General features: G+C 51.8%; 4 protein-coding genes across 5 annotated transcripts in view; 2 read left to right on the forward strand and 2 right to left on the reverse strand.

Annotated features, from left to right (window-relative positions):
• Positions 1-1,421, reverse strand: part of TEX28 (testis expressed 28) — a 6,407-nt gene extending 4,986 nt beyond the window's left edge. Inside the window, exon 1 of the mRNA XM_032475463.1 lies at positions 590-1,421. Within this exon, the coding sequence (XP_032331354.1) occupies positions 590-1,365 (776 nt within the window). The 5' untranslated portion in view covers positions 1,366-1,421. The remainder of the gene's footprint in view (positions 1-589) is intronic.
• Positions 1,422-8,985: 7,564 nt separating this feature from the next.
• Positions 8,986-33,794, forward strand: TKTL1 (transketolase like 1). The gene is made up of 13 exons (XM_006188806.3): positions 8,986-9,156; positions 12,167-12,284; positions 15,935-16,032; positions 17,253-17,444; positions 17,524-17,651; positions 18,887-19,080; positions 21,973-22,137; positions 24,768-24,924; positions 26,835-26,965; positions 28,812-28,895; positions 31,305-31,401; positions 31,531-31,650; positions 32,866-33,794. The coding sequence occupies exons 1-13, from the start codon at positions 9,023-9,025 to the stop codon at positions 33,036-33,038; spliced, it is 1,791 nt and encodes a 596-aa protein (XP_006188868.1). The 5' UTR covers positions 8,986-9,022; the 3' UTR covers positions 33,039-33,794.
• A 15,937-nt stretch (positions 33,795-49,731) lies between these two features.
• EMD (emerin) lies at positions 49,732-52,182 on the reverse strand. Of its 2 annotated transcripts, XM_032475543.1 has the most exons (6): positions 51,866-52,179; positions 51,656-51,763; positions 51,414-51,491; positions 51,061-51,194; positions 50,545-50,591; positions 49,732-50,462 (listed from the first exon to the last, which is right to left on the reverse strand). In XM_032475543.1, the coding sequence occupies exons 1-6, from the start codon at positions 51,945-51,947 to the stop codon at positions 50,129-50,131; spliced, it is 783 nt and encodes a 260-aa protein (XP_032331434.1). In that variant the 5' UTR covers positions 51,948-52,179; the 3' UTR covers positions 49,732-50,128. The 2 variants fall into 2 exon arrangements, with proteins under 2 accessions (XP_032331434.1, XP_032331435.1); XM_032475544.1 differs by lacking the exon at positions 51,414-51,491 and having other exon boundaries at positions 51,866-52,182.
• A 4,089-nt stretch (positions 52,183-56,271) lies between these two features.
• Positions 56,272-68,128, forward strand: part of FLNA (filamin A) — a 21,008-nt gene continuing 9,151 nt past the window's right edge. The window contains exons 1-19 of the mRNA XM_032474706.1: positions 56,272-56,423; positions 59,361-59,769; positions 62,842-63,090; positions 63,179-63,276; positions 63,398-63,545; positions 63,957-64,075; positions 64,168-64,245; positions 64,336-64,498; positions 64,588-64,788; positions 65,333-65,470; positions 65,555-65,678; positions 65,795-65,931; positions 66,033-66,226; positions 66,394-66,507; positions 66,596-66,739; positions 67,433-67,556; positions 67,640-67,800; positions 67,887-67,977; positions 68,058-68,128. The exon at positions 68,058-68,128 is cut by the window's right edge and continues 99 nt beyond it. Coding sequence (XP_032330597.1) covers positions 59,397-59,769; positions 62,842-63,090; positions 63,179-63,276; positions 63,398-63,545; positions 63,957-64,075; positions 64,168-64,245; positions 64,336-64,498; positions 64,588-64,788; positions 65,333-65,470; positions 65,555-65,678; positions 65,795-65,931; positions 66,033-66,226; positions 66,394-66,507; positions 66,596-66,739; positions 67,433-67,556; positions 67,640-67,800; positions 67,887-67,977; positions 68,058-68,128 — 2,727 coding nt within the window. The 5' untranslated portion in view covers positions 56,272-56,423; positions 59,361-59,396. The remainder of the gene's footprint in view (positions 56,424-59,360; positions 59,770-62,841; positions 63,091-63,178; positions 63,277-63,397; positions 63,546-63,956; positions 64,076-64,167; positions 64,246-64,335; positions 64,499-64,587; positions 64,789-65,332; positions 65,471-65,554; positions 65,679-65,794; positions 65,932-66,032; positions 66,227-66,393; positions 66,508-66,595; positions 66,740-67,432; positions 67,557-67,639; positions 67,801-67,886; positions 67,978-68,057) is intronic.

Genomic DNA, 68,128 nt, shown 5'->3' on the forward strand with positions numbered 1-68,128 from the left:
TGCCCTGTCCTACAAAACTCACCTCCTGAGTTCTGAATTCTGATTGGTTATCTTACTTGACAGTGGGCTGTCCCTGAATACTCCTTGACTGCCCTTTAGGGATTTGCCAAGCAGTGTAAATGCAGGTTGGATTCCCTGTGCAAACAGAAGATGGGATTCCCATGCTTCTTCCCCACAAACATGGAGGTGCTAAAGGGACTGCGGAGTCATTCATGAAAATGCTGACGACCTGGGCTCAACTAAGCGACCCCCACGCAGCAGGGAGAAAGCATTCCTCAGAAGGCAGTCAGGTTCAGAGCAAGGAAGCTGCACGGAGGGGCCCTGTGCCCCGACTTAGCTCTGAGCCCGGGGAAAGGGATCAGGGCTGGCGAGGCGGGTCCAGTCCTGATGCCCCCTTCAGCAGACAGGGACCAGCAGGGCCCCTCCCTGACTGAGGATGGCCACCTGCCTCATTTGCCAGTAGAGGGCCAGGCGGGCAGGCAACAATGGTCAGGGGACTAGCCCTCTCCCCTCGGGGCTCATTCCTGGAGCGGAACACTGACCGCCCCGCTCCAGGCCAAGGTGGCAGGCAGGAGGGGCTCCACCTCACCTGTGTTTCTCCTCCTGAAGGGATTCCAGTGACACCTGCAGGTCCGTCAGGTACCTCTCCTTTAGGCTCTGACAGGACACCTGGAGGCTGAGGTGGAACTTCTTGATTTCTTGCAGCTCTTCCTTCATCCTCTGCCACGGCAGGGCTTGCTGCTGGGCCACACGCTTGGTCTTGAAGGGCCTCCCCGGCTGCAAGGCTGGGCAGTGACTCTCCAGAGGGAAGTGTCCGATGACATGAGACAGGCTAGTGGACGGGCAATCCGCCCCAACTGGCTCGGGGGACTCTGAACCCAGGGCCCTCTCACTGGGCTGCTCGCAGTCATCAAGGCTGCTGTCTGCCCTCAGCACTAAGCCCTTGGGCCTGCAGCCCTCCTCCAGCTCCTGCAGCTGCTGGTGACACTGGCAGAGCCTTCGCTCGATCTGGGCGATGGTGGCAGAGGTGCGCTGGTTCACCTTCTCGAAGGCCTGCCGGATGTGGGGGGCCTGGTGCCGGTCGGCTTTGGACACCAGCTCGAGGTAGCCCACGGTGTTCTCATCCCGGCTGGCCCTCTCCACCCTCAGCTGCTCTGAGAGGTAGAGGATGCGGTGCTTGATGCTGGCCTCTAAGTTCCGGGCCAGCTCCCCATCTGAGAGGCTGCAGTGGCCACTGGGGCCATCCTCACTGGATGACAGGGATCTGCATGAGGGAACATCAGAGGGGAGGGCTGCAGTTGGGCTCTTGGTGTGTTCTGCCTGCAATGGGAAACAAGAATCACAAAATATGCACTTTTGTGACATACACAGGAGGAGGACTGGACACGTTATTGCTCCACTCTCTAAAAACGCTTACACGTATGCGCTTATACTGACACACGCACAATTTGTGCATTTAAGATGGGCCCAACACAGACTGGCAAAGTCAAGTTCATCTTCTGGGCCCCTCTCCCCTCCTTTTCAAGCACCTGACTCCTTACTCGATGGGCATACCTCACTATGACCACCAAATGGCTAGAGTCCCCACCTCTACACCTGCCCTGTCTGTTCTTGAACTTCTCTTCCAAGAATTATCAACTGTGGGACTCATTTTATAAAGAACTGTTCTTGTAAAGTATGGAATACACTCACTTCCATTAATCCATACTGCTTGCTGTATTGCTACTGCCAGGGAGACAGGCAAGGAGACTTGCATCCCAGCAGGTTCATTCCTTCATCTAATCATTCAGTCAACACACATGTCCTGAATTCCTACCATGTGGTACAGAAGCCAGACACATTCCTTGCTCTCATAGAGCTGATGGTCCAGCGTGGAAAGTTCTATGTAACACCAACAAATGAGGCTCTCGCGTGGGGATGGATAATAGGAAGAGCATCACCTTTGATTTTTGTTTTTGTTGGTGTATATATATATATACATAGTCAGTTTTCAATGGTCTGTCCATTTCTGGTGTACAGCACAATGCTTCAGTCATACATGAACATACATATATTCATTTTCATATTTTTTTCACCAAAAGTTACAAGATACTGAATATAGTTCCCCATGCTACACAGTATGAACTGCTTGTTTGCCTATTTTATATATATTAGTATCTGCAAATCTTGAACTCCCAATTTATCCCTTCCCACCCCCTTCCCCCTGATAACCATAAGTTTGTTTTCTATGTCGTGTGTTTCTGTTTTGTAAATAAGTTCGTTTGTCTTTTTCTTTAGATTCCACATATAAGTGATATCATATGGTATTCTTCTCTCTCTTTCTGGCTTGCTTCACTTGGAATAACATTCTCCAGGCCCATCCACGTTGCTGCAAGTGGCATTATTTTATTATTTTTATGGCTGAGTAGTATTCTATTGTATGAATATACCACAAACTGTTTATCCAGTCATCTGTCGATGGACAGAGCATTGCCTTTGATATAGAGCCAAGTTCAAATCCTGACTCTACCACTCTGGGACCTTGGGCAAGTTAATAAACCATTCAGAGGGTCACTTTTCTCATCTCTAAAATAAAGGTGGCCATAGCAGCATAACTGGAACACAGCAGACCAGGGCAGAGCGGGCAGTGATGAGCTAGAAGATGGAGGAAGGGTCAGAACAGGTGGAGCCTCTGTTCTATTTCTCCTTTTTAACTAAAAGCACCTTCATGACTGTTTTCAATCTGAAAATGCTCTCCTGGTAGCAAGCCAGAAGTGATTACATTGTAATGGATAGCTTGGTTCTGTGCGTTTTATTGTATGCAATCATGCCTTTGATTAAAAAAAGAGCATATGATACCACTATGCACCTAGCAGATTGACAAAATTTAGATGAACTATAACAAATGTCAGCAAGGATATGGAGCAACAGGAACCATCAATCACTCCTGCAGTTGGTATAGACATTCTGGGAGAGTAGAGAAGATGTTATACATATATGTGATGGAATATTAATTGGCCATAAAAAAGGAATGAAAAAAATGCCATTTGCAGCCATATGGATGGACCTAGAGATGATCATATTAAGTGAAGTAAGTCAAAGGCAAGTATCATATATCATTTATATGTGGAATCTAAAAAAATGATAGAAATGAACTTACCAGAAATAGACTTACATAGAAAACAAAGTTATGATTACCAAAGGGGAAAGGGGAGAAGGGATAAATTTGGAATGTGGGATTAACAGGTACACACTACTACATATAAAATAAACAACGAGGACCTACCGTACAACATAGGGGACTGTATTCAATACCTTGCAATAACCTATAATGGAAAAGAATCTGAAAAAGAATATACGTGTGTGTGTATATAACTAAATCGCTTTGCTGTACACCTGAAACACTGTAAATCAACTATACTTCAATTAAGAAAAATATTTTGGGAAAGCAGTTGGTAATATCATCAACTTGAAGACATGCACGCTGAGTGGCCCAGCAACTGCATTCCTAACTATATCCTTGAGAGCCGAGTACACTAATACTCCTAACAGCCAGCTGCTAGAAACAACCCCCCCACCGATCGATAATATAATGTCTACATGAACTGTAATATATCAACACAGTACTGCACAGCAACGCAAGTAAACTCCAGACTTGAAAACATGAATGAACAAGCATAACGTTGAACAAAAGAAGCCAAAAATAGAATAATCTATACTTTATATGGTTCTATTCATATAAAGTTCAAAAGGCAAAATGAAATAATGTCATTTCAGAATGCATTCTCAGGCAGCAAAGCTATAAAGAAGAGCACAGGCATTACCAGTGTAAATATCTGGAGAGTGGCTCCCACTAGGCCGGGAGAAGGGGACCGTGACTGGGAGAGAGATGTGGAGGCTGGAGTGTCTGACATGAGTAGCAGTTAAATGTGTGTTTCCCTTATTATTATTTCCTAAACTAAATGTTGATGTTTTCTGCACCTTTACATGCATATGCCAGATTTCACAATTTTTAAAAGTTTTTAAATGTTCAGTAGGTAGATTTAATAGCAGACTAGAAATGGCTGGAGAGAGAATGAGTAAATTGTAAAACAGAGCTAAAGAAAGCATCCAGATTGCAGCACAGAGGCACAAAGAAATAGAAAATTTGGAAAAAAAAATTGAAAAATAGAAGACATGGGAGATAGAATGAAAAAGTCTAACAAAAATCTAATTGCCATGCCGCAGGGAGAAGACAGAATGAAGCAACGGCAAGATCTGAAGAGACAGTCACTAAGAATTAGCCAGAACTGAAGAAAGACAAATCCACAAATTCAAGAAGCCCAAGGAACCCCAAACAGCATAAAACAGAAATAGATTCACACCTAGACACAAGATCTTAGAAGCAACCAGATTTAAAAAGGTGATTACCTTTAAAACCATGACTTTTAAACTGAAAGCTGCCTCTTTGATGGCATCAGTGAAATCCAGAAGAGAGTTGAATAATATCTTCAATCTGCTGAGAGAATAACTGTCAGAGAGAAAAAAAATAGATTACATTCAAAGAATCAGAAGCCAGAATGGATCTCCAGAATATATAAGCAGCTCATATGACTCAATAAGAAAAAAATAAACAACCCAATCCAAAAATGGGCAGAAGACCTAAACAAGCAATTCTCCAAGGAAGACATACAAATGATCAAAAAGCACATGAAAAAATGCTCAATATCACTAATTATCAGAGAAATGAAAATCAAAACTACAATGAGGTATCACCTCACACCAGTCAGAATGGCCATCATTCAAAAATCCACAAATAACAAATGCTGGAGAGGCTGTGGAGAAAGGGGAACCCTCCTACACTGCTGGTGGGAATGCAGTTTGGTGCAGCCACTATGGAAAACAGTGTGGAGATTCCTCAAAAGACTAGGAATAGACTTACCATATGACCCAGGAATCCCACTCCTGGGCTTGTATCCAGAAGGAAATCTACTTCAGGATGACACCTGCATCCCAATGTTCATAGCAACACTATTTACAATAGCCAAAACATGGAAACAGCCTAAATGTCCATCAACAGGTGACTGGATAAAGAAGATGTGGTATATTTATACAATGGAATGCTACTCAGCCATAAAAACCGACAACACATTGCCATTTGCAGCAACATGGATGCTCCTGGAGAATATCATTCTAAGTGAAGTAAGCCAGAAACAGAAAGAAAAATACCATATGAGATCACTCATATGTGGAATCTAAGAAACAAAAACAAAAACAAACAAACAAACAAAAACAAAGCGTAAATACAGGACAGAAATAGACTCACAGACAGAGAATACAGACTTGTGGTTGCCAGGGGGGTGGAGGGTGGGAAGGGATAGACTGGGATTTCAAAATTGTAGAATAGATAAACAAGATTACACTGTATAGCACAGGGAAATATACACAAAATGTTATGATAACTCAGAGAAAAAAATGTGACAATGAGTGTGTATATGTCCATGAATGACTGAAAAATTGTGCTGAACACTGGAATTTGACACAACATTGTAAAATGATTATAAATCAATAAAAAATGTTAAAAAAATAAAATAAAATAAAAATAAAATAATTAACCAAATTAAAAAAAAAAAAAAAAGAAGAAGAAGCCAGAATGTCTTCAGACTTTTCAGTGAAGCACTACGAATTAGAAAACATTGAAGTAATACCTTCCAAACTTGGGGGGAAAGTAATTTTCTAACCTAGAATTCTACCCCCAAACTTTCGATTGTCAGGTTAGACTGAAGACATTTTCCAACACGAAAGAACTCAAATGGTTTACTTCCTCTGCATTCTTTCTCTGAAAGCTGCTAGAGAAGGTGTGCCACCAAAACCAGAGAGGACCTAAGAAAGAGGGAGAGATGGAGGTCTATGAAGCAAGGGGCCCCAAGCCAAAAGAAAGGCAAGTGCAGTTTCCAGGATGATGGAAAGGGAGCCCAGGCTGGTGGCTGGGTACTGGGCCTGGAGGGCAAGTCGAAAGGCTCCAGGAGAGAGTTCTCCAAGTGAATGAAGTGAGTGGAATGCAGGACATCTTTGAATAGCTGGAGAGGAGACAGACAGTTGGGGGAAGCGCTGACCTATTATAAGTAGTAGAGAACCAGCAACACGGTGGGTGTGGAGAGACAAGTGTTAACTCAAAGGAAAACAAAACATCAGGAGAGAAAGGAAAAGTCATTAGAGTTGCCATAGGCTTGATAATGTTAACACCAAGGACTGATCTAACACAGATCACTGCATACTGTACTGGAAGGATGGAGGGGCAGGGTATGAAAGAGCCACACCATCATCTTTTACTGTGAGAAGTCAATTAATAATTCCTAAAATATAAAAAATAAATAAATATCACTATAAACAATTTATTTAGAGAACTGGTGGTAAATACCAAAAGAAATAGCTAAAAGGGCGTTGAATGCAGTTAATTCTGGGGAATGGATGACTGTGTGTGGAAGCCAGAGATTGCTAGTAAACCTTGTAGAACCATTTAATTCTTCGAACCAGGGGTTGGCAAACTATGGCCTGGTTTTGTCCAGGTGTGAGCTAAGAGTGGTTTTTACATGTTTAAATGGTTGAAAAAAATCAGAAGAAGGATATTTTGTGGCATGTGAAAATTACATGAGATTCAAATTTCAGTGTCTATAAACAAAGTGTGATTGGCACACAGCCACACTGTTTCATTTACCTATAGTCCATGGGTATATGAGGGCCACAACAACAGCCTAATTGAGTAGCTGCAAGAGGGAACATATGGACTCAAATAGTTACCATCCGGCCCTTTACAGAAACACCTTGCTGACCCCTGATTTAAACTATGTTCATACGTTCCACTGACAAATGAAAGAACCAAGTGTTTTAAAAAGAAGTAGGAAATAGAGAAAATTAAACTTTGCTAATGGCTTGTTCTATTGGGGAATTTTATAGGTATTATGTAAAATTCAAAATTAACTGAAGAATATGTTGTGAAAAAAATTAAAGGCAACCAGTAGAAAAAAGCCAGATACATAACATCCAAACCAAGGGGGAAAAAGGAACTTGATTAATCTAAAAAAGGAAGGAAAGGAAAAACCAAAAGAAACAAGATACCAGGATAAATTGAAAACATAAAATAAAATGCCAATAAGATGTGATTATCAATAGCTATATATTGTGCTCTTAAGAAGACTCAATACTGTAAATATGTCAGCCCTCTATATATTAACCTATAAATTCAATGGAATCTTAATTTAAAACCCAATGGGAATGTCTCATGAATCTTAGATTAGCTCATTCCAAAATTTACTTGGAGGAGAAAATGGAAAAGAATAGCTAAAAAATTTTGGGAAAGAATAATAGAAATGGTCTTGATACATTTGGCTATTGGAAAAACATTAAGTTAGAGTGCTATTTACATCATATTCCATAATAAAGTTGAGACAGAATAGAGAACTAAACATAAATAAGAACCTATAAAAGTATCAGAAGGACACAATAGGAGATGTTTTATAGTCTTTGTGTGAAGATCTTTCAGAACAAGACTTGAATGAAAATGCCATAAAGGAAAATATTTACATATTTCACTACATTAAAAAAAAACCTTTAAATCTTCTTATGGTGAAGGAAGCACAAAGTTTAAAAAAAAGCAACATTTAGGTTTTAGTTCAAACACTTGCTTGTCCTTAAAAAGAAATCTCCATTAACATTTTTAAAAGGCAACAGATTAAGAAAAAAAGATTCGCAAGAGCTCTAATAGATAAAAGACTAATCAATATAATATATAAGGAACTCCTACAAACGAGAAAGCAAAACACAAATAATCCAACATAAAACAGTAAAGGGTAGTAGTAAACAATTCAGAAAGGGCACACTAGGAATGGCAGTAAACAATCGAAAAATGTGCAACTGCAAGGAAATCAGGCAATCATAAATCAAAACGATTAAAAATGATTTTCTCATCCATCAGACTGCCACACATTAAAAAGACTAACAATATCCAGTGTTGATGGGTACGTGGGGAAAGGAGCACTCACATATTCTGCAAGTAGAACACATAGATTCTGGGTTCTGTTTGAGCAGTCAGGCGGTAGCCGCTAAATTTTTCAAGGCACGTAGCGTTTAAGCAAGCAAGAACGTGGGAGCCCAGCTGCCTTCAGGGACACTTGGGGGCTCTCAGGAGGCCGGCAGTTTCGAACCAAGAACCTCCACAGTGGTTGAAGTCGGGCTGTGGTGGTGTGTAGATGGTACTACTGGGAGCCCTGCTGGTTCTCGGAAGACCATCTTAAAGTCAGAGGGATGAGCTCTCTGGCAGTCCATTGTGGCCGGGGTGATGGGGACGTCCAGATCGGAAGTTAACGGGAGCCCCCTCATGTCACGCTAGCTGGAAAAGCCGCTAGCACTTGCCTACTGCCACCTCAACAGTCGGGCGGGGCTTGTGGTACAGAAGGTTCTAGAAAGAGAAATGAGCTCTGCAAGAGACGCCGCTGCCTCAGGACACACAGTCGGCCTCATCCGCTGAAGAGTCCCCTGGGGGTGGGCGGCTATGGGGGCTGGAGGGGTGGCTGCAAAGTGTTAAAATTCCGGAGTGACTTTTTTTTTTTAATATAATGTGATAAAGTGGGCAAAACATAAACTTCACCATGGTAACTCTTTTTAAAAAGTCTGTGAGTCCGTCGGACTCTTTTTACTCCATTTACCGCATTGCGCAACCACCACCACGTCTAGTTCCAGAATTATTTTTAATCACCCCGAAAGTAGACCCTGGTCCCACGCGGAGGCAGCCCTCTTTCTATTGATAGCACGAAAGCACATATTAAGAAATTAAATTATTTCTAATAATGCGCAACATGTGGATGACGAGTGTCCCAAATGTTCAAACTCCATTGAACGGGAGCGGCGCGCGGAGGGAGCGGCGCGCGGAGGGAGCGGCGCGCGGAGGGAGTCGCGCGCGGAGGGAGTCGCGCGCGGAGGAAGCCTCACTTAAGCAGCCGCACTTAGTGCGCCGCTGAGCACACACTGCGCCATTTGCTCCTCAGACGCCAACGGAATCTCAGCAATGGCCGACGCTGAGCCGAGCGCTCCGATGGCGGTCGAAGCCAAGCCTGACGCGAAAACTCTGCAGGTGCTGCGCGACCTGGCCAATCGTCTGCGCATCCGTTCCATCAGGGCCACCTGCGCCTCGAGCTCTGGGTAAGGCGCTCCAGTCGAAGCTCAAATCGTTGAGCGGCCCGCTCTGCGGCGACGACCGGGGAGTGAGTTGAAGGGAGCCGTCGGAGGCCGGGTGGGCTCGGTGTAGAGGCCCCATTTTAGTCACCTTCAGACGCCCGCCAGGCGTGGCCGCCGCTGCCCCTTCCCCCATAGCTAGGCGTGCTCGGGCCCCCACCCATCACTGCCCGCGGCAGGCTGAGGAGGCTGCCCAGAGCCTCCGGGCCTCCCCCGTTAGCGGAGAGGACCCCAGACGCGGGCGTGCGGAGCGCGTGGATCCAACCGGCTAGCGGCTAGCGTGGGAGCGGCGAGCGGCCTCTGGCTTTCTGTGTAAGCAGTTAGGACGAGGAATTTGAAAAAATAAAGCCTAAAAGAAAGTGATCTGCGAGGAAGAATCAAGGCAGAAGGGGACTGTTGGTTCTATTAGTATTTTATTGAGGATTTTTGCGCCAATATTCAGAAGTATTAGCCGTTACTTTTCTTGGAAGGTATCTGTCCGCTTTGAGTATGAGGGCAGTTCTAGCCTCAGAGTGAGTTTCAAAGTGTTCCTGTCAGGTTTTTGGAAGAGTTTGAGGAGGATTGATTTTCTTTAAATGGTGGATATGATTCGCCAGTGAGCTCACCAGGGCTGGAGTTTTTCTCTGTTAGGGAGATTTTCGACCACTGATTCGGTCTCCTTAGTTGTAGTTATTCAGAGTTTTAGTTTTTTCGTGATTCAGTCTTAGTGGATTTTCTGTTTCTAGAAACTTCTATGCTTAATTTATTGGCAGACAGTTGTTCACAGTATATAGTCCTTTTTATAGTAATATCTTTAGTTTCATTTCTGAAATGAAGTTGGTAATTTCAAATCTGATTTAGTAAATTGAGTAATTTCTTTACTTTTTCAACTAGTCTAGCTAAAGGTTTGTTAATTTTGTTAAATCTTTCCAAAAACCAACTTTTGTTTTGGTTTATTTTCTCCATTGTTTTCCTAGTCTCTATTTAATTCCGCTCTAATATTTATTATTTTTTTGCATTCTTGTAGCTTTGGGTTTAGTTGTTCTTTTTCTAGTAACGTAGTTGTGGAATTAAGTTTTTAAATTTGAGATCTTTCCTTTCAACTGCAAGCACTTGCAGCTATAAATTTCCCTCTTGGTACTGCTTTTGCTGCAGCCTATAAATTTTGGTATTTTGTGTTTTCGTTTCCATTTCTCCCTAAATGTTTTCCAATTTCTCTTGCAATTTCTTCTTTGATCCATTGTTCATTTATGTGTGTTGTGGGTCTTTTTTCTTTTGCTTTTGAATTGAAGTATAGTTGAATTACACTAGTTTCAGGTGTACAACGTAGTGATTCAATATTTTTACAGATTACACCTCATTAAAGGTATTGTAAGAGTGTGTTATTTAATTCCCACAAATGTGTGAATTTTACCATTTTCCTTCTATTATGGACTTCTACTTTCACCCTGATCAGATGAAACACTTTGCATGATATCTATCTTTTTAAATTTCATTATCCAGTTTGGGCTGTAACATTGAAAAGGCAACGTCAATTAAGACCTGCATGTTTTTGGACTTTTTTTTTTCACACTTTCATTTTGCTCCCTCCACCTTCAAAATTAATAATGGTTTGCATTTTCTTAAGGGATCGCTAACAGCTTTTAAACAAATCGTCAACTTACGGGATACTTGCAAAGACGAGGTTTTGGGGGTTTTTTTGGGCTTTTTTGTTTGTACTCTTTTTTTAATTGAATTATAGTCAATTTACAATGTTAATTTCTGGGTACAGCATAATAGTTCAGTCATAACATGTACATACATATAATTCATTTTCATATTTTTCATTATAGATTTAAGATACTGAATTTAGTTCCCACACTATACAGTATAAACTTGTTTGTCTATTTTATGTATAATAGTATCTGCAAATCTCAAACTCCCAATTTATCCCCTCTACCCTCTTTCCCTTCTGGTAACCATAAGTTTGTTTTCTTTGTGAGTCTGTTTCTGTTTTGTAAGTAAGTTCATTTGCCTTTTTTTTTTTTAAGATTCCACATATGAGTGATATATGGTATTTTTCTTTCTCTGTCTGACTTACTTCACTTAATATGATAATCTTTAGGTCCATCTTTATTGCTGCAAATGGCATTATTTCATTCTTTTTTATGGCTGAGTTGTCATATATTTTGGATATTAACATCTTATCAGATGTGTGATTTGCAAATACTTTCTGCCATTCAGTAGGTTGCCTTTTCATTTTGTTGATGGTTTCCTTTGCCATAAAGAGTTTGATGCAGTCCCTCTTGTTTATTGTTTGTTTGGGGTTTTTTTTGTTGCTTTTTTTGCTTTTGTTTTTAGTGTGAAATTCAAAAAATCATTGCTAAGACCTGTATTGAGAAGCTTTTAGTGCCTGTGTTTTTCTTCTAGGGATTTTATGGTTTCTGCTCTTACATTTGAGTCTGAGTCCATTTCAAGTTAATTTCTGTGAGTGGTGTAAGATAGGGGTCCAGTGTCATTTTTAAACATGTGACTATCCAGTTTTTCCTGTACCATTTGTTGAAGAGACTTTTTTCTGCATTGAGGATTCTCGGCTCCCTCATCAAATATTAGTTTACTATACGTACGTGGGTTTATTTCTGCTTCGTGGATTTTCTGATTAATGATATCACAGATGAATTCAAACAAGTGGAAGAACACCGAAGTGCTTACAGAGTCACCAGGTGAACTTCCCCAAGTACCCTAGTGCTCCGTTGATAGAAAAGGGCTAATCTATGAGGTCTTGCTCTCTGCAGGAAGAGAAGTTGTGAGTGTACTGAGTTAAAGCATTCTTAAAGGCTGTGAGCTTGGGGAGCAGTGGCCCAGTACCCCTTTCCCTTGGCTGGATTCTTCCAGGGCTGGGAGAATAATTGCTGCTTCCAGTTTGAGGAGACCATATGCTGAAAGGCCTTCCCATGTGCTGTGTTCCTAGTGAGTCATTTGCCTGTGAGAAATGACCTGTGCTGTGTCTGTCTTTCAGCCACCCCACATCGTGCAGCAGTGCTGCTGAGATCATGTCTGTGCTGTTCTTCCACATCATGAGATATAAACAGATGGATCCGGAGAACCCAGACAATGACAGATTGATTCTCTCCAAGGTAGGCTGGCATGGGAGCCCATGCCCTGCTCAGGCACTCGCTCCTTTAACTCATTTTAAAAGTCAACATGTGGCGCAACAGGGCCTGAAAAGGAGTCTGTTTATCCTTTTGGTTGTTCCTTCTTTGTCTCATGTCTTTATCTGTTAAGACTGATAGAATAAAATACCACACACTAGGTGGCTTATAAATAAGAGAAATTTATTTATCACAGTTCTGGAGGCTAGAAGTCTTAAGATCAAAGCACCAGTATGTTCGTGTTCTGGTGAGAGTCCTCTTTCTGCTTGCACACTTCTCACTGTATTCTCATGTGGCAGAAGGAGAAATGGTCTCTCTTTTATAAAGGCACTAACCTCACTCTTGAGGGTTCCACTCTAGTGACCTAATCACCACCCAGAGATCTCACTTCCTAGTATCATCACCTTAGGCGTTAGGTTTTCAACATAATGGATTTTTGGGGGACACAAACATTCAGACTTTGGCACCTCCGAAAGATCTAAAAGGTGAGGATCGAGTGGTGGGAAGGGTGACTTGTGGCTACTGGCAGCCCTTCTTTTCCTTTGGTGCTGCCCCACCTTACCCCACCTAGCACTAAAGCCCCCCTTGGCAGGGCCATGCTGCCCCACCCTCAGCCACCTGGGTAGAGGAGGACAACATTAGCGAATCCAACTGGCCGAGCTCGAGGAACATTGAGCTTGCTTTAGAGGGACATCCTACCCCTGTCAGCTTTCTCTTCCGTTTCTCAGCAGATCTAACCTGACACCAGTACGGACTTTCTCGTTAGATTAGGTATAGTACCGGGGTATCTCATGACATTGGGGGACAGGAAAGAGAAGGAATGTTGAAAGTAAGGTCGATCTAGAAGAACATGTAGCTTTTTTGATGCTATCTGAAAATTCACTGTGTTTTGAGCAAAACATTTAAAACTCTACTGGTAGAACACCATGTACAAATAGAAACCCCAGATCCGGGCAGCAGGAAGTAGTTTAAAGTCAAAGTCAGAGTATGGGCATGGCTGAAATACCTGGAGCCATAGCTCTGACCCTTGTCTTGGTGTCTAAAGCATAATATCAGGTGAGGTTTGGCAAAGGATAAATAAAACACGTGTGCAGGGGGAAGAGAGATGAAACGTTAGTAATAGTTGATGAATCTAGGTAAAGAGTATATGGACCTTCATTGTACCACTTTTATAGCTTTTCTGTAAACTTGAATTTCCTTTGTAGTGAAAACAGAGTAAGTGTGGGTGTACAAACACAGTATGAGTGTTTAGATCTCTAGTTTAAAAAAGGGAAGATGCCTATCATAGAATTGGAATCATCGGCCTTAGAGGGTTAAAGACACTTTCTGGCCTACAGTAGCAGGCTGGGCACTATTGGGCTGCTACAATTTGTGTGTTCATCAGATTTAAGCAGCAGATAAAATTGAAAGGAAAGAGAAAACACACAGGAGCACAGTCTGTCTTTGCTCTGGTTGGGGATGGAGTAAATGGACTCACTAGAGGCAGAGGAGCCAGGGTCTTCCTAATCGGCGCTCCCGTGCCCCTGGGCGTAAGTGTCTAGTACAGACAACTACATTAGGAGACCGACTGCTGAGGCCTAGTGGTGTTGCTGACTGAGATGCTTGGGTTTTCTTAGAGCCATCATGGTGCATTTGGCCCCTCCAGCCACCACCCAGGCCTTTATTTTTGTTTTATTAGCTCTTTTGTTTTCTCTCACCAAGCAGGCCTGGGAAGTAACCAAAAAGCCTTTCTGTACACTTGTTCTTTAAGAGCACTTTGTGTCAGAACAAAGATGAGAAATACCATCTGGAAGAGATGTCTTTCTTTTCTGGGTGCTTTTGGCATCCTGTATGCATCTTTATTCTTGGCCTCACGCCCCCTCAGTTGTGAGTGTCTCCCCCACAGCATAAGGGTTCTTGGGGAAGAGAAGAGAACCCATGTGGGGTGCTTCCACCGTGTCAGACACTGCTGACACCCCACCAATCTTCTCAGTCAATCCTGCAGCCTCTTGCTGCCTGAGGGGAGATTTCATCATCATCATACCCATAAAGTGAAGCCTTGAGGAGGTAGGATTACTCATCCGTCCCCTGCTTTAAAGCTGAGGAGACGTGGAATTTGTCTGATTGTAGAGCCCAGGCCCAGTCCAAGACCACACAAGGCAACTGGGAACCAGAGCTTGTTACAGGGAGTAAAGTAGGAGCTGCAGGGAGGAAGACCAAGCTAGAGCTGTTGTCAGGAGAGACTTCAGTGGGAAAGCTCTGTGGGGCTAGAGATGCAAAACAGAGAAGGAGTCTGTGAGGGCACAGAGCAGGTGGAGAAAGTTCTGGAAGATCAGGAGCCCCAGGAGGAGCAGAGCAGTAGGTTGGAGCAAGCAGGAGAGGGATCTGAGGCCAACAAGTACCGTTCACCCATCCGTGGTAGTGATAGCACATTGATCTCTGCTTGAATGGAGAAAGGGGCTAAGAAACAAACTCAGAAATAGCTAGTGTGTCAGATGGGGCTGAGCATCTTAGATCCAAGGGAAGTGGAGGGGTAGGGGTACTAGTTGAAAGATATGGTCCAGGAAAGCCTTGATGTTGATGTTTCAGCAGAGACTTGGAAGGAGTAAGGGAGGGGATGAGCTGTGTCCCTATTTAGGCACAAGCACTGAGCACTCGGGGGAGAGGAAGCTGCATGTGTTAATTTAAAGTCCTGAGGCAGGCCCAGTGCATTCAAAGGGCAACAAGGAGGCCAGGGCACCCAGCGCAGTGGAGGAGCGAGTAAGAGGTGATGGGGGCCCGGAATGGGCAGGTCACTGCAAGAACTTGAGCTCTACTTTGCATTAGATGCAAGACCTTGGACAGTTCTCCGCAGTGATTGAGGAGCGGGCTTAGGTTTTAACATGCTCCACCTGCTGGCTGTGTCGAGAATGACTATGGAGGGAAGCAGGAAGGGCAGTGCAATGACAGAGGCGAGAGATGTTTGCAGCCAGGCCGAGACAGTGGCAGCAGAAGCATTGATCAAGTTTGAGATGTTTTTGGAAGCTTGGGAATGGAGCCTTATTGCAGCAGACCTTTGGCATCTCCTTGTGGCCTTCAGAAGGCCACACTCTCTCCATGGGACAGTGATAGCTTGTGCATACAAACAGGTTACAGGGGAGAAGTGGAGTGGTAATGGAAAGAGAGTCATTTCTAGCATTGTCACTTCTAGGTAACTACTTCTAAAATCTCAGTTGACTTGAGTTTTACAAACCAGGGAAATTGAAATCTTCTTTAGTGTTTCTAGTTTCTGTTTAAGAGCCCATATTCTCCAAAAACATTGAACATCTGGTTTGTATGTAGCTGGATAAAAGGCCTTGTGAAGATGGCAAGGCTCATACTTAATGTTTTTTTCCGCTTTGCTTTTGGGCTCTGTTTAGGAGAGCTTCCCTCATCTATGTGTTCTCAAAGCTCCAGCTGCCCTCACCAACTGCATTGATTACGTGTGGCTCCCCTGTCTTTGTGATGATGATCTCAGACTTGGGGCACATGTGGGTGTGGTGAAGAGGAATTCACCCTGCAGTGTGGGAGGGGCAGCTCTGAAGAGCAACCTGTGCTTGGTGCCTGATACTAGGGAGTCGGCCTGTAACTCGTGTCCTGCAGGTGCACCTAGGTTCATTTGGTCCCTTCTCCTACAGAGACTGTCATTTGTTGATGTGGCAACCGGATGGCTTGGGCAAGGACTGGGAGCCGCATGTGGAATGGCATATACTGGCAAGTACTTTGACAAGGCGAGGTAAGGCACTTACCCAAAAACCACTTAACTATCCCCATCCCACCACCCAGGCATTTTGGCTTTATTTATTGCTTATTAGTTTGGGAAGACAGTGATTTTTTTTTAAGAGTTCAGGTTACCCAATGTTCAAGCAGTAAAGGAATCATGTTTCTGGAAACTGAGCTAGCATCTCTGGTTGGGTTCTAAGTGCTGCCTGCAGTATAGAAGCTGGTTTATTAGGACTCTGGTCTTTTCTAGGAGAGACATTTTCCTGTTTCCTGTCTCTCAGTGAGCTTCACTATAGAGTGAACAGATGGTGTGTTTGCCTTTCCATTGGGGACCTTACATATTAATAATCAAAGTTCTCTTTTTTAGAGTGGTTTCATCTTTTTGAAGACAGATCAGTACCTTTCTTACAGGGTCATGTGCCCAGGTGCTGCTGATGTAGGAGTAAGGTCGGGGGCTCCTCGGGGGACTCGGGGTTGGCCACGATGGGATGCACGTTCTACTCCCACGATTCCCCCAGTGTGCCTGAGTCTGGAGCCCCTCAGTCCCAGGTTCCAGCTCAGGTGGCCCCTATGGAGGCACTTCGTTGTTCTTCCTCCACTGCTTGGGCAGCTGCCCTGCTCCATTTCCCATTTTCCATCTCTCATTATTGCTTCTGTTAGTACCTATCCTGTGGTTAATCACCTTTTTTTAAACTTCATTTATAGCATTTTTGTGGGGTCTGGGTTGTGTTTTATTGGTATAAAAGTTTCACATTTCTGCTGCGGAGGAGTTTAATATTTACAACAGAACATATGCTCCTGAGGTAGAATGTTTTGATTGTTATGATTATTGTAAATAAATTTGTAAGATCAGAAATAGAAGTGAGCAGTGCTTTAAAATGGAGCTTAACCAAGAATGTTAACGTTTGGGTGTTTAAGAGAGCTGCTTTCTCCCCATCCCCTGTTTTTGAGCCCAGAGAAGTGGCAGAAGAACCTAGAAATAGCTTTTACAGCTGGAATGAGAAAACTAGCCAAGGGTGCAGCCCATCTCATGAGGCCAACGGTTTTAAAGCTGCATTTCCTCTGCTGTTGAGTTTGTATAGCGTGGACAGGGAAAATAGTCTTAGGATCACCCGCTGATGATCTGCAGTGCCTGCTTCGGTTTCTTTCTTTGTTTCTCTCCACGAAATATATTTGCTCAAGTGGCCCAGAGGAGCCCCAAGCAGGGTCATAACCTCTCTTTGCTTGACCCAGCTACCGCGTGTTCTGCCTCATGAGAGATGGCGAGTCCTCAGAAGGTTCCGTCTGGGAGGCCTTGGCCTTTGCTTCCCACTACAGTCTGGACAACCTCGTCGCCATCTTCGACGTGAATCGCCTGGGCCACAGTGGCGGCTTGCCCCTTGAGCACTGCATAGACGTCTATCAGAATCGCTGCGAAGCCTTTGGGTAACTCCTGTTTTGTGTCGCCTTCTTTCTGCCCCGTCGCCCCTTCATCTTGTAACCTGGCCTGCTCCTCGGTTGACAGGTGGAATACTTTCGTGGTGGATGGCCGTGATGTGGAGGCACTGTGTCAGGTGTTCTGGCAGGCAACTCAAATGAAGAACAAGCCCACTGCTATAGTTGCCAAGACCTTCAAGGGCCGGGGCATTCCAAGTGAGCAAGTGTTTCTTTTCTGCTTGGGGGTGTCAGAAACATCTGTGCACAGCAGATGAGGTGGAAGGAGACTTAGGCTAGGTGGGTAGACACCTGACTTAGTGCATGATGATTACGCCTGTATTATGTGCTGGAGGCTCTTGCTCTCCTTGATACTTAAAGTTAGCAGGTCTGGTTAGGGTCAGAGGGGAAGAAGCCCAGACCCCCAGCAGGTGAGCATGAGGGAGTGGCTAGGAGGATAGCCCCTCAGTTAGAGGACTGGCAGGGAGCAATCTCCACAGGAATGCAGAGTGAGAAAGGGTGCCGCTGTATGCACAAGCAGATGTGTAAATAAGTGTATGCGCGTGCACACGCTTGCTTGTGCCCACACTATCTGGGAGAACACACAGGCAACTAGTTAGGTGGTGCCTCTGGGAAAGGTAGCTGTGGAACTGAGGGTTGGGGAAGGAGGGGTTTTGAAAGTGTTAACTTCTTGCAGATTTCAAAGCTGACACCTGAAGTCTTCATTTCAAGTATAAATAGTTGGAATGGGTGTGATTCCTGGTGTGTTTTAATGTTGACATTTTAGAATAAAACTATTCTATGATCCTCCCCAGGATATGGTCTTACTCTGGTACCCCCAGTTCAGTAAATGGCATCTTGACCAATTTGCTCCTGGCAGAAACCTGGGTAATGTCCTTGACCCCATCTCTCCCTTATATGCCCCCTACACATATACCCAGTGAGCCATCAATTCTACTTGATTCTGCCCCCTAAAGTATAGCTCAGGTCTGTTCACTCCTCTCCATCTCTTGCCCAAGCCCTGTCATCTCTCCCTCCCTAACTGCAGTCTCCCCAAGCCAGCCTCCACATGACTGCCATGTTGATCTTTCTACAGCCTGGATCTCATCAGTCACCTCCCCAACTACTAAACCCTTCTGTGGTTTCCCATCTTGTTTTGGACAAAACTCAAACTCATTATACCCACAGGATCCTCCATGGTCTGCTCTGCCTGTCTCTCTAGCCTCATCTCCCTCCCTTTCCCCTCCATTAACCAGCATATGGGCCAGTGGCCCCCCTCAAGGGCCTCTAGCCTTTGTCCAGGCTGTCTCCTGGGCCTGCAGTGCTATCTCAGGCTCCCTGTGCTAGGTTTTGACTCCTTGACTGGCATCTTTTCCATCAGGATGTCTTTCAGATGACCTAACAGGTGCTCATTAAATACTCATGGAATGAGTGTCTTACTCATTTGGTTACAGGCGTTGAGGATGCAGAAAATTGGCATGGAAAGCCAATGCCAAAAGAAAGAGCAGATGCAATTATCAAACTAATTGAGAGCCAGATACAGACCAACAGGAATCTTGAACCAAAGCCCCCGATTGAAGACTCGCCTCAAATCAACATCACAGATATAGAAATGACCTCTCCACCTGCTTACAACATTGGTGACAAGGTAGGCAAACTGCTATTTTCTCTGCTTTTTCTGAATACAGAGGACTCTGTTTACTCCAATCTCCACAAATGAACCAATTACTGGATGGTGTGACATTTAAGGTTATAAGCGATAAAGATGGATTTGCCTTCTCTTTTGCTATTTCTGATATTCTTTGATTTCAAACTTGACTCAGGTCTGAATTTTCTTATCAGTCACTACTTATTAGCATCCAGTGCTGTGTAGCTTTTGCTTGCTTCCTCAATTCGATTTGTGGTCTGACAGTCCACTGTTCATGAAACTGCCATGATTCTGTGCCTATTCTAAGGATGGGGGCGTGGCTGGACTAATCTTTTGTACTTACTCCTTGGATTACACAAGGAAGCACACCAATTCATCAAAGACCAATTCTTCAAAAAGGAAACAAATCAGGCACAAAACCCTGAACATAAAGCCTTTTTGTTTTTTGTCAATCATTTTTGTACCCTGCCTTCTGGTATGTTACAACAGAGCCAAAATAGGCGGGGTCTTCACAACATAAGGAAACAAGGTGGCAAGCCTGGGAAGAAGGAAATATTTTTCTGACCCTTCTTTGTTTTCCTTGTTTATTTGGGGACATTTTGAGTGTTGCTTATGTTTATGCTTTCTTAGCCTGATAATATGGGTTAAAAAGTTAATTGACTACTCGAGAGCTTAAAAGATAAGCTAAAAAGCAGAAGAAAGGTATTAATAAGGAAAAAAGCACATATTAACTAAGAGTTCTTGGGCAATATGTGTTAACATTTTTAACTGTTCACACCCTTCAAGCTAGCAGTGCACTCACAAGAATTTATCCCACAGAAATACCTGTGCAAGTAAGTGTATGTTTTATGATTAGGAAAAATTAATTAAGGAAACATGCTAGTTCATAAAAAGTTAATGAATTAACATGAAGTCACATTAGTACACAAATCTGAGGAGAGGATATAGCTCAGTGGTAGAGTGTGTGCCTAGCATGCACGAGGTTCTGGGATGAGAAAACTATGCTAATTGGTATAAAAATTTGTTTAAAAAATGGACTTTTTTAAGGAATACATAAAATACCAAAATTGACTGAAAAAGACACAAAACACTTAAGTAGATCAACAGCCATAGAAAAATTTGAGAAAACTCCAAGAGTTATACCTCCAAAGTGCCAGACTCACCAAGTTACAAGAGTGACTTATTTTTGGCAATAGGTAACTCCTAGGCTGTTTCAAACCTTCCTGAATATGGAGAAAGCCATTTATGAAGCCAAAATGTTATCAAGCTAGCTCAAAGGAAAAAACTAGAGACCAGCCTCAGCTATGAATATTAATGTAGAATTGTAAATAAAACATTCACCAGTCTTAACTCCATTAGTACATTAAAAGCAGTATATGAATCAGTGAAATACAAATTTGTAATGCAGATCATTCATCAATATTAGGAGGGGGGAAAATTATGGTCATTAACAACAAAAGTCTCAGTCCTGCCAAGGCAAGGGTAGGCCTGTTGTCATCTGCAGGTGATAGAGTTGTATGTCTGGAAAACCCGAGAGAATCAACTGAAAATGGTCAGAAAGAGAGTCCAGAGAGCTTGTAGCAAAGCTAATATATAAGGGTTAATTCTTTTCTAATATTAATAAGATGGAGAGATTGTCCCTTTTATAATGGCACTTAAAACTAAAATAACTAAAAATAAACATAAATATATAAGATTGTATTAAGATGCTTCTGAAACTCTAGCCCTAAAAGAAGCCTACCTGCGTCATACCTATGAGGTGTTCGCCAGGTGTTTGTGAGCAGGGCATTCCTGAAAGGTTGCTACACAAACCTGCTGTTGACTCACCTCTGGGGAGAGGAACTGGGCGGCTGGGAGGCAGGAGAGCAGGAGGAAGATGGCCTCTTCACTCGATAACCTTTCATAACTTGACTTTCGTATTTGTCTACATGAATTGCCTGTTTTAAAAAATATATTTAAGAGTGTTTAGATGAATTAAAACAAATAAATGAAAAGGTAAACCTTGTTTTTTTCACAACAGCTTTAATGAGATATAATTCCCTATATAATCTATCATTTGAAGTATACAGTTCAATGGTTTTGAGCATATTCACAGAATTGCACAACCGTCACCACACTCAATCTTGTAACATTTCCATCACCCCAAAGAGAAACCTTCTGCCCATTAGCAGTTATGCTACATCCCCAGCCAGCCCCTAGTAACTGCTGGTCTACTTTCTGTCTCTGGATTTGCCCATTGGGACATTTCATATAAATGGGATCATATAATATGCAAACTTTTGTGTATGGCTTATTTCACTTAGCTTGATGTTCTCGAGGTTCATCCATGTTGTTTATGGATAATACCACATTTTATTTATCCATTCATCTGTTGAGGAGCATTTGGGTTGTTTCTACTTTTTGGCTGTTGTCAATGCAGTGAACATTTATATATAACTTTTTTATAGATGTATTTTTCTCTTGAGTATATACCTAGGAGTAGAATTGCTGGGTCATATGGTAATTCTGTTTAACATTTTGAGTAAATGCCAAATCTTGTTTTATTATTTGTATCATGATTCTAAAGTTCTACATTTTAATATTTGCAGTGCGTATGATCAGTTTTATAATTAAAAAGTCACAGAGGCATTTGCATTTGGGGAAATTTAAATTTTTAATCCACCACAGGAATGAGACAGAGGAATAAGTTTATTTTGGGAAAATTGATACCCCAGTAAGCCAAGTATGTGTTTAAGATTGACTAGCAATCTTAAAGGAGTCATGAACCTAAAGGAGATTATTGGTGAATCACAAATTTGCTTTCTTCACTCAAATAGATGACAATTTATAATTCTCCAAAATTTCACCTTCCCTCTAAATCCATTCTCAGAAACTCTACTGTTTGATTTCCAGATGGCTACTCGGAAAGCATGTGGTTTGGCTTTGGCTAAGCTGGGCCATGCAAATGATAGAGTCATTGTGCTGGATGGTGACACCAGGAATTCCACTTTCTCTGAGATATTCAGGAAGGAACATCCTGAGCGTTTCATCGAGTGTTTTATTGCTGAGCAAAACATGGTACGTGTACTGGGGGCATCCCTCTTGAGTCTTCTCACTGACTAATGGTGGCCCACCAGACACAGAAGGTCTGCCCCATGTTACATTTTTTCTTTCCATTTATAAAAGCAAAGGAACTGGAGAAAAAAGTCTTGGGAAACAAGTAGAAAGTAGTAGCCAGGCAGAGTCTGAGGGGTGGCTACCAGGACTGCTGGGAAGGGCATGGTAGACTGCCTGGCACTCTCTCCAGATAGGCTGAGGGCAGCAGGCTGAGGGCTGCAGCCATCTGACCTCAGGGCTCCAGGCCTGAAGCATCCCAAGCTCCCTAGTAGCTCTGGGTAGCCCCACTCCTCCTGCCCTGCCCAGTCCACAACCAGATAATCCTATAACATCCCAGAGGCTAGTAGGTTGAGAGCTACAAGGGACTGTGGTTTCTCTCTCCCCCTTGTAGCATGGGGCCTGAGATAGCCAAGATAGTCAAATGTTGCCCTAATTGCAGCCTCAAGAATTCCAGTAGAGCTGTAGCCTTAGGTAAAGCTGTTCTGCTTATCTGTACTTCTGTCTCTTCCTAGATTGATATTAATGCAGGGAGTCTGTTATGCATGCACACATCCCCACTCATCCCCTGTCTCAAGAGAGAAAGGAGTTCATGCAAGTGAACACCCTGACTTCTAAAGCTCTGGGCCAGTGCAGGGGACAGTGCACATCTGTCTTCACATAGTAGAGGCCAGAAGCAGCACCAGCCAGAAACCTGTGGGCCAGCAGATCTCATGTGACTACCAAAGATACTTTATTTGGAACAAGTAGTATTTAGTTTTTTAAATTAGTTGTCACCTTTCAAAAGTCAGGAGATTTTATATGGAATCCAAATTTCTGGATTCTCTTGAAGACTGGGAAGATCTGGAAACAGTGGGATGGCATTCCCTTGCCAATAGTTGACTGGAGCCAAGCAGGGGGCCCCGTTTATGTGGACGTCCACAGCCAGCTCGCCACATCTCTGCCCCCTGCCAGCCACTCGTGTTCAGAGTGCATCCCTGGCCCTGTGAGTGTTGGAAGCTGGAAGAAAACTAGTGAAGAAGCAGCCAGCGAGCAGGGAGTATCCAGTGCTGTGGTCAGTCTGGTGGTACGGTATGAGCATGACTAGAGCCGATCAGGGATGAGCTCTCAGAAGAGGTGACATATAAGCTGAGACTTAAATGACAAGGGGTCAGTCGTGTAGATCTGGGGGAACGGCATCCCCAGCAGGGGCCCTGCTGGCTCTGTGGTATGCCCAAGTGTGAGGTGCTTAGGGAGCAGCAGGAAAGGCACAAGACTCCCCATTGTGGAGAAGAGCTTGTTGGGGGAAGAAGGGGAGTGACAGGAGATGGTGACTTGGGCCAGGACAGTAGCTGTGAGATTGAAGAGAATTGGATTCATCCAGAATCTTTCTTGGCAGGAGAGCCAGCAGGATGCCATGGGGTAGGTGTCAGGGCAGGAACCAAGGCTGGCACTGGGTGCAGGTCAGAGCATCTGGGTGTGGAGTGGTGTTGCTTTCTGAGAAGGACAAGATGGGGAGGAATGGACTTTGGGGACACAGGAGTGCTGTCTGGGCCCTGGAAGGTCAGGGTACCTGTTAGACTGGGTGTGGGGGTGCCAGGTAGGTCAGAGGACAGATCAGTTGTCTTCAAACGTGTTTGCTCTCCAAACTGCTCTGTGTGTTTTTCTCAATTAGATACCCTTCTGCCTGGTTTTAAGTTAACATCTAAATCATTCATCACAGATTTAAGTAGATGCAAAGGATATAACTTCCCATATATTGAAATTTGTGACACGTTAGTGCTCAGATCATCCAAGTACTTGAAGGCTCTCTTTGTCAGAAATTAAATCTTTTTCTACTTGAATTCTTACTTCCATTCTATTTTCCCGATGTATATTTTTGCATGAAAGCCTTTCGTTGATAATTCTATTGTTTTCTGCAACAAAAATATATACATATGTTGACTTTTAAAAAAATTTTTCCTATATCCACAGGCCTTGGAGCATTATATGTTTTTTTCTTCTGGATTGAGCTATGGTTATAATTATTAGCTTGTGTAACAATGGTTAAATATACTTACAGCTCAAATGAGACAATATTCGGAACAAAATTTATTCCTGTTTTAATGCTGTGACTGTTAGGAGCCCTTATTCACATAAGTAAGGTGATGGGAACGGAAGGGGTTTTGTTGTGGCATGATCGTTTGATTCTTTGAATTCCTTCCAAAGGCCAAAAATCACACAGTGGTCTTTCATTTAAAGTTGTTTGTGGGAAATTATTTGTAAAGAGTCAACAGTTCCATTACGTTCTTGTTCCCCAGGAGGTGCCAAGGGGAAGCATGTGAAGGGGCAGGGAGAGAAGGGGTACAGAAGGTTGGGGGAGAGAAGAATGGGAAGGAGGCCTAACATGAGGCCTGCGGGTGGCTTGGAGTGTCCCAAGCTTCCCCATCTTGGATTTGAAGGAGCAGGGTCAGCACTGCGGTTCCTCTTCCTCTGTTTTCTGGCAGTGTTCATGGGAGACTTTGGGTTTTTCCAGGTCATGCATATGTTATCCTGGGAACCACATATTCTGCACTGGGGGAGGGGAAGCGGCACAGAGTCCAGGAGTGTTCTGATTCACCTTCTTTCTGGTGCAGGTGAGCGTGGCGCTGGGATGCGCCACTCGTGGTCGGACCATTGCTTTTGTGAGCACCTTTGCTGCCTTTCTGACCCGAGCATTTCACCAGATCCGGATAGGAGCCATGACTCAAAGCAACATCAACCTCATTGGGTCCCACTGTGGGGTATCTGTAGGTATGAGTTCTCAATGCCATCATCTTGATCGCTTTTCTGCTTTACAGAAAAAGATTAGCATGTGAGTAGTTGAATCACCAACGTACTTAGGATTCCACAGTGTTTGATTGTAACATCCTTTTTGCTGTATTGTGTTGAGGGGGTGGGTATAGCTCAGTGGTAGAACACGTGCTTAGCACACATGAGGTCCTGGGTTCAATCCCCAGTACCTCCATCAAAAAATAGGTAAATAAATAAGTTGAATTACCTCCCCCCACCAAAACAAACAAACAAACAAACAAACAAAAGCTGTATTGTTTTAGAAGTTCCAGACACTGTGGGTAACTTCTGAGCTGATCTTTTTTTTTTTTATTATTGAAGTAGAGTTGATTTAGAATGTTGTGTTAGTTCCTGGTGTACAGCAAAGTGATTCAGTTATATATATATATATACACACACACATTATATATACACATTCTTTTTCATATTTGAACTGATCTGTTGGTATTACTGTAAAGTGCCCATTCTTCAGTCATTGAGAGAGAATTATCTGTCCCAAGTGTCTCTAATGTGTCGAGCCACAGACTAGGTATGACTTGGGCCACCCCAGCGTCACAGAACTCTTTTCTCCTCTTGGTGTAGTCACCTTAGTCTAAATGGGGACAAGCAGCACGGGCACAGCAAAGTGACAAGTGCGGCCTGCGGAGCCGTGCCTGGGTGGAGTGGCCCGGCCCAAGGGAGTGGGAAACCTTGAGGAGCCCAGCACATGGGAGTGAGGCTGAGGCAGATGCTGCTCTTGGGTCATAACCACAGGATGGGCCCAGTGGAAATGATGGGGAATGGGAAGCCAGAAGGAGGAGGAGGTGTGTGCTGGCAGTGGGTAGAAAGTTGGGTGAATCTGAGAGAGCCTGAAAAAAGAAGTCAACGTTGCTGAGAGATGGAGGAGTCCAAAATTGCATGAAAAGCAAAATGCCAGGCCCCAATGGTTTCTGGCCTGGGACACATCAGGGAGTCGTGTTTACGAATGATAAAAATGAGGACCCTGTGGTGGGGCAGGTCATCAAGGTAGAGGTGACAGCTGACATTCACTGCTCGGATGCTAGAGGGGAGGGGAGGGCTGGAAGTGCCCATTCCAGAATCATCTCAGGGACTTCCTGGGAGAACTAGACTGGCTAAGGAGTCTCTGGCTGGGCCAGGTGTGGGGGAAGCAAGTGAGGAGAGAGAAGAGCCAACAGCATTTCAGGGCTGGGCTGGGCAGAGGGCCTAGACAGGTGTCTGGAGTCTTTGCCTTTGTGCAGAGTAAGTTTTAAAGTCAGCTAAATGGAGGAGTGGCTCTAGGTCCCCTTCCTAGCTGGAAGAGCTGGGCCACCCTGGTGTACATGGGGCTTTTCTTGTCCCGCAGTTTGTTTCCCACACACACACTAGAGCTCTCTTTGGTATAATAGCACCTAAGGGTGCCCCAAAGCTATGTTCTATAACGTGCAGCTACTGTGATAGCCATGAGGAATGAGTAAGACCACTTCAGTCTGAAAACCTCCATCTTTGCATGGAGAAGGTAGAAGAGCAGAGAAGGGAAGACAGAGTCTGAGGCGACCCTCCCAAGGGAAGAGGACAGGGGCAGAGAGGCCTGCTGAGGCTGACTCAGCCACCAGTGCTCAGGGAGAGGAGCATCGAGTCACCTTGGACAGCAGCACCAGTGACAAGGGTCAGGGCCAAGAAGCGACCTCTGGTGTGTGGACCTCAAATGTCAATTGACAGCCTAACCCTGAAGGTTGTGATGATGTCTCGAGGGAGATGGAGGCAGTTCTGTGGGGCTGTGCAGTGGTCATGGGGCCCCCGTGGCGATAAGCGCTCCTGCTTATCCCGCAGACTGCAGGCTTCTAGTTGGGTCTTGCTCATGTTTTTGTTGGACGATGGCTTTGCTCTCCCAGGTGAAGATGGCCCCTCTCAGATGGCCCTGGAGGATCTGGCCATGTTCCGAGCCATTCCAAACTGCACCGTTTTCTATCCAAGTGACGCCATCTCAACGGAGCATGCTGTTTTCCTGGCGGCCAAAGCCAAGGTATTTGTAAGGGGGCACTGGTTCAGATGGAAAATGTTTCTGGGCTCTGGCACAAGTTTGCTGTACTGATGGTTTGATTTTTCCCATTTCTTCTCCACAAAAAGGTAATAGTTATTTGTTATTGGAAATTTGGTTGTACGATTCCTTTTAAAGATAAAACCATTACCCCCTCCAACACAGCCAGCTTTATTTGTAAAACAAAGAAATAAAGGCTTAATGCTCCCTGTAAAAAAAAATTACCCCCAAAAAGGTGATGAAGCACATAGAACATGAACACGTTCACATTGTGAAAAAAAACACAACAGTGCAGAAGGACCCTGAACCCCTGACTAACCCATGTTAGGCGGGGCTCGGTTCAAGATGAGAGGAAGTGCTCTGGGCTTTGAGACTGGGAGCCCTCGGCAGGGCCGTGGGAGTGGGCTCCAGCAGTGGGCTGTCAGGTGCTGACCTTCGACTTACCCAGTGCAGCTGCCACCTCATGATACCCAGAAAGCTGGAGAGTTGCCAGTGGGACTCCACTGCAGACAAACCATGGGGTCTCCAGCCCTGGCCCACCCTCAGAAACAGCTTAGAAGGACAAGAGTATGGCTTCTGCCCTACTTGCCCCTCCTGAAGTCTCACACAGGGGCATCCGCTGGACACAACTTAATTCCTATCCAGGACCCAGCTGCAGGGAGGCTAGGGGACAGAATCTTTACCTTTCCAACCACTCCAACTAACGGCCACTGGACTCACCACCCAGCCCTGCACCCACCCATGCCCCTGCATAGGCAACCATGGGCACAGTTAGGATGGGTCATGTGAGTTCCACTCTAAGCATTTCCAACACGTTAGACACATGAGTTTCTTTGATTTTTTTTAAACCTAAGTGGGCGCACACTGTATGCATTATCCTGTACTTGCTCGTTAACTTAGTATATCCTAGAAATTGTTTTCTTCCTGTGCATATACAGAGATGTCTCGTGTGCTGCAGGATTTCATTTGTAAAAAGTTCAAAAGAGGTGAAGAAAATTGTAGCAATGGAAATCAGAATAGAGGTTGCTTCTCCAGTAGGGAGAGTGACTGGAGAGAGGCATGAGGGAACTTTCTGGGTGGGTGCAAATGCTGTCTGAACTCAGAAGATGGTTACATGATGTATAACTTGTCAGAATTCAGGGAACACTCCACTTAGGTAAATTTTACCTCAATAAAAACATACTGAATAGAAGTGGTTCATTACATGTAAACCAATGAAAGGAAGCAATGCTTCTAAATTAATGTATTAGTTTCTAATCTATGCTTTAAATATGTATACAAATTAACAAATACTCTAGACACTTGAATATGCATTTATATTTCTGTTTGTGTGTTTAAGGCGATTTTAAAATGTAATTACCTCTTCTCATTGGGAAAATAGTAATTTTTATATTCCAGTGTTTACTGGTTATTTCTAAGGATGAAGCATTATAAGCTAGTGGTAAAATTGTTTACCATTGTGTTTTGGGCTTTCTGTTCAACTTGAGTCGGTGCTCCTCCCCAAGTTTTTGTTCTTTGGAGACACAACAGACCAGTGTGTATTTGAGAAAGTGTTTCTGAATCAGTGAGCATCAGCATGGAAGGCTTATCACTGAGGGCGTCCACCAGGATCCTTCGTAGGCTTTTGCTGAGCTCAGTAGTAACCTGATCAGGTGACACCTGACCTGTTTGCCAGTAGTTTCAGAGGCTGTCCCTCGCTCCAGAATGTGCTGTTTTGTTTTGATTAAAAAGAACTGTTCAGTCCTCCTCCCCCCTCTTTTTTAAGGTTTATTAGTTTGGAAATTTAGTTTGATTTTCTAAACTGTGGCTCTGGTGTTCATTTATGCCCTAGGGGATGTGCTACATTCGGACCAGTCGTCCAGAAACTGCAGTTATTTACGCCCCACAAGAAAGCTTTGCGATTGGACAAGCCAAGGTAAGGCCTTAAATTCTCCAGTTTCATGTAGTATTGGTTTAAGCTGGCACTAGGTACCTCTTCAATTGAGGCTTCATTCTTTCTTTGCTCTAGTTTTTTTTTTTTAATCATGACCTTAGACTGCTTTTCCTCAGCAAGAACATTGTGCTAGTATCAGCCTGAACTGTTCTCCTTTTGAAAGGAGTCTCTCTTTGTTGAATTCGTAAAGAAAAGTAATAAACTGGAAGGCACTTGAGTTGCTTGGCTGTACCTTATTACCGCCTCAAGTTAAACAAAATAGGAGAACCCACTTCAAACGAATAGTAGATCTGTTGGGTTCAGGTTTTGCAGGTCCAATGCCAGGAATATAACATGACCATCTTGCCTCTGGCCATTGTGTGACCCTCAGGTTGGTTTTGTACATGGGATGTGGCTTCGCCCACAGACCTCATGATGAAGGCTGGCATCGCGAGGCACTGCTTGTCTCCTTTGTTCTTGAGAAAGCTCTAGAAGCACAGACTATTAGCAGCCCTGTTTTGTAGATGAGGATCAGAGAAGATGAGCAGCTTGCTCAGGGTTCACAGTTAGTGAGCAGTAAGACCAGGAGTCAAGGCCAGGCAGCGACCTGGCCTCTGTGTGCGTGTGTGCCTGCCCATCGGAGCTGTGTGCGTGGAAAACTAGCAGCATCTGTGGAGAAGATAAGTGACTCTGCCCCCCACCTAGAAAGCAGGGCTTATAGACGTTTTGGCCCCTTTTCTCCCTGGCTTTTTCTAGGCACATGTGTATGTTTCACATCACTGCAGTCATACTACATAGGAATGTTTTATGTCCTGCCTTTATCTTATAAGCCTTTTAGAATGTCATTAATACTCTCCTTAAATATGTGAAAGACTGATAGCCGCTCTTGAATGAGCAGCAGATGACTTGCGAGTTGATTGGTAAGGGCTAGACTGCTGCAGAATTCACAGTGGCTGGTGCTCAGAATGAATGAATGAGTGCGGGGTGGCTTCAGTGCTGCAGTAGAGCAGGTATGTCCCTCCCGCTGAATGGGAATGCTGCGATGTTCAGCTTCAGTGTTAATTAACTAGAGGGTCTGTTGTTCCCTGGACTCCCACATATAAACTCAAGGACATATGTTTGCCTCTGGGAGCGGCAGGGAGGGTGTCGTGGTGACAGTCAAATGGTTTGCAGAGCTTTCTCATATCTCTCATCTTTTTTTTCTCCCTGATATTTGTCCTGTCCTGACAAAATGAAGTAAATTTCGTGATGTGAGTTAAAATGTGCATGATAATATGCATGGCATGCATAATTTAAGGGCTGGGGTTGCAAAGGGGGACATGGGGGTGAGTATGTGTATATGTGTGCATATGTGAATACATATATGACTGTATGTATATAGATGTATGAAGAGGCTAGGGCATTCTCAAGACAATGGGATTTGGTTTAGAAGCTCTAAATATTTGTAGTCAGCAATGGTTCTTAAGCTACAGGGAAACCTATACAGAGGGATGGAATGCAGGCTAATTCCAGGTGCCTTTGGTTAGGTGACTTTGGAGGAAACAAAACTAAGAAAAAAGGCCAGAGACCCCTGTTTATTTATAGAATAGCAAGAGGTTGGGAGCATGGGCTTTGACATCAGATGGACCCAGCTGCTGGTCTCAGCCCTACCCTGGGCAGGTTCCTTCTGCTCTGAGGTTTGCTTTCCTCAGCCGCAGAATGGGCCCACTAATGCACGGGCCTTACAGGGCACTTGGGCATTCAAGGTGCTTGACACAGAGCACCTCCCAAATGGTCCCCATTAACATGTTCATCATCAGAGTCCAGTCTGTATGTGTGCCCCAGGAAGATGTCCAGGCAGTCCAGAGATAGTGCCTTTTCAGGCCTTTTGGTGGTTGTGAGTCCGTGCTCTGGGGCCAGTGGGCTGTATGACTTACTTCTGGTCCTCTGCCTTTCACATCCCAATTGGAAATCCACTTTCTTTGCTGAAGGGTCATTTTGCCATATGTATTGTAAAAAAACTTAGTAATTTGGTATCATAAGGAAAGGTAGATGAATTTGTTAAACATACATGAAGTGGGCTTATTAAAATGAGTATGTCTGGTGGGGAGAGGGTATAGCTCAGTGGTAGAGCACATACTTAGTAGCATGCACGAGGTCCTGGGTTCAATCCCCACTGCCTCCATTAAGAAAAAACTAATAGTAAATAAATAAATAATCCGAATGACCTCCCCCTCCAAAATAATAGATAAAATTTTTTAAAAGAAAGAGTATGTTTTTGTCAGTGTGCTGATTTAGCCTTTTTTATAGTGAATTATTCAGGAGTGAAATGAATGGGATGGGGAAGAGCAGTGTAGCAGAGTGTCCTCCACTTAAGAGATATGCTCTGTGTGTGGTAACCACAGCATTTTTGTCTTGTGGGTGTAATACCAGGTCATTCGCCACAGTGCCAACGACAAGATCACAGTTATCGGAGCTGGTGTTACTTTGCATGAAGCTCTAGCAGCCGCCGATGATCTTTCCGAGCAAGGTCAGTTGGTTGTTGCTGAATGTTGAAGTTCAAGCTGGGGAGAGGTAGCTTGGGCTGCCTGTGTGCCCCATCTGGTTTTTTTTATTCTAAGTCTGCTTCATACGGCATGCTGTTATTGCTGTTCTCCAGATATTTCTGTCCGCGTCATCGACCTGTTTACTGTTAAACCCCTGGATGCTGCCACCATCATCTCCAATGCAAAAGCCACAGGCGGCCGGATTATTACAGTGGAGGACCACTACCCTGAAGGTGTGTGTGGCCCTTGGGAATCATTTTGAAAGTCCTCTTTGGTGGGATGTGTTTTCGTTTTCCCTCATTAGAGGTGTGCCACACTCCTGGGCAGCACCTCCAGCCAACCAGTCACCCAACAACCGGTATTGCTTGCTCTTTGAAAGCGTATGGGTGTATGGTCTGTTGCCCACCTATGCTGGCTCTCCAAGCCTGGGGCTGTGCCCATCCTCATTTGTGTGTCCTCAGCATAGTGTGCAGTGCCTGGTCCCCGGGTGGCTCCGGCAGCACAGAGGAGTGTCTAATTTGGCATGGTGCGGGGAGGAGTTGTAAGAAGCTTCACAGTTGCTCTAGAGTTTTCAATGATTATTAATAGTTTGCCCCTCACCAAAAGATGGGAATAGTGCCTTGCAAGCAGAGAACACAGCAAATGCAGAAAATGTGTGGCCAGGGAGAGGGGGCTGGGCAGTGTTTGACCAAGGACGGTCAGGTGGGGCAGATGAGAGGATGGGGAGCTTCATGTGTTTGCATGTTAGGGGCCCCAGCGGCACACCCATGATCCACAGAAAAGCACATACCAGGACGCCCAAGGACAGAGGACATGGGTCTGGGGTGGAGAGCCCCATGCCTTGGCTCCCTGTCTCCCTCCGTTGAGGGACCCCCTGAGCACTCTCCCTTCTCCAGCAGCGGCAGATGCATCCCTTGGCCTCCAAGGGAACCCAGAGACTGGGCGCCCCGGGTTTCATTGAGGGCCAATCACGACCAGGCATGCGCTCTGTTGTGTGACTGGTCCAGGCCCGGGGACCATCCTGATCAGTCGGGAACATGTCATGTCAGCATAGGGGACTCACACCAGCCTGCAGCCTGGGCACCACCATGAGGCCAACTTCACCAGCCAGCCCTTCCCAAGCTGCCAGCCTTGGGCCTGCCGCTAGCTCTCTTCTGTACAATTCTTTGGTTCCTGACAGCTTTGAGAATCTGAGCTCCACAGACTCCTGCATCCATGGAGCCCCAGATGAGAGAGCCCTGTTGTAGGTAGGGCTGGGAACAATTTGGAGACCTGCAGTTTCCAATGAGAACTCTTCTGACCAGTCAGGGGATGACTGTTCACATGAATCAGTGGCTAGTGAAAAATATATTTCCCTGAGAACCACAAATTCAAAGGCCTCTGTACGATGGGGTTTGAAGGCTGACCAGCCACTTCGGTAACAGAGCTAATGTCCCTTGCTTCTCCAGGTGGCATCGGGGAGGCCGTCTCTGCAGCTGTCTCCATGGAGCCTGACATCCTGGTCCATCAGTTGGCAGTACCAGGAGTGCCTCAGAGTGGGAAGCCAAGTGAGCTGCTGGATATGTTTGGAATCAGTGCCAGACACATCATAGTGGCTGTGAAATGTATGTTAATGAATTAAAATAGCTGTTGGCCTTGGTCTTAAAAGACTGGCCTCTTTACCTTACATTGATGCTTGTTGCCAAACCATTACTTAAATCTGTACTGTTGTGCTTTACTCTTTTTAAAAGCAAAGCAAGTTAACTATTTTCCTGTTAAGCCATAACTGCCTATACAACTGTAACTCTCACCTGTAAATCATTAAAGTAGGTTTATAAGGTAAGGTTTTAAGTGACAGAATAGCTAACAAAACAACTACCTAATAATAAGTTTTCTGATGAAACTACAGATGACTGGACTAGGGACCTACATAAGGTAGCAGTTTCTTCAATATGTGTATTTTCCTCAAAAGTAGAAGAACCCGTGAATTGAATCATAGACTGCAGCTGCCCAGGGTTTACGGCGCCATAGCCCCATGCTGCACACTGCTGTCCCAGCTCATGAGTTCCTACGCTGCCCTCCTACCTGCAGCGTCCCAGGTACTGTGTGACTGCAGTTGCCCAGGAACCTCCTCCAGTGTTTGCCTTCATCTCCTCTCCACAATGCAGAGGCTGTGGAGCAGCAATGCCAGCTGTTAGGATGTCTTGTGCTGCTTGTGGTGACTATTCTGTGGAGAGAGCACACAACTAGTTCTAGTCTCTGCACTGCACTCTTTTGTTAGATCTCAGAAATGTCTCGTTTGCTCAGGGACCAAAGCACAAACTGTTAGCTCAATTATAGTCATCTACTAAGGATACTAGTTAATGTTAATGTTAATAATAAAGCAATTAAAAACCAGCTAGCTGATTTGTTTCCTTTGTGCCTTGTATGTATGATTTGGTTTCTCCTTGATAAAGTCCCAAATAAGAAAGGAGCTGCTGTCTATACCAGAAGGAGAGAGAGCTGTGTCCCCCAACAACAAACCCTAGAAAGGGTACCGGTCAGGAGATGGACCACTAGAGGACAGTGTCGGCCTGAAAAGCTTCTCTGAGCCGACTCCTTATTTCAGCTTTGAGCACATGAATCATGTGGCTGGAATACAAGAAGAAAATGCCAGCCGGATAAATTAAAGATAAGTCTGAGCTTAAAAACCATTTTAAAATTTACGAGATATATCTGCTGTGTCATTAACTGGTCATCAAAGGTTTTTTTTTTTTCCTAGAATGTGTGGTAGAGACAGAAGAACTAGCCTGGCCCTGAGTCCTCCTTGGCACCTACTCATTCTGTCCCTGCTGTTTTAAATCACTCAGCTGGTTTCCTGGCCTGTAAAATTAGCATGATTATTTCTGTGCTTATTTCTTTAAGATTTTGATTTTTTTGGTAAAATAAAGTTAATATAATTAATACAAAAATATATCAAGATACAGAAATATTAAAAATAGCAAACAGTTGAATTTTTCCTGTAAAAATAGCAGTTGGTATAGGGTCATTGTAGAAAATTGAAAAAAATGCAAATAAGCAAAAAAAATTTTCCCTCACTTAACTAGCCATCCCACACTCCATACAACACCCATTGGAAGTGTATAGTTTGGTGGTTTTTCGTGTACTCAAAAGAATTGTTTTATAGCTGTCACCATGGCCAACTTTAGAACATTTGTATCACCCCAAAACGAAAATGTGCACCCCTCAGTAGTCACTCCCATTCAGCTTCCCAGCCCCTGGTGACCACTCATGTGTTTTCTGTCTCTAGGGATTTGCATATTCTGGACAGTTTGTATGAATGGAATAGTACAGCATGTGGCCTTTTTGTGTCTGGCTGCTTTCACTTAGCATAATTGCATTTGAGGTTCATCCACACTAGCCTGTTCCAGAACTTGATTCTTTCTCATGGCCACATAATAATCCATCCTATGTATAGACCACATTTTATCCATTCGTCAGTTGGTAGACATCTGGGTTTTCACTTTCTGTCCATTGTGAATAATGCTATGAGCATTCCTATTCAAGTTTGTAGATTATATTTTCACTTATCTTGGGTGCATGTAAACCTAGGAGTGGAATTGCTGGGTCATGTGATAATTCTGTTTACCCTTTTGAGTGTGTGTGTTTGTGCTTAAGCAATTTTATGATTGAACGAGACAGTGACCGTGAAAGAGCTATAAGCTCTAAAGCACTCTTAAGGTAAAGCCATTATGAATACAGACAAGCCAGGATGTATGGCTGTGCACTAGCACCACCGCTGCTTGTATATTTAAGTGTAAAATGCCCATCTGCTGATACCCACAGTAGAAACTGCACAGGAATGCACTGTGGCAGCCTAAACGGAGCAACAAATATGGTCCATGATTAAACTGCCATTCCAAAAGCCTGAACCTGGGCCCCCACAGAGTAATAGGGTGGAGAGGAGCCGTGATCATGCAGACATAGGGGTGGCCCTGTGGCCAGCTTGGCCTTCCTATAGCTCCTGAGTGAAGAGTAGCCAAGATGATAGGGGACGATCACACTCGGAACTGATCAGGCACGTAAGGATCTCTGTTTAATTGTTCCGGAGCCATGGGCCCCAGCACCCTTGCCCCTAAGGCTCCTTGAGAATGTCTCCTTGCTGATCTGATTCCCTCCCATGAAGGAACTCGGGTTCCCCTACTGCCTGCCTATAATCCACGTCGGATACTCGTTTTTGTAGAGGGAAACTAAGTCACCCTTTTTGCTTCAGTTTCATTTATCAAAGGAGATGATGGTGCTGATGAATGTGACAGCATCTGCCTCACAGGGCTGTGAGCAGGATTTTAGAAGTGCCACATAAATCCCACTGAGACGCCCTGCCTTCCCGGCCGGTTCCTACTCCCTAGCCACTGCCTCGGGCTTCAGCACGCCCCAGCCCCTTCCCGGCCTCACTGGGATAGCCCAGGGCTTGGCGGTGAGCGTCCCCCGCTTTCCGCTCTTTGGCCAGCCCTCTGCTCTGCAGCCCTGGCTGCTCGCACCTCCCTCCGATATGCTTGGGCCCTACTGGGAAGCCCTCTACCCACCATTTGACACTGCCTCTTGCTGGCCCGCGCCCCACCCGCCGGCCAACCCTGTGCACGCCGAGCTCGCCCCTCCCCGGGCCAGCCAATCCGCGCTTGGGCGGTGGCTCGTGCCACGTCATTGGGTTTTATACGGTCACTCATTGAGCAGCAGCCAATCACCGTCGCCACAGCCACAGCAGGCAGTGGGGCCACGCCCTGAGGGGCAAGCGCCATAGGCGTGAAGCTGGTGCCCGGCTTCTGCCAGGGGCCCAGCCCCCATGCGGAGAATGCCCTGCGGCGGCCTTGGAACCCAGAAACAACTCGGATAAGGGCACTGCTCCTGACCGTGGGCTGACAGTGGTGGGGAGCAAGAGGTATGGCCAGAGAGAAGGGGACTCTGAGGTAGACAGAACTGCGGCAGGCAGAGTTGAGTGAGAAGGGGAGGAGGGGGTGGATATGGCTAGAGGTGCAGATAAGGGTGGTGGCCGAGGTATGCAGCCCAAGTCTTCCTGGACTTCAAAATAAGGAAGGTGATACAGAGCAGAGTTCCTCTTCAGACTCAGACCTCCGAAGCAAATGGGATCTGGGACCAGAGTCCTCCAGCAATAGCTCGCCGCCCTATAGACGTGCTGGCCCAGGTATGGCCATACTTGTCACGGAAAACGGAGACAGGTACCTTCTACAGCCCCACTGGAGCATTAGGCCATGCTGGGCCATGCATAGGATAAGAAAAGGGATGGCCTGAAACTCAAGAATCTTGAAATGATCCCTAGTGTTGTTCCCTATTTACTGAGAACAGCGGAGTTACAGAACATTCAAGCAGGAACCAAGGTGTGTAAGGTATACATGCCAAGATGAAACATACCCCCCGCCTTACTGTATCCCTTATCCCCATGATCATGCTGTCATTGGATTCCAGTTATGGGTCTAATGGCAACAGGGTGTGGATGCAGAGAGTCTGGAGGACGACGGGTCTCCCTTTGCAAGGCATCTGCCCCAGGTGAGGTAATGACACAGTCCTCGAGGGAGGGAGGGCAGGCTACTTCGTCTGGCAAAACAGGCTCAGTGGGACTGGGGTCTTCCCAATTGTCAGCTTCAACTGCAGCCAACCAGCTGTCCCAGTTCCAGGTTTCAGGGTCCCAGTCCTCCAACCACTGCTCTACCTTTCATATGAGAAATGTGGAGAGGCTGGGAATTCAACGGGCCTTGGGATTCTGTAACCCTCACAATGAAATGCTGTGTTTCCTTTTCAGCACCTTCAGCCCTGCAGGTACAGGGAGTACGAGAGTTTTGTAGGGCTGCATGGAAGTTCTCTGGCTGTCATAGTGTGACTTGTAAGGGATCTGACCTTGTCATCTGTTCCTCTGTACACTCCCAGGTACACTCAAGAGTCATCCCATACTGCAGTCCTGATAGCCATCGTGACCTTCCTGACCGTCCAGGGCGGCAGCCACTCCAGCTCCCCAGGTACTTGCTGCAGTGGACTCTTCATCCCAGTCAACTGCAGGTGAGACCCTGGCGAACTGTGAGGCCCCTGCAGGTCATGGGTGCCTCGAGCCCCACTTGGTCACTCAGGGAGCGGAGGGCTGAAGGAACAGGGACAGTACAGGAAGAAGCTGCCACCCCTGGAGCAAGGGGCAGAAGGGAAGGGGTTGATGTCACTGGAAGGCTAGAAGCCAGCATGAGGGGCGTTGAACATCCAGAGCCCCGGATCTCTGAGGAGGGGCTGCTGCAATCTCTCAGGGAAGGAGGGAGCAACATCATCAGCTACCAGGGGGACCAGGGCAGGAGGTGATTTCTGAGGCACCGTCTTCCAGGTCACTAACTCCTTCTTCAGTGGCATCTACTTGTGGTTTAATTAATTTCTTGAGGTTTTTATTCCATGACTGTGCTTTCTTTTTTTAACTTCTAAAATGCTTTTTCTTTTTCAAATCTTTTCACTTTACTCTTATCTTTGTGATTCCCTCTTCTGTATCTTTTTGTGTCTCTGGGGGCTACTGCAGAGTAGCTTTATATCACTAATGCAAACGATTTGTAAATATCCATGAGAACTGCTCTCTGATCTCAGGAGAATGCAAAGGTGATGTCAGTCGGTGTTTCAAAGTCCCCGATTAAGCACAAGAGTAGGAGGTGTTTCTCTTTCTCACCCTCCTCCCTTCCTTACGTGCTGACCCAAGGCCTGGGGGATATTCACCTGGGCTCACCTCTGCCGCCTTCAGGACAAGCTGATGTACCCCCGGCAGGCCCCGGGAATCTCCCAGTGACAAGGGAGCCAGGCTGTAGAGCGTAGCCCACAAAGGGGGGGGGGGTGGTCAGGCTTAGAGCCCAGAGTCCTCGATCCACACCTGGCCTCAGCCACTTGCTAGCTAGCGATTCAGAACAAGCTACCTAACCCTTGTGTGTCATGTGGTCCTCATTTCCTCATCCAGAGAGTGAGGACAGCATCCTACCAACCTTGTAGTGCTGTGGAGAGGGTGGGATGGCTGAGCCCAGGCACATAGCAAACCCTCGCAGCCATTGCCAAAAATGATGTCATCTGGCCTCTGACAGTTAAGGCCTGGGGAGCGGGTCGTTGACAGGGCCAGCCCTCTCTTTGACAGACCTGCTGATTTTCCGTGAAGGCAGGCGGTGGCTTCAGTTAGAGATTGCGGACCCGCCTTCAGCTGGGCCTCCGGGAGTCCTGAACGGGACGCCTGGGGTGAGGAGTCCTCTCCCGGGCAGGGTTTGCTCCCAGGAGCCCAGCAGTAGCAGCACAATGGGGGCGCGGGGAGTGGGGGGGGGGGGCAGTTCCTCTGGCAGCCAGCGGTTGGCTCGCTGAAGCCTTTCTGCCCGCGGCGGGCCCCAGGAGGTAGCCCCTGCTTAAGGATGACGTGGGGGCGGGGTTCTCCTCCTGCTCACTCAGACCCAGGCTGGGATGGACCCACTTCTTTTCATATGCCTGTTCTTCCTTTCCACCGTGCAGGTGACCCTTCGAGAGCACTGGTTTTAGGTGGATTCTCGGTTCTGCTGTCTCACCTTCTGAGGCCCATTAACTCCGAGCGCCTCGGAAACCCAGCCCCTCCCCCCACCGTTTTCAAGGCTGTTTCCTCATGGATCTCCCTCGTGTCCCTGCACTGAAATAATATAACTAGGCTCTTCTCGTTACACATTTCCTTGTCTTTCTCCCAAACTGGACTGGCATCCCTGGAAGGCAGGGGCTGGATGTCTGAGAGGCACTGCTCCCAGTCCCAGCCAAGGTAGCAGCACCCCGCTCCTCCAACACACACAGAGTGATTTGGCCGCAGGCCGACCTACCAGCCTGGGTCCGCAAGGAATTGACGGTGAGTGGGGTATAGCTCGGTGGAAGAGTGCATGCTTAGCGTGCATGACGTTCTGGGTTCATTCCCCAGTACCTCCATTTAAAAAAAAAATACTTAAAAAATAATTAGCCCCCCCCCAAAAAAAAAAAACAGACAAGGAATTGGCTATGGGGACTCAGAAATTCTGCCCCGAGTCTCATCACTCTCCTCACACTTGGGAGGAGGGCTTTGTGCCCAAGATACATAACCCAGAAAACACCAATTGAGAATTCAATAAATTTGGTCATATAAAAATGTCTGTCTAGCTTCTTGACAGCCCAGACCAGCAAGCCTAGTCTCTCAAGACAAGAGACAGACTGAGGGAAAGAATTTACAACATACGGAACAAAGGACTAACAGCCCTAGTGTATGACCAAGTAGGGTCTTGGGGGGAAGCAATTACATAGTGTCTATTAAAAGTTTAAATGCCCCCAGGTTTTGACCTGGCAGTTCCACTTAGAGGGAATTATCCTAGAGGGAGATTGACGCAAGCTCAGAGTTGGGAGTTGCAGCATTAACATGAATAGCAAAAAGAAGGAGAAGAAAAGGTACAGGTACCTCAACTGGGGATCCATTAGGTAAATTATAGGACACGTATTCTATCAGATACCATGTGGCCAGAGAGAAGAAATGAGCTGGACGTTTGTGTCCTGACATGGAAGAATTTCCAAGATATATTGTTGCTAATTAAAAGAAAATCACCATCAAGTGTCCAGGGTGTGTGTGTGTGTGTGTGTGTGTGTTTTAAACGGTGTGAATAACTGTGTTGGTGATTGCATAGAAGAATACAGTTTAGAAGAGAGAAACAAAACTATTAACACTCTTGCTTAAAATAATGTTTTGTAACAATGTTCAATTATGTGCTTAAACAATATGCGAGGGTGGTCATGGAAAATGATACAGCCCCAGTGGAAGGCAGTTTGGCAGTTTCTTTTAAAGCTACACATCCACCTCCGTAGGACCCAGCAATTGCACTGGTGGCCGTTTATGCCAAAGAAATGGAAACGTAACGACGACGGGAAAACCTGTACACGAATGTTCTCAGCAGATTCCTTTGTAGAAGCCTAAAAGTGGGAACAAGCAATACGTTCTTCAGTGGGTGAACGCTTGAACCAACCGTGGCTGATCCCCGCCAAGGACTAGAGCTGCAATACAAAGGAAGAACTAACTTAACTATTGTTGAAACGTGCGACGATTTGCCTGGCTCTCCAGGGCATCATGTGAGTGGAAAAAACGGCCCACCCCAGGTTACACACTGCCCGATTCCATTTACGTCACGGTCTTCAAATGACAAAATTACAGAGATGAGAACAGAATTCTGGTTGCCACGGTTGGGAGGAGGGAGGAGGCTGAGGCTATGAAAGGTCCACGGGAGGGATACTTGGGAGGACACACACTGGACACTGATGTCAGTGGGGGTCACGCGCGTGCGTGACACACACACACGGATAAAACCCGGAGCAGCCGTCAGACGGCACCAAAGGCATTCCCCGGGGTGCGGTCGCACTAGCTATGCAACATGCCCACGTTGGGGGAGCGGCGGCAGGGGCTGCGGCCCCTGGGACTTAGTTCCTTCAGAATGCAAGTTCACAGCAAAAGCACGCAAGCTGCGCCTGCCGGACGACTCGCGCGATTCCGCACCGAGAGTCCAGACTCTCGGGGCGCGCGGGACGTCTGCCAGCTCACAGCCGGCTGGGCCCCACCGCGGAGGAAGAAAGCGCGCGAGGGCGGAGCCGAGAGGGGCGCGCACGCGGGCGGCTTGTTTTGATTGGGCAGAAGAGGGGCCCGTCACGCCACGGGGCCGAGTTACCTCGGTCGCCTGGAGGCGGGTCTAGTCACGACTCGAGCTTAGTCATTGGCGGATCTAGCCAGAAGGGGTGGGCAGGAAGGCGGTGCTCCGTGGCTTCCGGTGGGTGCGCTGAAGGGAGGTGAGGAGATAGACGCGGGGGCGGTCCGGGCGGGGCACGACGGGGCGGGGCACGACGCGGCAGGACGACGCCCGGGCCTGCTCGTCAGCGCCCTGGGGCTTTGGACTCCGCCCTCGGCTCCTCTGAGTCCTGGGCCGGGCCAGAGTCCCGGTTCCCCGAGACCCCGGGGGTCTACGCTCTCTCCGGGGGAGAGGCGGAAGAGAAGCCTCCTCAGAGTCCAGGCCCCGGGAGACCTGAGGGCGCCCCTCCCGCCGCTCCTGGCAGGACTCCCACCACTGTCCCGAGGGTGTCTGGCCCTCTAGGTGGCCGGGGATTGTGTATTGGGGTCCCCAGGGGCCTGGTGAGTGGGGAGGGAGGGCAGATGGCAAAGGGCACGGTCTCCGGCTCCCCCCCCCCCCCCCCCCGCAAGTCCTTGCCTCTGAGGGCGGCCTTACTCCGCACTTCTTGGAGCTTCCATCCTCCCAGAGCTCAGAATGTAGCACTCTCTCCGACCCACACACACCCTTGCCCGGCCCACTGTGTTCCAGCGCCCCTGAGTGTGACTGGGACGGGCTCTGTGAAGCATGGATCCTCCCTCCTCCACGCACACATACACACACAAGCTAGTATCCAGGGAGAGGTGGGCAGAGCTGGGGCCAGTACCCGGAGCCATGGTATCTGCCAGAGGTGTCTGTCCAGGCTTCTGGAGGTAGGGTCGTGAGGTCGGCAAGAAGTAACAAAGTCTTCCCCATGTCACTTGACAGGTGTGGCTTGCTGGGAGGGAATCCTGCCCAAGCACGCCTGTTCTCCAGGACAACCTGTGGTTGCAGCCATCAGCCATCAGTGCCTGCCTCTCTGCCTGCCTGCCTCTCACCTGGGGAGGTCAAGGTGAACCCCGCAGAGAAAGCTCGTGGCTTCTCGAGAAGTGGGCACGATCAGGAACCATCCGTCCTGGTGGTTCTCACGCTGGGAGGTGCGTGGGAACACCTGGAAGGCTTCTTCAAGCCCTGGGAAGTGCTGCTGCTGCTGCTGCTGCTGCTGCTGCTGCTGCTGCTGCTGCTGCTGCTGCTGCTGCTGCTGCTGCTTGCTGCTGCTGCTGCTGCTGCTGCTTGCTGCTGCTGCTGGTCTGGGGACCCCCACTGTGAGAAGCACTGCTCTAGAGGCCTAGAGTGCTGTGTGTGTGCCCCCTGCCCTACCCAGGGCTGGCTCCTTTGCAGGGTCCCTGTGGGCCTGGGAAGTGCCAGGAGGGTGCTAGCTCTTGCGAGATCAGGAGTTTCCCATTGAGTAATGGTCGCCCTTCCCTGCCTGGGGGCACTGCAGGATGCCATCCTCAGTCCAGGCAAGATAAGGTGTCATGTTTGTACACGTGCTCAGCAGGTTCCAGACTGGGGCTGATAACATCTGGACAAGGAGGAGAGGGGGCGGAGATCAGATTTGTGTCTGGGCGTGGGGATGGAAAGGACTCTGACGAGGCAGAGGAGAAAGACCCGAATGCCGAGCTCGGGGATGGGAAAGGAACCTGGGCCCTGAGACCGAGACCAAGCCGACTGGGGGGAGCGTGGAGACCAGAAAGGGGCTTGTCTGCCCAGGAAGTGCCCTGACAGTTGTCTGGGCTGTGGGTGTGGCCCGCCCTCCAGCTGGGGGGAAGCTGTCGCCTTTCCTGCCAAAGGTTCCTCACCTATAGGGTCTCCCAGCTCCTGGGTGATGCTGCCCGGACAGACCTGCTCAACACCCAACACCACCACCCACCGCTTTGGCCAGTCTTTGCGGTGGATAGTCTTTGTTCGGCTCCAGGATGGCCTGCCGTCTAGTTGGAGCGGCAGAGGAAATGCAGTGCCAGTCACCCGCCACCATTTGTGCCCGGAATGAGCAGCTCTGGGACCTCGGCAGCCCAGCATGCTCTGCCTGTGGACTCAGGTGGCGCAGGAGCCTTTGGCTTTCATTTCCCGCCTTCCCCTCTTCCACCCCCTTTTCCTGTTGGGTCATTGGCTTTTCCAACTGGTCCCTGACTGCTTCAAGCTCTCTCTACTCTAATGATAGGAGCCCTGAGTCACATCTCGCTACTGTTTTTTCCCCGCTTTGTCACTTGTCTCTTGACTTTGTGGTTTGGTCGGGCAGATGATTTCAGTTTTTATGTCATCAGACTTTCCAGGCTTTTCCTAATGGCTTCTGGGGTTTCTCATCGGTTTGTTTGCTTCAGACTGACTTAGAGTGGCCTCCATTTAAAATCATCGTGTAGTAGTCACCTATTGCTGGGTAAGAAATTACCCCAAATGTGGTACCTTAACGCAGCTAGCACTTTGTGGTCTCCCAAGTGTCTGAAAATCAGGATCCTAGAAGGCTTGGCTGAGGGATTCCTGCTCGGGGTCTCTCACAGGCTGCAGTCCAGGCGTCAGTTGGGGCCACGGCCATTGGGTCTGCCTGGGGGTGGAGGTGGGGGGCTCTGCTTTCCAAGATCGCTCACTTGCCTGTGGCAGGAGCCTCAGGCCTCCCCACCAGGCCTCTCCATAGGGCTGCTCAGGGCAGGGCTTCCCCAGAGCCAGCGATCTGAGAGAGACAGAGCAGCCCCAAGATCGGAGCTGCAATGTTTTTTCAAATAACTTCATCTCTAAGGCACACTCCCTCCCCTCTGCTGTAGTGTTATGGGTCACACAGGTAAACCCAGGAACAACGCAGGACAGGATGATACCCACTAGGGCGTAAGTGGTTCCTGTTCATGGCGAATGAGAAGGCTCCGAGGAGTGTCCTTGCTGCTGAACCTGGGTCGGGGACTCCTGGTCCCACACAGGCTCCTCAGGAATGTGTCCTTTGTGTAAGCTGGGGTGGTGAGTTCCAGCCCCGGGGCCAGGACAGACAGGGCCTGTGTTTGCAAGGGCAGAGGGTGGCTCTTCATCTTTAAATGGTTGCAAGCAAAACACACAGAAGGCCAGAGAAAGAAGGAATATGTGACAGAGCCCCAGTGTGACCCACAGTGCCCACGGTGTGTGCCTTCTGCCCTCTGCCCTCTGCGGAGGAGTGCAGCACTGCTGGCAGCCCCAGCTGGTTGTGCAGCCCTGGACACACGGGCAGGAAGCTCTTTGTCATCACAGCAGCACATTCACTGCCAGGGCCGTGTAAGTCCCCACCCAGGCCTGGGCCCCAGGGTGCTCTCCCACCTCCAAGGTCCCCACTCAGTGGTTCAGTCCTGCCCCCACCCCACTCCCTCTCCTTCCCAGTGTGTGTGTGGCGGTGGCGGGGGCAGCTACCTTGCCTGAGGCTGGGGTGACCTCTCTCTGCACATGGGTGCAGCGCCTCCCCTCTCTTCCCCTCCCCTCCCACCCTCCACCTCGCAGCTGTGATCTGGGTTGGGACAGGGAGGAGAGAACTGGGGCCACGCTGTGCAGGTGCAGGCTGACAAGCCCCTTTTCTTCAGTGACCGTGTCAGGTAGCCCCGTACTGGGCTCTGGTGGCTCAGTGGTGGCAGGCGCCAGCCTGAGATGGCAGCCGAGTGTCCAGTTGGTCCCAGGAGGGAGCTCCCCCTGTGGCTGAAGGGGCCTGGAGATGTGCCTGCCCCATCCTTCTTGGCTGGCACTCAGACACGACTTCCCGATGACACGCTTGGTGGCTCTGCATTTGACACACAGGTTCTGTGGGCGGTGAGTGCTTTTCCTGTTGGCTCTCACTGCTGGGCAACGCCGGGTCCCTTGGCGACAGCTCCCAGCAGCATCCAAGGCCGCCATGCACTTCTGGAACCCAGGGATGGTGGGTTTCTGGAGAGCTGGGCTCTCTGTCCCCCAGGAGCAGAGACCGAGGCCATGCCTGCTGGGCCTCACCTCGGGGCTTGTGGTCGTGGCTCCTGGGCACGCCCTTTGGCCAGGGTGTTAGGCCTCATGGCCCTGGGGCTCCCCTGGAGACGCTCAGGCCCGGTGCAGCCCCACACTCCTGGGCCGTCTGACTGTCCCGCTGACCCGTGACTGAGTAAGAGCCACGTTCCGGTCCCTCCAGTTCCTGGGCAGGAGGAATAAGCAGGAGGGCCCGGCTTCCCTGCAGTCTTCCCTCTGAGGCAGCCTGCCACAGGGGCCCTGGGGACTGGAGGGGGACTGGGTCTTCCCTCACCCAGCTGCACAGGCGCCCTTGCCTGGGGGAGCTCCTCCTAGTGGCCCGCTCTGTGGGTGGTGTGGGTGGGCACAGTCAGGGCAGCAGCCGGACCCCGTCCCCACCCAGCCTCCCGCCACCGCCAGGGCTGGTCCTTGGCCCTCACCCTCCCCGCGGGAGGGCCTGGGTGCCTTTCCCATTGAACACAGGACGTCTGTGCCTGGCCCGTCCTCACAGGTGTGCGGACCAAGGGCAGTCTCCCAACCCCACCCATCATTCAGTGGTTTCCTCAGCCCTGCTGCCCTGGCTGAGGCCTCGCTGGGCTCGTGGGGACCTTCCAGATACCCGTGGTAGAGGTGGACGAGGCCGGCCCGACCTCTGAGCAGCACCGCGTGGCCCTGCCTGCCGGGTAGCATCCTCCCTGGAGATGCCTGTGGCCTGAGGACGAGGCTGGTGTGGGAGCTGGCAGCAGCCGGGCCCTGGAGCGGGATGAGACACCCCGGGCAGCAGAGCGCCAGCACACAAACACGCGGTCCGCGTGGCCCGCGCCCAGCACTCCGCGTGCCTGCTGACCCTGACCTAGCGGCCACCTCCTTCCTGGGGGGTGGCTTCTTCTGGCTCCATCGGGGTTCCGGGATGGGGGTGGCCTCCCTCGAGCACCCAGCCCTGTGCCTTGGAGTTGGGCCAGGTCGCCCATGCTGGGGGGCCTTGCAGGAACCCCAGGTGTCTTCAGACTAATGTTGCCCTTGTTGAAATGCTGAGGCTCCCTCCCTGTCAGATGGGTGGCGGCTCCATCCTGAGTGGCTGCTGCTCCCCTTCCCCACCTGGGTGCCTCCCATCCTCCTGGAGGAACAGGCAGCAGGGAGGGTCAGGTGCAGAGGTGTGGCCAGAGCAGGGGTCGGGGCTGCTGTGGTTGGGGCAGTCAGCTCCGCCTTCCCCCTGTCCTGCCTGGCTTGGACTCCGACCAGACAGGACCTGCGGGACAGAGGTGGAGGCTGCTCCTGACCTGGGCGACCCGCCATCCCCTCCCCAGACTTAATAGGTGAGGTGGGGTTGCCTGGGGAGGGCATGTGGCTGGGTCCTCTCCCCGGCTCCTGGCATGTGTTGGCGAGCAGGGCTCGGGCGTGGGGCCTGTTGGGGCCGGGCCACCACCCCTGCTGGCTCTGGATGGGTGGCCCAGCCTGGACACCCTGTGTGTGAGCCCGGCTGAGGGCCTGGGCCTTGTGATTCCCTGTGTCCTCCTAGCAGTCCGGGTGTCCTCTGGGGGAGTTGCTCAGTGGGGCCGGGGCCCAGGCCATTCTCCCCCAGCAGGATGGGGTCCTGGTGCTCCTTTTCCTGGTGCCATCTGCCTGTCCTCCCCTAAAACCCCTCGCAGGGATGGTGCCCCAGTCTTGTTTCCTCCTGTCCCCTGCCTAGGCGGGCCTCAGGCTCAGGTCCGGTCTATCCTGTAGCCTCTGTCCTCTGGGTCCTGTTTCCCCCCAGGTTGGCATCTTTCCCCCCTTGCCGACCCATGGGCCTCATGGTTGCCTGGGCGTGATGTGGCATCTGGGAGGGGACAGGGACTCCTGGTTAGCTGGGCTCAGCTCTGGGGCCATTCTCCCACGAGGGTCCCCACCAGGCAGGGGCTTGGAAAGGATGGGAGGCGGGACTGTCTCCTCTTGGCAGACTGGCCCAGGGAGGGGGCAGGAGGCTCTGGGCGATTCATGGAAAGGAGGTGTGCCATGTGGGTGGCAGGTGGGCCGAGAGGAGGAGGGGGTGCCTGGGGGGGGAACCTCTATCCCCCCAGTGGTGCTAGACCTCTCTGTGCCTGGCTCTGCCTCCTCTCCAGCTGAGCAGCTTCTAGAAGCCTCCAGTGTGCCTGCCTCGCTCCCGTCTCAGCCCAGCAGGCTCCACAGAGAAGTGGTGGTTCAGGGGGCGGGGCCTGCCCTGGGAGGGGGAGGGTGGAGTCTCCAGGGACTGGCCCTTTGTGCAACAAACCAGCCTAGGAGAGTAGTAGTGCCATTGTCCTCTCCATTAGGCCCTTGGGGCCTGGAGTGGTTCATCCTCATAGAGCCAGAGGCTGTGCACCCCTTGGCCTGTCCTCTTGGATGGATGCCTCTGTAGTGCTGGCACCAGCTCAGTAGCCACCCTCTCTAGTTAAAGCAGCTGTCCCAACACAGAGTGGTGGTCAAGGCAGAGGGGGCCCTAGGCCTGCCCAGTATTGTCTGCCCCCTCCCCTGGATCTGAGGGTCTGGGGCAGAGGTCGAGGGGCTGGATTAGGAGCTAGGCTTCCTGGCTCCACCTGTGTCCCGCCCACAGCGTCCTCTTCTCTGCACTCCACCAGGGATGCACTCAGCTTCTCGTGCAGAGGCCCAAGGGACTTGCTCCATTGCAAGGGCTGGCTGCTTGGGCTCCTCCCTGCCTGACAGCCGCTGCAACCCCCAGCCCGTGGCACCCCCACTGCAGGGGGCCCCTCAGAGCTCCTGTGGGAGGTAGTCTCAGAGTCCTGGAAAGCACTAGGTCGAGACCTCGAAATCTGGGGTCCCTCAGGGGCTCACGGAGCCCTCAAAAGCCTTTGGGTTGGGGTGCTCAGAGCAGTAGGGGGCACTTAGTGCCCTTATGGAGATCTGGAACCCTGGGAAGTGGGGCCCAGCCTGAAGGGGAGTCCTGGAGGGGGGCCAGAGCCTTTGGGAGCTATCAGAACTCTGGGAGGGGGTGGCTCAGCCCTGGGGCAGGAGGCTTGAAGCCCCTCAGGAGCCTGCAGTCACCTTCCCTTGGTGGGTGGTGATCAATGCATGTGGTTGCCCTTGGGGAATAAATGAAGAAAGGTGGAGACTGTCTCCTGGGTGGTAACTCTTTCCTTTCTTTCCTCTCTCAAGACACCACAATGGTTGCCAAGCACACCTAGCCTCCCCTTTCCCTGCTTTCCCTGCAACAGATGGAGGACTGAAGCCCGCAGAGGGCATTCCATCCAGAGGCCTCGGTCTCTCCCCTTCCTTGTGATGCCTCAAGCCCAGCTCTCCTTCCTCCTGTGCTGTCCCTTCTCTCTGCCTCAGCTACTCCCAAGTGTCAGCACATAAGCCTTACCATTTCTCTAGGCTTCACCTGACTCTTCCCAGACTCCTTGGGGCTCCAGCAGTCCCCGGTAGTGAGTGATTGTTGGGGACCATTCTCACAGGCTCAGTCCCTGCTCGTAACATACTTGATTTGGGATCAGTTGCTGAAACAAGATGTCTCACTGTGCCCCTCTGTAGTCCCCATGCACTGGCAACCTGATTGCTTGTTCTGCTCCTCCCCCAATGCAGGCTCACTGATCTTACCATCAGGCCCTGTTGTCACCAACGAGGAGGCAGCATCTCTGCCCATGCCCACCACCCACCATGAATCATCCAAGCCTCAGCTCTTGCACTGGGATGACAAGGGGCCTGGGGACTCCACGCCAGTTGGCTGGGTGCTGGGAGAGCCAGGTGGGAGTGGCTTGCAGAGGCTGTGGGAGTGGTGAGAAAATCTGAAGCAACTAAGTTCTTTCATTCTTTTCTGTATATATATGTATCTTTTCTGTATATTTTAAATGCATAAAAAGGTGTTACTTTTAGGAAAACACATACATACCAAAAAAAAAGTGCAGGGACAGACTAGGGTGCAGCAAAAAAATGAGCAGGAGTGTTGGGTGGGAGGGTTCCAGCCCCTGCCCTGGCTGGAGCTCACCATGTGGCCCTGGACAGCCAAGTGCCTGCAAAGACTCAGGAGCCCACAGTGCACGTGCAGGTGAGAGGCCAGCCCTGCCATGTCCTATCTACCATCTGTAGCCAGGAGCCACCAGAGGTGAGGAACTGGTGTCAGGGCCCCACCCAACGGGGAAGCCCTGGTGGAGCCAGCCTCTCTGCTTTTCAGCCCCCTGCTGGCGGTGTAGAGCCAGAGTGCACGGCCTCACATGGCGTCCTACACTGGGTTACCTCAGCACCTGCCGTTAAAGTTGTACCTAAACTTTGAAAATTAGGAAATACCCGTGGCAGAAAACCAGGAGGTAATTGAGAATAGCCAGGTGAGGGAATGGTTAACCCGAAGGTGATGGGGCATTTCCGGGTATTGGGAGCCTTCCCCTGTCATTAAACAATCAGCTTTCCAATAGAAATGGCCCACCAAGCAGAACCCTTCCCATCTCCCTGCCCTGGGACACTGAGGTGGGCGTCTGCTTTTCCCAGTTAGGACATCCACAACTGACGTCGTCCATGCCGCCTTGCCTGCATTTCCGGGTGGGCTGTCCGTGGGCTGTAATTCTTAAGTAGTTACAAGAGCTTTGGTAACAAATCAGGAAATGGACCCTACAAGCAAAACACATATGTACCCACGGGTAGCATGTGATCCCTACCCTTAACCGAAAAGAAAAAGGAAGAACAAAGCCAGATGTCAACTCTGGAGACCCAAGCCCCAGAGGCCCTGAGCAGGGGGCAGCCCAACCCCTCCCCACATTAAAGGGAAGAGCCCACATGTTAAAAATAAACGGTCTTTTTATTGTGCGTTCATGAAAACAAAGTCAGGGTGGCCTTTGGTTAATCCCCCCCAATGAAGTGACAACAAATCATGCAATGACAACCACCATGTTCTCTCCAGGAGAAGGGTCTTGCCCTCCTAGGCCCTTAAGGGTCAGAGGCAAGCAGGGCCAGGAGGCTCCAGAGGAAGGCCCGCCCAGGCCCACCATGCTGCAGAGGGTCTGGTCCTGCTGCCTCCCTGGCAGGACAAGGCAGGAGAAGCAAACATTGCCCCTTTCCCAGGACCCCCAAGCTAGAACACAGAAAAGCCCCAACCCCCCTCCCCCAGCAAACACTGCTAAGGCAGTCAGCCAGGACTTCCAAGAGCAGCTGGCCCCAAAACCACGAAGCCAGACCCTCAGGGGTCTGCCCAGAAGGGGTTGCCATCCTCAGCCTGCATGGAGTAGTAAACAAAGAGCAGGAAGGCAGCGAAGACCAGGAACAGGAGCATCTGACCCCAGAGTGGGACCTGGCGCTCCTGACCCAGACCTGCCCCAGGGGCCTGCTTTTCGGGCCGGATGGCACGGCGGGTGAGCCACGAAGGTGGGGGAGATGAAGATGAGGACACTGGAGAGGTAGAGGAGGAGGTGGGGTAATAGGACAGGCCCAGGGAGCTTCTGGAGACGTTGGAAACGGGGCGGTAGTGTGCGATGCTCTGGTAGGCACTGTCACGACCATACACGGGGCGCTCCCTGAGGCAAAGAGGAGAGTGGATAGGTCAGGAGGGCCTGAGCCCAGAACCAGCCCCAATCCCTGGCCCTCCCTACTACTCACCTATCCTTGCCTTCTTCTTCGGAAGAGAAAAGACTGTCATCGCGAACCTACAGAAGTGAATCAGGGTAAAAAGATACTGCCTGGTGAGGTCAGCGTGGTCCTGTCACATCCCTTAATCCAAACTTCCCTGTCCAGCCTACTCTGAATACTGCTTAAAAGCCGGGGCCTCGCCACCCTCCAGAAGCCTTCTCAGTTCCCGGCCCTATCTGTGGGGCCTTGCCACTTGCTCAGTGACTGTCCTGACTGCCTGCACCCTACTTTCTGCCCCAGGATTCTCAGAAAGAGCTCAAACCCAGATCCCAGACCAGAGTGTAGGGCATGTCCCAGGTCCTTTAGTCAGACAGTTGTGACAGCCCCGCAAAGAAAGGTCCTGACTAGGCAGGCAACTGCTGAGCCCACCTCTCCCTGGAGGCTTAGGAGCCACCATTTGCACCCAGTGCCCCCCCAGTGTATCCAAACCCAGCGATGACCCCCTCAGGTTGTACCCAAGTATAGGGGGTCCAATGGCCAGCTCACCTGGTGGTGGAAGGTGTCAGCATCTGAGAGTGAAGCGGAGGGCTGGCGGAAGCCCTTGGATGTGCCTACAGACTCAGGCTCTCCGTAAGTCCTGGTGCTCAAGTAACTCTCCTCGTAGTAGTCATCGTTGTAGCCTTGGGAAGGAGGGGCAGCGGTAGCAGAAGGGGCAGCGGTGTCCCCCGCCTGGCGCGATGGCCCTAATCTGGCGCCCACTTGGGGGCCTGTGACATAATTTCTCCCCTCCAAGGCCACTGTAGGACCATGGGGGTTGAGGTGTCAGGTTCTTCCTGACACCGGGATCCCTGAAGGAGTGGAACGAGGGTGCCAGGGTGCCCACCCCACCCTGGCCTTACCCTTGCTCTGGTAAAGTAAAGCGTCCTCTTTCTTGGGCAGATCGTACATATCCGAGTCCATGGACGCCGCATCTAAGTCTGAATGGGGGAGGGGCCAGGACCATTTGCTCCAGGCTCCCCTCCCTCTTCCCCGTGCCCCTCCCAACCAGCGGCCCCACCACACCCGCGAGACTCCTTCCTCCCCGTCGCCCAAAGCCTGTCCCCGCAGGCGGCCAAGTGGAGCTCTGCGGCGGGGGCCTTACCCGAGAACCGATAGGAGAAAGGGGATGCGGACGAGTTCGGGGGCGAGAGCCTCCGCCTCTGGGTCTCAAACTCGAAGATTTTCTTTTCGTAGAGCTTGCGCGTGGAACCTGGCCAGACAGGGGGCGCAAGGCCGTCAGGGGCGCGGGCTGAGAGCCCGGGGCAGCGCGGGGAGGGGGCCCGCCCGCAGCCCGCCGCCCGCCGCCGCGTACCCACGACAGGCCCGTGCGGGATGTTGTACTGGCGCAGCACGGCGGCTAGCTCGGCGTCCGACAGGCCCGCGTAGTCGTCCATGACGGGCAGCGGGCGGCGGAGGCCTAGGGGGTGGCCCGGGCCTGGCGACACGAGCCGGGCTACGGCTGCCTCGGAACGCGGCGGCAGCGCGAGCGCCTCGGGAGCGGCTGGGCTCACGTCACCCCTGCGTCACGCTCGCGTCACAGCCGCGGTCTCTGCGGGCCGCGCGCGCTGCGCGGGGCGGAGACAGGCCCGGAGAACCGCCCGCGCAGACTAGTCGAGCCACGGGAACGGGCCGGGCGGGGCTGGCCAGCCCAGACGTCACGGACGAACGGGATTGGCTGGAGGCGAAAGACGGGCGTAGAGTGCGTCAGCGGCAAAGCTGCGCAGACCAGTCCGGCCGTGGGAGCGGGCGGGGCTGCGCGCCTGGGAGAAGGGGCGGTGTCGGCGGGCCAAGCGTCGTCACACGCTAGCGCGTTCGGGCTAGACACGAGGAAGGGCGGGGCCTGCGCTCAAGGGGGAGGAGCGTAGACCCGTGGGGACGTGGGAGAGGGGCGGGGCCGGCGAGCCGAGGCGTCACCCGCTGGGACATTCGGGTGAGAAGTGAGGAAGTGAGGAGGGGCGGGGCCCGTAGCAGTGAAACCGGCATTAACTGGCTAGGACGTGGGAGCACTGGTCGTGCTCGCCCTCTGTGAGTGACGTAGGCTCCGCTCAGTCCCCCCGCAGCCCTCGCGGTCCCCCTTCCTCCGAGATCCAGCGCTTGGGGGTCCCTGGCCGCGCCCAAGCCGGTCGCTCGGCAGCAGCATGAAGGGGCCCGATCTTAAGGGCAAGCCCTTGGAGAGCGCGGGTCCGGGCGAGGCGCTGCTGCCAGCGCTGTGCGCGCGTGCGCCACGCCAGCGGAGCCCGTGGCGCCCGGACCCCAGGCCGCCCCCCAGACTCCTTGCCCCAGCCGGCCTGCCCGCTCTGCACCGCCCTGGGCTGCGCACCTGCGCCCGCCGGTCCCCACCGCCTGCCTCCCTCCCAACCCGCTCCACCCAGGAGGAAATGGGGCACTGGGCCAGGAGGCCACAGGCGATCCAGGAGCAAGCAGCCCTGAAAGGGGCAGGGCGTGCCAATGGGCACTGGCAGAGGCCGCAGGGTGACGCATGCAGAGACAGCGAGTGTCCGTCTGACCCACCAGCAGTCCACCTGGGGCAGTAGGGGTTTCCTCTCCTGTCTGAATGGGCCCTGAGCCAGTGTGACCCAGGAGGCGGCCGGGCAGGGGTGGGGGGGGGTGTCTTCCAGACCCAGAGGGACCTGCGCAGTGGTTCCCTGAGGAACTGCTTGATGGGCTCTGTGCACCTGGGTCTGGGTGGGCTTCACTGTCACGTGGTGCAGAGGGGGCCCCCGGGACACAGGGGCCAGGGGACTGAAGGGGGCAGACCACCAAGGCCTGCTGAGGAGTCTGGACAGTCACTAGGAGTTGGTGAGGACCTTGAGCAGTGAAGAGCTGCCCCATGAAACTGCGAAGGAGGTGACAATCACATTCTAAACAAAGCTAGATGATGGAGTGTGGGGCCAACTGAAGTGCGCCTCCCAGACCTGGGAGCCTGGGGAGGGGAGGCCCCGTCCTTTCCTCGTAGATGACAGCTGGTAACAGAAGTGAGGAGGGCTCTGGTCAGATCCAGGCAGGTTGGCCCAGCTGGTGAGGGTCACTGTGGAGGTTTGTTCATGGGGTGAAGAAGATGTAACCATACAGTTAGTGGTGAGAAGATAGGGCCCTGATTTGACTACACAGAGCCTCAGAAAATTTGCCCAAAAGTTGCAGGGTTTTCGAGTAAAGGTGAGGCCTACCATATCTCTGGAAGAGGACGAGGCGTGTGGGCCCCAAGACATGCAAGGCAGTACGAAAGTAGGGAGAGCCCTAGGCAGGCAGGGTCTTGCTGCTTATCTTTCAGAGCAGGAAGGGAGATGGTGTCAGGGCTCTGGGCTGCTCAGAGTCTGCCTCATGGAATTTTAAGTTTTGGCAAGATCCAATTCCCCAGCACCTCTCCAAGCCTTCTTCTGCAATGCTGGCCCCTGTCCCGGAGGCTGTCCTCCCCCATGCCACCCCTCCCCATACAGATCCAAGCTGTTTCCTTATGAGGTCAAAGAATTCTAAGTTTGCCTTCTCCCCTAGGAACACCCTGTCCCCCGGCACCTGCCTTGCCACTCTGCCTTTTATCCCCTCCTCCTCCAGTCACCCCAGTATGAGGTCCCACCACCAGTGGCACCAGGAGCCTGACTTGTGATGGTCCCCTGTGCCCAAGCCCACCTGGAGACCAAGTCCAGGTGCACTGCAGGCAGACCCATCCCAGACCACCAGAAAGCAGGAGAGCCCTTGACTGTCAGAGCCCAGAGGCCCTTGGCACCACCCTTACCACGATCACATAGTCGAGGAATTAGGGGCCCAGAGAGGGAGGAGACTTGTGCAAGGGCCCCGAGTGCAGCGATTCATTCATGGATTGTTCTCCCAGTTGGTACCTAGTCCTGGGGTGATGATCTGGACAGTGTGGCCCAGAGGGGGTTCTGTGTCAGCAAATGGGCTATTGGGGGAAATCTAGGGCCTCAAGTGGAGTCTTCCTGGGAACAGGTGGGCAGAATTAAAGAAGAGGAGGCATTTCTCTGGAACTGCAGCGAGGGTGGAAAGGGATAGGAAGCCACTGATTCCTAGTCAAGAATAAGAAGACAGTTTCTCCTTTAAGGATGAGGAATGGGTTCTGAGCAGGATATTATATAACTTGTAATTCTAGCACTATCGAAAATTATAGGGAAAAATAATATCAACAAGAATACATTCCTCAACATTCAGGTCCAAGGAGACAATTGTTCATTGAGCTGTTAATGTTTTCTTTTTCTTTCTTCCTTTTTTTTTGGGGGGGGTAATTAGGTTTATTTATCTATTCTAATACAGGTACTGGGGATTGAACCCAGGACCTTGTGCATGCTAGGCATGCACTCTACCACCAAGCTATACCCTCCCCTCTCAAGCTGTTAATGTTTTCTTAAAGATCAGAATCTTAATCCTTTGGTTCAATACAAAACTTAAGTTTTCTCTTCAAGGATGTTAAAAATCTTATAGGTTTTGCCTGCCAACAGAATGCTGTAAAACGTTGCTCAGATAGTAACAAAAGTCATAAGATGGTGAATATTGTGAAAATTAATGTGTAGGAGGTGGTCACAATTAATATGTACCAGTGAGTGATTAGCTGACCAAAAGCCTCTCAAAGAATGCCTTGTGTTCCAAGCCTAGAACACACCAGTTTACCTTGGGACTATTGGCATGGCTAGTTGGAGATTCAGCTTGCCTTGATTCTAGTGGTTTTCAGGAACTTTCAACACAAGGAGGAAAGGTCTTTAATTTATTACGATCTTTACTAGAGAACAGCTGGTGCTTACAAACCTGCATTCCCTAGACCTGGAAGAAGTAGAGACCCAGAGATGCATGTGGGGAGCCTTGGCCAGGAGCTTTCTCCCTCCACCCTTTTTCTTTCTCTCCTTTAATGCAGTGGAATAGAATAGGAAATGTCAGAGTCCTTTTCAGGTAGCAAGGGAAAGGCTCATTTTGTGAACCACCTGTTTCAGTTACTTGTGTCACCCTGTGTGTGTGCACACAAGTACTGGCTCAGGATGTACAGTGTAGTTCTTATTGGGGTTTGCGGGCAAAAGGTTTAAGACACTGCTTTATGTGGCCTTCCCCAAGAAAGTGATACTTGCATTGAATACGAAGCTACCAGGAAATAGGCACATAGAAGAGGAAGAGGGAGCCTGGCAGTGCCAGGGTGTGGCTGTGCTCACCCAGTTCACAGACCCTTGGCTCTGTGGCTGCCCCACTACCACTGCCCACTCCCGGACTTAAGGACTGCACCTAACCGTGCTCCTGAGAATTCAGTCCGTCTCTGTTGCCCCCGCCCAGGCTTGGCACCCAGCGGGGGCCAAATCAGTGGCAGTCAGGATGCTAGCTCATCCCGGGTTTCAGGTCCCTGGTCCATGGTAGATTTTTGGCCGTAGGCGCTCAGTGAACACCTGCAACGGCCCGTTGCCCACCTGCACTCCAGACGGCAGACTCCGACTTGCCTGGCCAGCCCAGGCTTGAGGCAAAGGAAGGGAGTCATGACTATGGGCCACCTGGAGGAGGTGGCCTTTCCTGCAACAGGGGCCCTGCAGACCCTTAGGGCTCTTGAGGAGAGCACCCCCCTCGCCGGTCGGTGAGCTCATAGGGCGGGGGGCGTCGCCAGGCGGCCGGGGCGCTGGAGCTCGCGGCGCGCCCCCGCCCCCCCCGCCCCCGCCCCCGGCTCCTGGGCGATTTTACCAATTAAGGCTTTCTCGCCGGGCCGGGCCGGGCCGGGCCGGGCGCGGGGCGGGGGTGCGGCCAACAAGAAGGCGGGCGGCGGCGGCCCATTCGCGTGGAGGCGCGCGGCGCGCAGTGGACGCCAGTGGAGCCCCGAGGCGCCCGGTGCGGGCTCACAGGCAAGCCAGGCGCCACCCCGCGGTCGCCAGTCGTCCGCAGGACAGCAGGTGAGGCCTCCGCGGCCGGCTCCGAGCGGGATGGTCACGGAGCTGCTCGCATACCGAGGGCGGGGGTGGCGAAGTCCGGAGGCGAATCCTGAGAACTCAGGCGCGGGCGCGCACCCAGGCCGGGGCCAGGTGCAGCTGGGGTGCCTTCCCTTGGGGCCGACTTACCTGGTTTACCTGAAAATCTGTGTGTGCCTGGGAGTGTGGGAGCCCAAAGTCACGGGGGTCCCTGAGAGAGAGGGAGTCTGAGCGTTTGGCAGGACACAGGCTCTCCTGCACGCCGGTGAGCTGGCCGCTGCATGGCTATCTGGGAAGGAGGGGCCCAGAGAGCAGGACATTGTGTGGGCTGAGGGCGAGTGGCCACGTGGAAGGACAATTCACAGCCAGTATGCTTCCTGGGAGGGCGACAGTGGGTTCCTCGCTGGCACCAGTCCTCTGGGTACCAACTGCTTTGGGCACAGGGAGTTGGCTGCCGGGCTGCTGTGCTCTGTGGGAGGTCAGGCAGGGGTGTGGCCCGCACAGGAAGCAGGGGCTCCTCCAAGAGGCCAGATTCCCAGGCTGGGTCCTGTCCCAGGTTGGCTCAGAGCTGGATGTTCACTGCCAGCCAGGATGCAAGCAGCAACATCCCCAGATTCCCATGCCACCTGGGTCCAGGAGAAGTAGGTGAAATCCGATGGGAGAGCCACCAGTATGTGCTCCAGGGTGCAGGTCAAGATGGGAACTCAGGACTTAAGTGCCCTCACCTGCCACCTGGACTTGCCTTAGTGGCCCATCCTGCCATTCTTCGACTTTCTTCACCAGCTGAATCGCCCCTGTGGGAGGGCCTGGCCTGGGGTCTGAGGACTGGGGGTGGGGTGGGAGGCGGAGTGTATCTAACATCCAAGAATCTACTCCAAATAAGGGAAAATATGAAAGAGCTGGATTTTGGCTTCCAGGGACTGCTGGATCTGGGGGCTTTGGGATGGGGCGCCATCTGGTGGTGATATGACGTCCCCTAGGGACAAGAACCTTCTACATCCCCATCCTTTATCACCCCCAAATAGGGAAAACCTAGGGCTGGAAGCCAGGATGCCCAGATTCGGTCCCCTTTTCTGCTGGAGTTGGCTACTGGTCACTTACTCTGACTCAGTGTCCCTGCTCTCTGAAGATTAAGGAGTGAACACAGATGACCCAATTGGATGGCACTTATAAAAGTGAAAATCAGTTCTCAATGGAACTCTCTCCTTGGGAACTTGCTTTCCAGTGGGACAGAGGAAGCAGGACAAGTCTCATCTCCTCTCGAATGGGGCCTGGTAGGGAGCAGTCCCCCCTCTAAAGGTTTCCCTCCCACCTACACTCCAGATCCCAGACACTGTGGTGTGGAATTTTGTGCAGGTGTGCAGGTCAGGAGAGGAGAGTGTACAGGTGAGCCTCAGACTGAAAAATGTCATTTGGAACCCCTACCACCACCATTGGTGAGGAAAAACCAGTGGGGTGACAGGCAGCCCCTAAGTGAGCATGCAGGAGGGCAGGGGAGACGCTGGCTGGGACTACAGCCCCACTGTGGGTGATGTAGACACCGCAGGTTGTGCGGCGTCAACCATATTTGGGCATGACATGCCAGCTGACCCAGGGCCTCCTCTCCCACTGCTCTTTAGCAGATAATTTAGTTAGTACTAGTCTGCAGCTCAATCTAAGAATCAAGCAGGAGGGGCAGAGACATGCTCCTCAGACACAGGCCACACTCCTCAGCAGGCCTTGGCAGCCGTCATGGTGGTTTGCCCCCTTCAGTCCCCTAGCCCCTGTGTCCCGGGGGCCCCCTCTGCACCACGTGACAGTGAAGCCCACCCAGACCCAGGTGCACAGAGCCCATCAAGCAGTTCCTCAGGGAACCACTGCGCAGGTCCCTCTGGGTCTGGAAGACACCCCCCCCCACCCCTGCCCGGCCGCCTCCTGGGTCACACTGGCTCAGGGCCCATTCAGACAGGAGAGGAAACCCCTACTGCCCCAGGTGGACTGCTGGTGGGTCAGACGGACACTCGCTGTCTCTGCATGCGTCACCCTGCGGCCTCTGCCAGTGCCCATTGGCACGCCCTGCCCCTTTCAGGGCTGCTTGCTCCTGGATCGCCTGTGGCCTCCTGGCCCAGTGCCCCATTTCCTCCTGGGTGGAGCGGGTTGGGAGGGAGGCAGGCGGTGGGGACCGGCGGGCGCAGGTGCGCAGCCCAGGGCGGTGCAGAGCGGGCAGGCCGGCTGGGGCAAGGAGTCTGGGGGGCGGCCTGGGGTCCGGGCGCCACGGGCTCCGCTGGCGTGGCGCACGCGCGCACAGCGCTGGCAGCAGCGCCTCGCCCGGACCCGCGCTCTCCAAGGGCTTGCCCTTAAGATCGGGCCCCTTCATGCTGCTGCCGAGCGACCGGCTTGGGCGCGGCCAGGGACCCCCAAGCGCTGGATCTCGGAGGAAGGGGGACCGCGAGGGCTGCGGGGGATCTGAGCGGAGCCTACGTCACTCACAGAGGGCGAGCCACCCCATCCCCCGCAGGAGCCGTGGGGAAGGAAAGTCCCTTGTAAGGTGTGCCCGCTGGAGGCCAAGTGGTCCAGTGCCAGACACAGCTCAGCCTTTCCTCGCTGCAGCGTTTCCTGCAGCGCAGGCGCGAGACCGCAGGGCTTGGGCGCAATCTTGCTTGCTTGGGGCCCAGCGACCCTTCCTGGAGCCTGGGGGTCGGGTCAAAACCATCCGGGCGGAGGGACTCAGGGGGGCATTCCAACGGGCGGGGTGGGGCGGGGCGGGTGCGGCCCCGAAGCCCCACCCGCAGCCCCGCCTCACGGCAGTTCCGCCTCCTAGTCCCGCCCCCTGCCCGCATTTAAAGGGCTCGCTCTTTCCGTAGCGCAACCTCTGCTGTCTGCATCGTCCTGGGCTCGCTGAGGTGCCTGCGACTTTAATTAAAGGGCCGTCCCCTCGCCTAGGCTGCAGCACCGCCCCTCGGCTCCTCGCGCCTCAAAATGAGTAGCTCCCACTCCCGGGCGGGCCAGAGCGCTGCGGGCGCGGCTCCGGGCAGCGGTACCGACACGCGAGACGCTGAGATGCCGGCCACCGAGAAGGACCTGGCGGAGGATGCGCCGTGGAAGAAGATCCAGCAGAACACATTCACGCGTTGGTGCAACGAGCACCTGAAGTGCGTGAGCAAGCGCATCGCCAACCTGCAGACCGATCTGAGCGACGGGCTGCGGCTCATCGCGCTGCTCGAGGTGCTCAGCCAGAAGAAGATGCACCGCAAGCACAACCAGAGGCCCACCTTCCGCCAGATGCAGCTCGAGAACGTGTCGGTGGCGCTCGAGTTCCTAGACCGCGAGAGCATCAAGCTCGTGTCAATCGGTGAGGGCGCGGGCCTCCCCGTGGCGCGGGGAGGGTGAGGGAGGGGGACTCCGTGCGTCTTCCCATCTCCCGGGGGCTGACCCCTGGCAGACACCCTCTTAAGCTGCGGCGCTGACCCGGAGGCTCCAGGGGCCGCCCAGATGCATGTGGGCCTGGAGAACAAAGGCTCGCTGGCCAGCGGTGCGTGCGGACCGCTAGGCGCCCCGCCCGCCTGTCCCGGCTGGCCCACGCCCAGGCTGAGCTCACATCCTCCGCAGGCCGCGCCCCCGCCGCTGCGGCCGCGGTGGGAGAGGGCCTAGGGGGGCGGGCACTGGCCAAGCTCTGGCCCTGCGCCCAATGCCCCATCTCTAACGAGGCGGAGGCCAGGGCTCTGCACCCCCTAAAGCAGTTTGGAGAGGGCAGTCTGGCCTTCAGGCACCCCTGTGGTTCCTAAACAGGGGATGGAGCTTGTGGGTTCCATTATCTAGGCCCCCCACCCCCGCTAAAGATGGGGGGCCTTAATTTAGATCTCCCCCTCAGAACTAGGGGGCCAGAGAGGACCATAGCTATTGAAAGACAAGATGGGTCTGTGCGCTGGCTAGTGAAGGGAGCTGGCTTGTAGCCTACTTAGACACCAAGTTACTGTTGATTTCTGGCCAAACTCTTCCATGTAGGACTTGCCTTCCTGCATCTAGAATGCAGGAGTTGGTTGGGAGGTACTCCAGCATGTGCTGGGCTCACTGCCGGCCCAATGTCCGTGTCACCGGGCTAGTGAGGCTGGAATTGACCAGACCTACTGCATCCCGGGCACTTCTTAAGATGGGAGCCGCTCAGGGACCAACACCAGAACTGGTGACTTGGGGAGGGGGCTATGCAACAGGGAGGGAAGGGGCAAGAGCTGTTTGTTTTCAGAGGCCTTTCAGATGTCCCTTTGGCCCTGGCATGGTCCATGCTGAGCCTGGGAAGGTGAGGGACCGAGACTCAGGTTCCCCCAACCACTCAGGGCAGGTCTCAAGGGCCCCACCACTTTCTTTGGAATGCACATCGTTGAGGCCGAGGAGGCCCACCCCTCAGTCCCAGCCTCAGTCTAGCCAAGCTGAGTCATCTCTGAGCCTTGGGGGGGGGCAACCGGATGTGGGGAGGCGGGCCACACCCCAGTTGTCTGGGGGGGGGTCTCGTCCTCCCCCCTCCCTTCTCCTCTTGTGAGCTGGCTGGAGCAGGCCTAGTTCCCAGAGCTTTGCCATATAAGGCAAAAAAATGTTGGAAAGCGGCAGTGATTAGGGGAGGGAGGGGTCAGGCTGCCCCGGGGGCTGGGGAAAGGAGGTGGGATGGGGCGGGGCCATCCAGCCCGTCATTCTCTCAACCCGGGGCCCCGTCCTTCCCTCTCTCTTTTGTGAGGTGGACAGGGAGGGCCTCGGCCAGTCTCCTTTGGAACAGGGGGAGGGCCCAGCCCAACCTACCAGGGCTGATGAGCTTGGCCTTGTGTGTCCTCTCATGGGTCACAGTGGGCCTCAGGCCTCCTGAGGTCTCCTGTACAAGACTCAGGATCCTGGGGGTGAGAGCCTGGTGGGAGGCCCCAGCGGGTCCTGTGCTCTTGGTCTTCTCTGAACCTTCCAGTCACCCCTAGCCTGAAGTCCCCTCTCCACCCTCCCTTGCTTGCCATCGGGGGACAGTGTTAGGTAGTGGTGTGCGACCAGGAGCAACCCCAGTCCAGGAACATGCTTTGAGTAGCATGGCGCTGGTCCTCAAACTGCTGCCTGCTGGATTCAGAGGCTGCCACATTGATGGACCTTTCCGAGGCACTCATCCCCTTCTTCCCATTCCCAAGTTGACCCACTCAACAAGTATTTTCTCCTGATTATTGGGGGTAGAGGGTGGAGCATGCTGGCAGGAATTCCAAAGATGAGTTGCCCTCTCCCATTCTTGGAGCACCACCCCCAGCCCCCAATCTCAGGAGGAGGCTGAGACCCAGAAGGGCCTTGGGTGGGGCTTAGAGCACAGAGAGGTTGCTATAGTGATGGGGTGCAGGGTGCCCGCCCTAACCACTTCCCCTGTGGTGAGCTTGGTGGCCACCAGCTCTCAGCCCAGTGGCCCGTTAGGTGGCGAGAACAGGCAGCAGCCGAGCACACTCTGCTGAGGCAGCGGGACTTGGGGACCCCACCCATGACTTCTGCCACCCAAACTCCCGAGCTGAGCCCTGGGCGCCCAACCCAGGCTCACTGGCTTTGCTCCTCCTCCTCCTCCTCCTTGGGCTGGGTGAGGGGCCCCTGGAATGTGTCCTGCCCATCATCCTGGCTGGCAGGCTATCCCTGCTGGGCCCCAGTGAGTCAGGGCCCTGCAGCCCAACCACTGGTTCCTTGGGGCTCCCAGCCCCTCCCTTGCACCAAGGCCTGCTGCCCAACTCCCAGCTGGGCTCTGGGGGGAGGGGGAGCACTGAGGAAGTGGTGGGGGGTGGGGCTCGCACCCTCCACCCAAAGGGTCCTTGCTCAACACCTCTGCTTTCCCTGCCGTCCACCCACTCGCCCTGGGGCAGCAGTTGTATTTCCCAACCGCCCCACCCGCCTGCCTTCCCCTTCCTCAGCGCCAGGTCAGGGGCTCTGGCATCGAGGCCTGCTGGGGCCTGGCTGCTCCTCCTGCCCATTCTCTGGAGACCCCTGGAGATGGGTGGTGGGCTCATGTGTGGGCAGCTGTGGCGTGCTCATCGGACTCACTCTCCAGAGCCACCATCTTTGGCGAAGGGGACTCCTCCAGAGACCTCCCCTGGCCCTGTCTGCAGCCAAGCTCTGTCGCTTGTCCTTCCTCTAGGGCCCCACAGCCTCGGCTTCCGGCAACACCCCCTCACTGTGCTGTATCATCACCATGTGCCCATGGGTGTTTTCCCTTCGAACCTGCTTCACGCCTTTGCAGGGGCCCTGGGCAGAGAGGGCCCCACCCCACCCTGCGAAGGCCTCTCTCTCCTCCCTGGGGCCTGCTGTGCTCCACACAGCAGTGCCTGGGAGTGGCCTGCCACCCTGTGTGTGCATGTACACATGTGCACAGGGACGCACACGGAGGCCCCTGCCTGCCTAGCACTGCCACTCCTTTCCGTCACAGACAGCAAGGCCATCGTGGACGGGAACCTGAAGCTGATCTTGGGCCTCATCTGGACCCTGATCCTGCACTACTCCATCTCCATGCCCATGTGGGATGAAGAGGAGGATGAGGAGGCCAAGAAACAGACACCCAAGCAGAGGCTTCTGGGATGGATCCAGAACAAGCTTCCACAGCTGCCCATCACAAACTTCAGCCGGGACTGGCAGAGCGGCAGGGCCCTGGGTGCCCTGGTGGACAGCTGTGCCCCAGGTGAGGGGCGTGGGCGTGCTGGGGCAGACCGGATGGCCCACCAGGAAGTTCTGTGGGCCCCCGACTCACCACCTTCCTCGTGCCTCAGGCCTGTGTCCTGACTGGGACTCCTGGGACGCCAGCAAGCCTGTGAACAATGCACGGGAAGCCATGCAGCAGGCTGATGACTGGCTGGGCATCCCTCAGGTACACCCCTACTTGACCACTCGGGGCCAACCAGGGGCCGAGATCCCGGTGGGGGGCGGTGGCACGCCCCAGGAACCTGAGGCTTAGAGGCTAAATGGCCCCTGTCTTCTGCCCATGGCAGGTGATCACTCCTGAGGAGATCGTGGACCCCAATGTGGATGAGCACTCCGTCATGACCTACCTATCCCAGTTCCCCAAGGCCAAGCTGAAGCCAGGGGCTCCCCTGCGGCCCAAACTGAACCCGAAGAAAGCCCGAGCCTACGGGCCAGGTGAGGGAGCCAGGCAGCAGTGGGTGCTCCTGGGCGATGCCCTCCTCCCCGCGGGTCAGTGTCCTCTCTAAAGTTGAGTCTTGAGTCACGTGGCAGCAAGGTTATTAAATGCCCCCCAAGAGTCAGGCAGGAGTGGGTTGAGGGAGGAAGGACCCATCCGCCTTACTGCGGTGGAGATGAAACCCAGCCCAGGGCGTCATACAGGAGTGAGGGCCCAGGCAAACACGGGGCACGTTCCAGAAAACGGGCCCAGGCCTGTCCCACAGCAGGAACGCAGCTGGGACCGAAGGCTCTGTGCGCTGGGGTTTAAGCCGAACTGACTCGCGCGCGCAAAGCGTGCCTGCTAGGGCTGCGCTGGGGAGGGGGCGGCGCTCACAGCCTGCGTGGGCCTTTCGCGCCCTCCCCCGGCAGGCATCGAGCCCACAGGCAACATGGTGAAGAAGCGGGCAGAGTTCACTGTGGAGACTAGAAGCGCCGGCCAGGGAGAGGTGCTGGTGTACGTGGAGGACCCGGCTGGACACCAGGAGGAGGTAGGGCCGGCGGCATGTGGGGCAGGCGCCACTGTGCCTTCGCTGGCAGGGGCCACTCTCAGCCAGAGCTCACGGGCTCCTTCCCACCCTAGGCCAAGGTGACCGCCAATAATGACAAGAACCGTACCTTCTCTGTCTGGTATGTCCCCGAGGTGACGGGGACTCACAAGGTGAGCCCTCAGGCCAAGGGGAAGCTGGTGGCGAGGGCAGCGGCTGTAGGGCCCCACCCCGCCCTCACGTCCTGCCCCTCCTGCGAACAGGTCACTGTGCTCTTTGCCGGCCAGCACATTGCCAAGAGCCCCTTCGAGGTGTACGTGGACAAGTCCCAGGGTGATGCCAGCAAAGTGACTGCCCAGGGCCCTGGCCTGGAGCCCAGCGGCAACATCGCCAACAAGACCACCTACTTTGAGATCTTCACGGCAGGTGACGGGAGGGTACTGAGGCTGCAAGGTCTGGGGGTGGGGCTGCTGGGGCCTGGAGGCTCTGGGAGCTGAGATGGTACCTTACGGTAGGCGCTGGCACGGGTGAGGTGGAGGTCGTGATCCAGGACCCGGCTGGACAGAAGGGTACCGTGGTGCCTCAGCTGGAGGCCCGGGGCGACAGCACATATCGCTGCAGTTACCAGCCCACCATGGAGGGTGTCCACACGGTGCATGTCACCTTCGCTGGCGTGCCCATCCCTCGCAGCCCCTACACTGTCACTGTTGGCCAAGGTAGGCCAGTCCTGGCTGTCACATGCTGGGTCATTGCAGCCCAGGCCTCCCTTAGGAGGGAGGCAGCCGGGGCAGGTCCCTCTCCATCCAGCCCCTGCCCCATCTCCCTGGGTTGTCTGTGCTTCCACTGTCTGGGCGATGTACTCTCTTTCTTCCCCTGCTGGGGCCCCTCCTCCTCTTCCACCTCTTGCCCCTCTCCATCTCTCTCTCTCTCTCTCCACGCTTTCATCTTCGGAAGAGCTCGCTCCAGCTGTCTAGAAACCTGCTGCTCTCTGCTCTGCCCACAGGGTCAACGGTACTTGGATCTGTCTTCCTCTGGGAGGGGAGGGCTGGGCTGGGGATGGGGGACAGATGCAGATGGAGCAGGTGGGAGGAGGCCTGCCATGTCTTGGCCTCGGCCACAGGTTTTAGGGTCACAGTCCGTTCTGGTTCTTTCTTGCGCATCCTTCCCCACTCTCTGGCCTGATGGTCCAGCCACGTGGGAGGCAAGGGAGGGGTTGCCTAGCTCCAGCTCCTAGCAGCTCAGCTGGCTCTCTGCTCACAGCTTGTAACCCAGGTGCCTGCCGTGCTGTCGGCCGGGGCCTCCAACCCAAGGGCGTGCGGGTGAAAGAGACTGCTGACTTCAAGGTCTACACGAAGGGCGCGGGCAGTGGGGAGCTGAAGGTCACTGTGAAGGGTCCCAGTAAGTTGACCTGCAGCTGGGGTGGGCAGTGCTGGCCCCAGGCCACTGCCGGCCAGGCCTGAGGCCCTTCCTCGTCTCTGGCAGAGGGCGAGGAGCGTGTGAAACAGAAGGACCTGGGGGACGGCGTCTATGGCTTCGAGTATTATCCTGTGGTCCCTGGCACGTACATCGTCACCATCACGTGGGGAGGCCAGAACATTGGGCGCAGGTGAGGCTGTGGGCAGAGCGCTCAGAGGTGGTGCTCTTCTCCCCTGTGGGTTTCGGGCAGGCTGCTGTCCAAGACGGGGCCCCTCAGCCCTCCCTGATGTGGCTCTCTCCTCGCAGCCCCTTCGAGGTGAAGGTGGGCACTGAGTGTGGCAATCAGAAGGTGCGGGCCTGGGGCCCTGGGCTGGAGGGAGGCGTCGTTGGCAAGTCAGCCGACTTTGTGGTAGAAGCCATCGGGGACGATGTAGGCACCCTGGGTGAGTTGGAGGCTGCAATGTGGGTGCCTGGGGGGCAGGGGGCGGCGAGGGCCACCCTTCCCAGGCTCCGGGACACTGATGGAGCTGGCGGCTGTTGTCAGGCTTCTCGGTGGAGGGCCCATCACAGGCCAAGATCGAATGTGATGACAAGGGCGATGGCTCCTGTGACGTGCGCTACTGGCCCCAGGAGGCTGGCGAGTATGCTGTGCATGTGCTGTGCAACAGTGAAGATATCCGCCTGAGCCCCTTCATGGCGGACATCCGCGAAGCCCCCCAGGATTTCCATCCAGACAGGGTAAAGGGCATGTGCCACTGGCCAGGTCTCTGACCTCCTTCTACCTCCGCTTAGGGGCTGGGCTGGGGGCAGGAAGCCTGGGCTGGTATCCCCGGTGGTGTGCTCCTGCCACTCTGTCTACGGTGGCCTGCACTTGGTCTCCTGAGATCTGGGTGGCCTCCCATTAGGTGAAGGCACGTGGGCCCGGATTGGAGAAGACAGGTGTGGCTGTCAACAAGCCGGCGGAGTTCACGGTGGATGCCAAGCACGGCGGGAAGGCTCCTCTCAGGGTCCAAGTCCAGGTCAGGTGCCCACTCATGGGGGTGGGGTGGGCAGGTGCCCAGGCCTGGATACTGACTAGGAGGCCGCCTACTACCGCCTGCCTTCCAGGACAATGAGGGCTGCCCTGTGGAGGCATCAGTCAAGGACCACGGCAATGGCACTTACAGCTGCTCCTATGTGCCCCGGAAGCCTGTGAAGCACACGGCCATGGTGTCTTGGGGCGGCGTCAGCATCCCCAACAGCCCCTTCCGGGTGAGCCTACCCTCTGTGGGCCTCGAACTGGCCTGGAGCCTGCTTCCCTAGGGTGCCTGCTTTGTTCTCATCCAGCTCTGTTCAATAAAACTTGAATAGCCTACAGCTGACCCCTCTTGAACATACACCTCGGTAGTTTTGAGTAAGTTCAGAGTTATGCAGCCATCACCACATCAAAGAGGAGGACGTTTTCGCCATTCCTAAGAGAAACTCCTCCACCCGCTAGCGCCTCGCCCCCCACCCCCGCCCAGCCCTCAGCAACCCCTCATCTGCTTTCCTATAGGAGGTGGCCTTCTGTTCCTGGCTGCTTTCACTCAGCATCCCCTTTTGTGCTTCTGCCTTTTTATTGCTGACCAGCACTCCATTGTACAGAGAGACCACGTTTTACTTATCTGGTCATTTGTTGATGGACATTTGGGATTTTCTCACCTTTTGGCTGTTGTGAACAGTGCCGCTGTGAACGTTCAAGTACAAGTGTTTGTGTGGATGAGTGATCTTGTTTTTCTGGGTGGACAGATTTCACATCTGAGTGGAATTGCAGCAGTACGTAGTCACTTTATGTGTAATTGAGGAACCACCAGATGACTTCCTGAGGTGGTTGCACCATTTTGCTTGCCTGCTGATGGTGGGTGAAAAAGCCCCAGTGGCTACTGCAGGCTGGTCATGCCCCTGCGCTTGCCCCATGCCTTGCAGGTGAACGTGGGAGCAGGCAGCCACCCAAACAAGGTCAAGGTGTACGGTCCAGGAGTGGCCAAGACGGGGCTCAAGGCTCACGAGCCCACCTACTTCACTGTGGACTGCACGGAGGCCGGCCAGGGTAAGGCCCCGACTCAAGAGTGGGTAGGCGAGTGGGCAAGGCATCTCTGTGAGTCCCAGCCTCCACCCCCTCCCCCACTACAGGCGACGTCAGCATTGGCATCAAGTGCGCCCCTGGCGTAGTGGGCCCCACCGAGGCTGATATTGACTTTGACATCATCCGCAATGACAATGACACCTTCACAGTCAAGTATACACCCCGTGGGGCTGGCAGCTACACCATCATGGTCCTCTTTGCTGACCAGGTGGGTGCTGCTGCTCCCGGTCCCTCACTCTGCTGGGTGCTGGGGTGCTGCTCCCCTCTCAGTCTTTCCCCTCCCACCCACTGCAGGCCACGCCCACCAGCCCCATCCGTGTCAAGGTGGAGCCCTCCCATGATGCCAGCAAGGTGAAGGCCGAGGGCCCTGGTCTCAGTCGCACTGGTGAGGACGAGTACCGTGTGGGGAGGTCGCGGGGCAAGACCCAAGGTACCCCTACAGGGTCTCTCACTGTGTCTCCTCAGGTGTTGAGCTTGGCAAACCTACCCACTTCACGGTCAATGCCAAAGCTGCTGGCAAAGGCAAGCTGGATGTC

The sequence above is a fragment of the Camelus ferus genome, chromosome X (assembly GCF_009834535.1).
Source record: "Camelus ferus isolate YT-003-E chromosome X, BCGSAC_Cfer_1.0, whole genome shotgun sequence".
NCBI classification, from domain to species: Eukaryota; Metazoa; Chordata; class Mammalia; order Artiodactyla; family Camelidae; genus Camelus; species Camelus ferus.

Bases quoted from the DNA above. Each gene is read 5' to 3' on its own strand.
- EMD (XM_032475543.1), bottom strand. From the start codon at position 51,947: ATGGACGACTACGCGGGCCTGTCGGACGCCGAGCTAGCCGCCGTGCTG. The intron at 51,764-51,865 runs GTACGCGGCGGC...CTGTCTGGCCAG, and splicing joins CCCGCACGGGCCTGTCGTGG to GTTCCACGCGCAAGCTCTAC. The intron at 51,195-51,413 runs GTAAGGCCAGGG...CTCCTTCCCAAG, and splicing joins TTTACTTTACCAGAGCAAGG to GCTACAACGATGACTACTAC.
- TKTL1 (XM_006188806.3), top strand. From the start codon at position 9,023: ATGGCCGACGCTGAGCCGAGCGCTCCGATGGCGGTCGAAGCCAAGCCT. The intron at 17,652-18,886 runs GTGAGCAAGTGT...ATTTGGTTACAG, and splicing joins CAAGGGCCGGGGCATTCCAA to GCGTTGAGGATGCAGAAAAT. The intron at 26,966-28,811 runs GTATTTGTAAGG...TTTATGCCCTAG, and splicing joins TCCTGGCGGCCAAAGCCAAG to GGGATGTGCTACATTCGGAC.